This window comes from Lathyrus oleraceus, chromosome 7, assembly GCF_024323335.1.
Source record: "Lathyrus oleraceus cultivar Zhongwan6 chromosome 7, CAAS_Psat_ZW6_1.0, whole genome shotgun sequence".
Taxonomy (NCBI): domain Eukaryota; kingdom Viridiplantae; phylum Streptophyta; class Magnoliopsida; order Fabales; family Fabaceae; genus Lathyrus; species Lathyrus oleraceus.
Genome location: NC_066585.1, coordinates 376,353,278 through 376,425,366, shown reverse-complemented (window position 1 = coordinate 376,425,366; position 72,089 = coordinate 376,353,278). Strand labels below are relative to the sequence as shown.

Genomic DNA, 72,089 nt, shown 5'->3' with positions numbered 1-72,089 from the left:
AGAACCGGGTTGTAGTTGATGCAACCCCTAGTTCCTATGAGTGGAACATTACGAAACTCTCCACAACTCATAATGACGTTGCGCACATTAATCCTATAAGCTTGCCACTTGATATCATAATATGTGAGCGACATGATCCTCTGAGTCTATTTGTGAGTATGCTGAGTATCCACAAACGGTCCATTGGTTGGTAGAAAAGACAAGAACCACTTGAGTAGCAACGGGAGACAACACCTGATAGCTCCGCACTTACCATGCCTGCTGTGTATCGCATAATAAGTGTCAGCTAACAAGGTAGGCATCAGGTTTCTTCCAATGAAAATAGTGATTGTTGCCAGGTCCACGAAACTAGGCATACTAGGGAACAAAACAACTCCATAAATCATGACAGCCAATTGAGCGTTGAAAGCTACCCAATTTCCTTCCTTTGCTTCTTCCTTAGCAATCCTTACCAATAACTTCAAGGATAAGCCCTCAACATCACCGCTTGGTTTCCAATTATCGCTCACTTCCTTGATTCTCAAGTAAAGAGCCTTAGCGACAACTTTGAAATCCACCTCCTTTGGCACATCCAGGAAAGGTACTCGATTTTTGATTCGGATATTCATAAGGATGGAATACTCTTCAAGAGTGGGCGCTAACTGGTAATCCTGAAAAGTAAAGCAACGAAGCTCCGGATCATAGAACTGTAAAAGAGTTTGCAGAGGTACCGGATCAACCACCATCTTCAACAATGCCAAGATATCCCCATACTGATCATTAAAAACCTTCTGATTACGGTCGGTCACGAGATTTCCCAATTCTTCCAAAGATGTCAACGGCTCACGGTAAAAGCTGTAGGTGCAAGTCTTCCTCTTCAACTCTGGAATGGCAGCCATCTCTCGGTGTGAACAGACTCCTGAATAAACTTGAAAAAATGATATGCATATGCGGGTTAACCCTTCTTTTTTTTTTGAAAATAAACATGCTATGATGCAAAATGATGAAACAATGGCTGGTTGTATATTGCGAGGCACAGGATCAGAACTTCAGCAAGACTGATCTTTCCGAAGAAGCTTGAATTATATCTCAAGATTTATATCGCACATGACTACCACATGTGTACCTATATTCAAGCTTCTTAGGAAAGATCAGTCTTGTGATAGGACCGAGGATTGCCAAAAAGCTTTTGATAGTATAAAAGAGTATCTGCTTGAGCCTCTGATTCTGTCTCCGCCTGTTGAAGGAAGACCTTTGATCATGTATTTGACTGTGCTTGAAGAGAGTATGGGTTGTGTTCTTGGTCAGCAAGACAAATCTGGTAAGAAAGAATATGCAATTTACTACCTCAGTAAGAAGTTCACCGACTGTGAGTCTCGGTATTCTATGGTTGAGAAGACATATTGTGCATTGGCTTGGGATGATAAGCGTCTGTGCCAATGTATGTTGAATCATACTACTTGGTTGATATCCAAAATGGATCCAATCAAGTACATTTTCTAGAAGCTTGCTTTAACTGGGAGGATCGCCCATTGGCAGATGTTGTTATATGGGTATGATATTGAATACCGATCTAAAAAAGCTATTAAAGGTAGTATCTTGGCTGACCATTTGGCTGACCAACCTATTGAAGATTATCAGTCAGTGCAATATGATTTTCCTTATGAAGAGATTTTGTACTTGAAGATGAAAGATTGTGATGAACCATTGCTTGAAGAAGGGCCAGAACCTGGTTCCCGTTGGGGCATGGTATTTGATGGAGCTGTTAATTTGTATGGTAATGGAATTGGGGCAGTGATTATTACTCCTCAACACACTCATTTTCCATTTATAACTAGATTGACCTTCAAATGTAGAAAAATAATATGGCTGAGTATGAAGCTTGCATTATGGGGCTTGAAGAAGCCATTGATCTCAGAATTAAATATCTTGACGTCTAGGGAGATTCAGCTTTGGTTGTGAATCAGATCAAAGGTGAATGGGAGATGAATCAACCCAGTTTGATACCATATAGAGATTATGCGAGGAGGATATCAACTTTCTTTACAAAGGTTGAATTTCATTATATCCCTCGAGATGAAAACCGGATGACAGATGCTCTTGCAACGTTGGCTTCCATGATTGTGGTGAAATTTTGGAATGAAGTTCCCAATTTGACTGTGATGCATCTTGATAGGTCAGCTCATGTGTTTTATGTTGAAGAAGTCAAAGATGAAAAGCCATGGTATTATGATATCAAGTATTTCCCTAAAGTCAGATTTACCTGCCTAGGGCATCTTTGAAAGATAAGAAGACTTTGAGAAGATTAGCTGGCAACTTCTACCTGAATGGTGATGTGCTTTATAAGAGAAATTTAAATATGGTTTTGCTCAGATGCGTGGATAGACACGAAGCAGACCTGTTGATGACTGAAGTCCATGAAGGTTCCTTTGGTACTCATTCCAATGGACATGCTATGGCAAAGAAGATGTTCAGAGCAGATTACTATTGGCTGATAATAGAGTCTGACTGTTACAAGTTTGTGAAGAAATGCCACAAGTGTCAAATTTATGCAGATAAGATCCATGTTCCTCTGACACTTTTGAATGTCATCTCCTCTCCACGTCCCTTCTCCATGTGGGGAATTAATATGATCAGCATAATTGAGCCCAAAGTTTCACACGGACATCATTTCATTTTTGTGCCTATTTATTACTTCACAAAGTGGGTTGAAGCGACATCGTATGCAAATGTGACCAAGCAAGTCGTTGTAAGGTTTATCAAGAATCAAATTATATACCGTTATGGTGTGCCAAGTAAGATGATTACTGATGATGGATCAAACTTGAATAACAATATGGTGGAAGCTCTTTGCAAAGACTTCAAGATCGCACATCATAATTCTTCTCCCTACATACCTAAGATAAATGGGGTTGTTGAAGCTGCAAACAAGAACATTAAGAAGATTATTCAGAAGATGATCGTGACGTACAAAGATTGGCATGAGATGCTCTCATTCGCTTTGCATGGGTACCAACATTCGCCCGTACTTCAACAGGGGCAACCCCTTTCTCTCTTGTTTATGGCATGGAAGATGTGCTCCCTGTAGAGGTTGAGATCCTATCATTGCATGTATTGATGGAAACCAAGTTGACAGAAGCTGGATGGTGTTAAACCATATATGATTCGTTGAATTTAATTGAAGAGAAAAGATTGAATTCCATGTGTCATAGTCAGTTATATCAACAAAGAATGAAGAAAGCTTTTGATAATAAGGTCAAGCCTCGTGTGTTTAGAGAAGGTGACCTCGTACTCAAGAAGATCTTATCTTTCAAACCTGATTCTAGGGGCAAATGGACTCCCAATTATGAAGGCACATATGTTGCTAAGAGAGCCTTTTCAGGTGGTGCATTGATTCTTACAACTATGTATGGTGAAGAGTTCACTTGTCCTGTGAATGTTGATGTAGTCAAGAAGTACTTCGCCTAAAAAGAAAAGAACAACTTGCTAAGTTGAAGACCCGAAAGGGCGGCTTAGGAAAAAATGAGCGTCTCGGTGGATTGAAAACCCAAAAGGGAGATCCAGGCAAAAGTTAGAGACATAAAATAGAAAAATATCCTGGTAGATTGAATACCCCACCTTAAGGCAATCTAGGCAAAAATTAAGGATTATGGCAAGTAATTGCATTCGGATGGTCCTGATCTTTGAAGCAGTGTTGAACAGTCATTTGGTTCTGATTCATCATTCTCAACCAAACACAAGCACATAGTATATGTCAAAGTTGGTAGGGAGAGTAGCGGTCGTTGTATTCAATGTAGCCATTTCCCATGTAAATTACCATTTTCAAACTTTGTAAAGATCCATGGAGTCCCGCCATTTACGGACTACCATTCTATTAAATAAAGTTGAGCTTTTATCCAATTGTTTCTTATTCTTATTTGTTTCTATTTTAAAATTGAATATTTATGATGATAATTTTGAAATAAATAAATCAATGAACAATCATTCTTCTTAAATAATAAGGAAATTACTTTAAGAACAATCGATTTCAAAAAGGAATGTCAATAACAATCTAAGAATGGTAGGTCTTGATATGTGAAGCATTGTTGGACTTCCTCGAGCAGTTGTTTGGTGACTTTATCCTCTACAATAGTTTGTCATTCATACTCATAATGGTTGTGGGTTTCTCCCCAAGCAATTTATCATCCCTAATAGAGTTGATGTGTTGTTCTCTTTGCAACTCATCATCTATCCCCAACTAAGGGTTTATGATATTCACTTGCATATTTACATGAACCCTGGATCTCTGTGAAATCTTTATCTGGTTTTCAGATACCTGGCGCCTTTATTTGTGCGTTGCATGACCGTGACAGTTTTCCCCTATACGAGTCTGTAGATCCGGGTGATATACTTTGTACCTTGGGATTGGTTTATTTCTCAATCTCCAAGAAGAGTCTGATGACTATTGTTTTCCTTTTGAGGAAGTTGTTGATGATCTTTGTATCCTCGTTTGGCCTTTGATTTGTCCTTGCATATTGTTGAATCCCTAGTGAAGCCCCACTGAGATGTTTTTGGACGGAATTCCCAGTAGATCGTCTGAAAGTATTTGGTTTTGAGCAGTATTGATGATATCCCCTGCAGGGTTGTCTCCCATTTGATATGGTGTTGACTTAAATTCCCCATATCGATGCCTTATTTCTCTGATAAGGATCCTTAGTAGTTTGTCATTCATCCTCAACATTTCGGTTGGATGCATGTTCTCCATGCCTTTCCCAGCCAGAGTTGAGCTTTAATTTCGATTGATGTATCCTCATTCTCCCTTTGAACTATGACTGAGTGCCATCCCCGGGAATTGAATATATTTTTGAGTTAGGATTTATTATCCTCGATGATTTATTTTCTTCCCTAGCAGGTTCTCTAGTTGATGTTTCCATCTTGTCGAGATTAGCCGAGTAGCTAGTTGTGATGATTCAGATTTTCATTGTTTGTATCCTTTGTGATCGTTTGTCAGCATAATCATATACATACTCATGCATATACATGCATAGAACATAACATCATATATTTCATTGTGCATTTTTATCACATTGAACTTCTTCTGATCCCCTACTTTGGTGATATCCTTTCCCCATGCAGATTTGGTGTGTCTGTCCTCCTTTAATGTAGAGTGTTAGCCCCTTAAGCAGAAAGAGCTTATCATTTCTTCTTTCCCACTGAGTTATTTCCTCGTTGTTGATTGTTACTTATGTTTCATCCCCAATTCATTATTTGGATGAAACTACTTCCCTTGAGTTATATCCTCATTAGGTTGAGTCTTGTTTGACAATTTCTTTCTAGTTCTTACCTAGATAGATATTTTGGTCTTCCGAGAGTTTATTACCCAGTAACCGTTAATATCCTTCTTGCTGATTGAGTACTTTACCTATGTTAATTTACCTAGTAAATGGTAAAAGGTAATTTACTTCTTTGTTTTTCTCTAGTGGATTCATTTCTTTCGTTTCCCCAACAAGTCTATCCTTGATATGTTCATCTTAACTGATGACAGATATTCTTCCTGTTTGGTATTCTACATAGTAAAAAGGTAGTTGTAATTCCTTATTTCCCCAAAGAGTTTATCCTTGATATGTTCACTTTAACTGTGATGGATTTTCTCTTTTCCTTGGTCTTCTACCCAGTAAAAAGTAGTTGTAATTCCTATTTTACGGTATTCTGCCCAGTAAATGGTATATATAAATCCTATTATCCCCTTTGAGTCTATCCTTGATATGTTCATCTTAGCCGATGACGGACATTCTCTCCTTGGTCTTCTACCCAGTAAAAAGGTAGTTGTAATTCCTTTTCTCCCCAGAAGTCTATCATTGATATGTTCATCTTAACCGGTGACGGATATTCTCCCCATTGACTTTATCCTTGGTATGTTCACTTTAATCGGTAACAAATACTCTCTCTTTGGTTCTATACCCAGTAAAAGGTAGTTGTAATTCCTATTTGGTTTCTTTATCCTCAGTAGGTTATTCTTACCCAGTGACCGATAATGAATATTTCGCATTTTCCTCAGTGAGTCATCCTTGATATGTTTACCCTAACTGGTAACGGATGTCCTTCTATCTGAGTATATTATCTTCTTACCCAGTAATCGGTGGTAGATAAAATATCTCTTTTACTCATGTGTTGAAGTTTTTCTTACCCAGTTAAGTTTGGCTTCGTATTTATGTGTGAAATTGAATTTCCTTTTGGCTTGAGTATTTCGGCTTTATTCTGATCAACTCTCGTCCCCTGTAAATTTCTTTTCCCTCCAGTCTGAGTCTTCCATTGATTTATTTTCATGGAAATCTCCTCGTGTCTCCAGCAATTTTCAAGTCGTAACCTGGCCTACGCATAACTTTTATCCTAGAGTCTATGTCTCCCCAGTGAGTTTTCCTTATGGAATGCATTGTGCTCTAGTGGACTTTCAGTCTCTCCGAATTCTTTTCCTTTGTGGCAACATATTCCCCACAAAGATTATCTTTGCATTCATATAATATGCATCATGAGGTCTCTTAGGGACCAAAATTTGTTTCTAGATGTTGTTATTTAAGTCCATTCTACTGAGTCAATATGAAGATTTTAACCTTCACATCCTCAACTAGAATGTCCTTAAATAGGGGAAGCTGTAAGACCCTAATTTTGACCTTAAGATCCCTCATGCTATCTCATCATTTGCATTGGCTTTGGGATCACACCTTGGTATCTTCCTCACCCCTCATTCATTGGGTTTGCATTGGGAGAGATCATCAAGCACTTTTGATTGTATCATATTTTATTTTGTTTTGTTTACTAACCAAAATACCAAAAATATGTCCATGTGTAGCTTTGTTTCTTTTGTAGGTATGTGTGTCCATGTATGCCCTCACCAAGCTCATATATAGGGTTTGAGACCCTCAATGCAAGATATAAATCAAGAAAAGATTCACAATGGTTCTAATTATCCTATATGGATCTCCATGCTCTTTAATTATCATTTTGATCAAGAACTCATCAAGAGTTTGAAGCTTGTTTGCCTTGGAAGCCCTAATTCATCTAGGTATCTTGTGTGACTTTCTCAGTTAGTTTCTTCATCATTTGGTCAAAGATATCAAGGGATACTTAATTATACATCATCTTAAGCATATATGATCCTTCATAAGCCCCAAAGATCAAAAGAACTTCACGTTTACAAGTTGGTTCAAAGAAGTTGACCAGAGAAAGTCAACTAGTCAAATCTAGGGTTCCCTAAACCCAATCTCCTACAATGTTTGTCATATGAAAATTATTTCAAGCGTAAAGTTACCCTTTATGACATTACAAACAACTTTCGTGTTGGCATCAAGAGCTAATTTTTCTTGGAAAATCGTTTTTTATGGTGAAAGATTATAGGTCAATTTGACTGTGCCCTAGATGGAAGGTCAACTTCCAAGAATCATAACTTTCTTATTTTTTATTATATGAAGACCATCCAAGTTTCATTCTCAATTTCAAGATGTATTCTCTAGTTTTTCTTCTTTGAGAAATGTCAAATTTTACTTGCAAGGGCATATGCCAAGAAGAAACATTATAGGTCATTTTTTGCCATTACCATTGAACAAGCAACTTTCTTCAACTTCTAAAATCCATAGCTCCCTCATGCAAGATTCAAATGGTGTCAAATTTGTGACCAAATTTAATAGAAATGAAATATATACAACTTTGAAGAAGGAACCATTTTCATTTTAAGCTCATGGAAAAAGTTATTCAAAGTGAAAAAGTGATCATTTGACTTTATACTTAGAAAATTTTCAACTATGTTTGATTTCTCCAACTTCCACCTCAACATTCATCATGATCCAAGCTCCAAATGGAAAATGTTTCAACATCAAAGTTTCTCCCCTTCATGTTAAATTTTCAAAGAGTCCAAGATCATGGCATTTGTATCGTTTTTGAGTGGCTTGCGCATGGTTACTTTGCATGGCTTGTTTTGGCAAGTTTTGAACTCAATTTTCAAATACCTTTGCATGGCTTCTTGTTATGATCTCAACATGTTTTGTGCACGAATTTGGACTTAATGCAATCATCGTTTGGACCTAAATGCATGCCCATGCACCCATGCACACTAGAGTTGCTATTTTTGGAATTTGAATGGAAGTGTGTGAAAATCAATTAGGAAGTCTATAAATTCAACTCATTCTGCTCAAAATCAAGGACCCTCCTACCCCATCTTTGATCCTGCAACTCCTTACCCCCCATTAAAGGACAATCTTAAAGATTTCATTGAAATCGAGTTTCAATTTTACTCCTATTTTGAGATTGAAACTCCAAGATTTCAAATCTTTCAATCATCCATTTCACTTCCTATAATTTGTTAGAGTCGAGCCAAGGCAAATTGTAAGCAAGATCAAGCTCAATTGAAGCAAACCGAAGGTGATTTTTAAGAATTTTCTCTTCTTCGATTCTCCCTCAATTCTTCACTATTTTGCTTGTTCTTTGGTTGTCAGAAGATCTACCAATGTAGGCAACAAGGTTGAGTTGCTTTGAGGTCAAATCGAAGCAACTCAGTTCATACTCCTCAATTTTCAATTCCATGTATCTTTTAATATACATGGAATTAGAGAATTTTGAGGTCAAATTTGGATTCCTAGTGATTTTCTCTTTAAAATAGTGTACTCACTTTTCATTTTTATGGAAATTGGTGGTGGACCAGTCCGGTGAGATCCACTGGAGAAGATGACCGGAGCCCTAGCTCTGGTGATGTGGTGGCTTGTTCCTATCCATCAGATCCTCTCTCCATGTTCAAATCCTGATCATCCATTGTGATTACCATTGTTCCAATGCATTGACTAAAGCGCATGGTAGACCACATGCGTGTGGCCATCAGATCTTCCACTTCAATTAATAAGGGAGATCTGATGGCCCATGTTTTTTCCCATTTTATTTTAATTTCTGATTTTCTATTTAATCCATTTATTTTATTTAATACATAGAAATTTCATATTTAATCCAAAAAATATGGGACTTTCACCAAAAATATTTAAATATTTTCCTCTTCCATATTTTGAATTAAAATTAGTTTTTGGATTAATTTTGATATTTTTTGTGAATTAATTGATTTTGGAATTGTTTTTAAATATTTTAAAATACTTCTAACTTTCCAAAAATTATGAAATTTTTTGTCTAAGGTCCTTTGACCTTGTTTGACCTAGGATAAATCCCTTGGCCATTTATTTGGTGATTTGAAGAAATTTGAGTTTTTGTCCATTTTAAAATACATTTTAATTCTTTTTTTAATTTGATCTTTAATTGATTCATTGTTTAAAAATATTGTTGAGCCATTTGATTGACTTGGTGATGTTTGAATTTCTGTTTAGCCTTGATCATGGTTGATTTGAACTTCCATTTGATCAATACTATTGGATTTAGGGGGTTGGTGAAATGTAAATTTCATCCCTCAAAATGAATGGATAGTATTGATTAGATGAAATTCCTTCTATAATCAATTTGGGTTTCTATTACCCTCCCCTCTTCATATTCATCCCTATTCTTTCCCAATCCATCATTCACCAATGAATTTTCTTCATGTCTAATGCTAGTTGATTCATCAATGACCTTGTGTCCGATGAATCAACATGAGCCTGACTGAGATAGGTCCCTCCCACTTTATTTTTGTGTGTGGTATGTTTTAGGAGTTTGGTTCTTTGTACCAAGTCTCTAACATGCATTAACACCAATATCTTTATTATCCGGCCTCAGATAGTTGTGACTTCTACATAAGTCCAATTACGATTGCTTAACATAGAGCTAAATTTGTCCCAAAAGGCATAGCATTCTTGTAAATGAGATTGTAAGTCTCCCATTCTTCATGGCATTGTGTGAAAACTTAACCTTTTTTCCATGCATGAGAGCCAGCGGTATACTTGTTGATTTATCCAAGTTGGAGCCTTTCTCATGGATGATGTCTTGGTTTATATATTCATACTTGTGAATGGATGGTTGAGTGTTCTCCAAGGAATGACTTAAATAAATCAAACTCTTCACTAACATTTGACTAACTCTTTATTAATTTTGCTTTACTTTTAAGTCATTTACTTAATGCAATTTAAATTTCAGTACCTTTATCATCCATTGCCATTTACATTTCATACAAGATATTTATGTTTCAGTCATTTTCACTTTGCTCACTTGAGCTATATCTTGTGATTGTATATATTGTGTGCTTGTGACTTTGTTCTGTTTATGGTCTTATGACCTTAAAATACCTAATAACAACAAAAAAAACTTAAAAAATATCTTGGTGGACTGTTGGACTTGATCTGAACTTTTGGACTTAGAATAAGCAACCTCTTTATGCTTTGAGGACTTAGCCAATGCCACTATCCTTGACTGAGCTATCCTTGACTGTGCTTTTCATCTGATACAAACCTTGAAGTACCCTTGGGTCATTTGTTACTCTGTCTTTGTGCTTAATTGTTATATTGTTATTATTGTTAATGTCTGATAATTGTCTTTGTGCTTTTCATCTGATACAAACCTTGAAGTATCCTTGGGTCATCTGATGCATTGGAAGATATTGAAGACTGCTAGCTCTTGGAGTGCTTGCTTGGATATTATGGTTATCTTTATTTGATGCCTTGGTCTTCATATGATTTGCTTGGATATTGATTATGCTTATTGTTTGCTCAAAAGTCCAAAGGAAAATGGGTTTCTATCTGATATTCTTGTCTTGTGGATTGCATCCCATTGGTTAGATCTTTTCAACTCTTAACTTTTAATTTTTGTCTAGGATAGTCCCTTCATCTCCTCCCACTTCTTTAATTTTAAAAATATCTCCCTCTTTTCAAAACCTTCTTTGTTTGTGTTTTCAACTTAGACATGTTTTAATGATTAGAAACTTTAGCCTTATGCCATTGAATTTTTAAACTTTTTCTTAAATCAAACTTTTTCTTAAATCATACAAAAAAGGGCTCCCTAGGAGTACCTATAACACTTTGGGTGCTAATGCCTTCCCTCTATGTAACCAACCCCCTTACCTATAATATCTGACATTTTATTAGTTTTAATTTGAAAATTTCTTATCTTTGGGTTTTGTTCGTACTTTTGCCATTTTCTTTTGGAAACAATAAAAGTGCGGTGACGACTCTGGTTTTATTGATGTCAAGTTTATCCATAGTTTGATGATAATGAATTTACTGCTACAAAACCCAAGAGTAAACTAGTATTAACCAACAAGTGAGGGGTCTAAGACATGGTATCACTATGTTGGAATAACCGAAAATAAAGGGTTGCCTATATACGACTGCAAAGTAAGTAAGGAGATATTTGTCTAAGCTACAAGGTCTGACAAGACAAACAAATCGGCTCTTGGTTCACAAAGAGGTTCACGATGGATCTCAAAGGGATATTGTATTTGGCTCAAAGAATAGGATGTATCACATGAAGTGAATGAATGTAGAATACGAATGCATCATGGAGATGAATGGAATGAAAAGACCAAAGTCACATAAGTGAAATGTTTAATAACAAGTGACTGAAGAAGTATTGTTTGAAACCAGAGATCAAGGTGTATTGGAATCCATAGGAGAAATGGAATTTGTACCATAGAGGTAAAGTGGCACAAACCACAAGTGAGGGGTCTACAACACGGTATCACTGTATGGTTGAGCCGAAAAAGAAGGAATTAAGTGTCTAGGGACAATCCAAACAACTTTAGGTACAAATGCGGATTATCGTTATATCGTCCTAAAAGGGTGTATATTGATATTCCAAAGAAAGTTGTATTTTGGTTTCAAAGAAACAATACGTCACTAGGTGAACGGTTTATGATCGAAGGTAGATGATAGATCATAAAAGATATGAATGGTGCCCTAAGGCGGAAAGAAGAAGAATAAATAAGCATGCTCGTGGAGGATTCAAACCCTCGTGCCTACATATTCTCATCATGGAATGAAAAAATAAAAGCAAACATAGTTCAGTCTACTACGGCTGAAACAAAAGGGAACGAGATTGACTTTCCAGGGTTCATTACCCTTCAAGGCTGAAAAAGAGTGCCAAGGTTCATGACCTTCTTGGCGAGGTATCAATACCAGAGTTTATTACTAATGATGTCAAGGAATTGAATTGCCAAGGTTTAACACCTACAAGGCAAATAGAATCAAATTCCAGAGTCCACGACTCTCAAGGCTGAGCATTGAATTGAATAACTAAGGTTTAACACCTCACAAGGCGAAAGAGACAGATATGCCAGAGTCCACGACTCTCAACGCGAAGAAAAATCGAATAGCCAAGGTTTAGCAGCTCACAAGGCAAAGAGAAACAGATGCCAGAGTCCATGACTCTTAGGGAAAATATCAAATGCCAAGGTTTATCACCTTACAGGGCAAAGAGGAACACATGCCAGAGTCCATGACTCTAAAGGCAAAGGTTTGAATTGAATAGCCAAGGTTTAACACCTTACAATGCGGAGAGAAATATATGCTAGAGTCCATGACTCTCAGGGAAAAGATCAAAATTGAGTAGCCAAGGTTCAATACCTTACAAGGCAAAGAGAGACATATGTCAAGGTTTAACACCTTACAAGGCAAATGATGTGCCAAGGTTTAACACCTTCATGATAAATCCAAATGAGGTCAAATTTGTGACCAATTTGAAGTACTTTGAGAGAGATACATTTTTGATGAAGGAACTTTTCTCATTTGAAGCCCATAGAAAAAGTTACTCAAAGTGGAAAAAGTGAACATATGGCTTGGTACTTAGATTTTTTTTTGATATGTTTGATTTTCAAAACTTCCACCTCAAAGTTCATCATGATCCAAGCTTCAAATGAAAAATTGTTAAACAGGAAAGTTGTTCCTCTTGATCTAAACTTTCCAAAAAGTCCAATTTCATCCCATTTGGACAAAGTATGAGTGACTTACATCTGGCTTAAAGTTGGATGACCATTTGGCATAATTGAACTTACATTCCATACACAAATGTGTGGCTTGCTAACATGACTTTAGCAATGTTTGTACATGATTCTGGACCTGATTGAATAATTACATGGGCATATCACACGCCCATGCATCCATGCAAAGTGAAGTTGCTATTTTTGAAAATTTGAAACAAGTGTGCAAATAACAATGTCTTGGCTATAAATAGAGACCCTTTCACTCAAAATTGAGGACACTTGCGCGCCAGCTTTGAATCCCCAGCCCTAAACCCTCTCATTCAAAGGATAACCTTGAGGATTTCCATTGAAAATCGAGTTTGAATCTCCATTATTTTAAGATTCCAATCTTCAAGAGTCCTGCTTCCTTTTTAATTTAATTCTACTCTATCAAGCATCCAAAGTAAGGCTAAGTGAAGTTGGAAGCAAGATCGTGGCCATCTGAACCTGTAGTGGAGGTGATTTTCTCATTTTTTCTTTTCTTAGATTCTCACTTAATTCTCCACAATTCTTCTGGATTTTTGGTTGTCTGAAGTCCTACCAATATAGGCAACAATATTGAGTTGCTTTGAGGTCAAATTGAAGCAACTCAGATCATGAACATCAAAATTCAACTCCATGTATCTTTTAATATACTTGGAGTTAGATGAAATTGAGGCCAAATTGGAACTCCTGAGCATTTTTACTTTAAATTCATGTCCTCCTTTTTTATTTTGGTGATGGTTGAAGGTGGACCAGTCTCGTGAGGTCCACCGGAGAAGAAGACCGAAGTCGTAGCTCTGACGGTGCGTTGGCATGTCTCAAACCATAAGATCCTCTCATTTTAATTTAATCTCACGCGTTGGTTTCGATTACCACTTGTACAGCACTTTGACTAGAGTCCATCATGGAACGCGCGTCGAGATCCACTTGATTTGTCACCTCAATTAATGAGGGAGATCAAGTGGTCCACGTTTTTTAGCATTTTCTGATTTTCGTTTTATTTGACTTATTTTCGTTAATTCATAATAATTTTAATATTAATCCAAAAAATATGAGACTTTCACCAAAAAAATTTAAATAAATTCCTCTTTCATTTTTCTGAATTAAAATTATTTTTTGGATCATTATTAATATTTTTCATGATTTAATTGTTTTTGTGCATATTTTTAATTGTTTAAAAATACTTTTAAGTTTCCAAAATTAATGAAATTTTTTCTCCAAGGTCCTTTGACCTTGTTTGCCTATGATAAATCTCATGACCATTTATTTGGTGTTTTGATGAGGTTTTAGGATTTTGACCAACCATAATTTAATTTAATGCATTTTTTAATTGATTTTAATTGTTTAATTGCAAAATAAATTGTGTTGAGCTTTTGGTATTGACTTGTTGAGTTTGACTTATGTTGTTGCGCCTTGGTCAAGGTTGATTTGACTTTGTTGAGTTAAAATCATTGGATTTAGGGGATTGATGAAATGTATATTTCATCTCTCAAAATGAATGAATGATTTTAATTTGATAAAAGTCCTCATTTGACCAATTTGTGTTGATTCCATTTCCCCTCCCCCTTCATCTTAATCCCATTATCTTCTCATTCATTTCACGGACCTATAATATCTCTATATCCTAAGGCTAGTTGATTGTAAAATCAACATAAGTGTGGATGAGATTAGGTCCACCCCTTTTTTCATTTTCTTTTAAGTGTGGTATGTTTTAGGAGTATGGTTCATAATAGCATATCTCTAACATGCATTAACACTATTGCCCGACCACAAATAGTTGTGACTTCTACATAAGTCCAATTACAATTGCTTAACATAGCGCTAAATTTTGACACAAAAAGGCATATCATTCTAGTAAGTGAGATTGTAAGTCTCCCCTCTTTCATGGTATTGTATGGAAACTTGACCTTTTTTCCTTTCTTTAGAAGATGTATTGGTTCAAAGATCCATACTTGTGAATAGTGGGTTGAGTGTTCTCCAAAGAATGACTTAAACAATTGAAAAGCAAAAGCAATACTAACTTCTAATCAACTAACAACTAACATTTAATTTCAAGCCATTTACTTTTATGCACTTTAAATTCAAATTTTTATTCATTTGCCATTATTCATACCATTTAACTTGTTTATTTTAATTCCATTTTCACTTTGCTCACTTGAGCCATACTTTGTGATTATATTGTGATTGTATATACTTCTTTGTGTTTGTGGTCCTTTGACCTTAATGTACATAATAACAACAAAAACCCTAAAAGACATTTGTGTGGACTGTTGGATTTGATCTGAGACATTGGACTTAGAATTAAGCCACTCCCTATGCAAAAAGGACTTGCCCAATGCCAACTTTCATGAAACCAAGTGCTTGTGAAGTGAACTTTCATCTGATGCAAATATTGAAGATCCATTTGAGTTCATCTACAACATGATTTTGATGAAGCTGTTACTTTGAACCTATGTCTAATGCCTATTTCTGAATTCATCTGATACATGGGAGATTATGAAGAAGATCATGTGGCTATCTTTATTTGATGCCTTGTTCTTCATCTTGCTATTTGTGTATTGGTATTGCTTGATTCTAAAGTCCAAGGGGAATTTGGGTTTCTATATGACATTCTTGTCTATTGGATTGCATCCCACTGGTCAGATTTTTTCAACTCATAACTTTTAAATTTTTGCTTAGGATTAGTCTCTTCATCTCCTCCCAAATTCTTAAATTTCAAATCTCTCTCTCCTTTTAAAAAATATTCTTTGTTTGTGATTTCTAAACTTAGACTTGATTGCAAATTAGAAACTTTGGCCTTATGCCATTGCATTTTCAAACTCTTTTCTTAAATCAAACTTGTAAATGAATCTAATCATATTGACTTAAAATTTCAAAAGCCAAAAAGAATTAACACTCATTCAAACATTTTAGGCCCTTTGTGCCTCTTTTAAACTTAAATTTTTGTTAAAAGCAACTCATTCACTTTGAAATTGATACCACGAACTACGAGGTTTTGATCCCTCATTTTATGTTGGTACGTAGGCACAAGTCCGAAGGTCTTGTCAAACACGAAAATATAATTAATGAATTATTTTCTCATCCCCCCACTTTATTTATTGCAAACATCATTTTGTACAAAAAACACATATGCACATAAAAAAAAGGCTCCCTAGGAGTACCTAGGACACTTTGGGTGCTAACACCTTCCCTCTATGTAATCAACCCCCTTACTTGTAATCTCTGGCATTTTATTAGTTTTGATTTGAAAACTTCTTATCTTTGAGTTTTGTTCGTACTTTCCCCTTTTCCCTTGGAAACAATAAAAGCACGGTGACGACTCTGGTTTTATTGATGTTAAGTTTATCCATAGATTAATGGTCATGAACTTACCGCTACAGAAATTAAGTGGCGACTCTGCTGGAGAATAGTCTCAAATGGGTTTAGCCTACTTTGCTTGGCTCTTATCCTTGATAGACCATTTGATCATTGAAACCCTAACTTTATGGGCCACCTTGGTATGAGTCCTTTTAATTGCTTTGGGTGATCATAGAAACCCTAATTGTGGGTGCTCATCATTGGTGATTCATCTGTTCATCTTTGTTTGAGCTTGAACCCCTAGTTTAGAGGTTTCATCATTGAGGTTTGCTTGTGCTTAAAACCCTAGTTTTGAGCATTTAACCTTTGGTGATTGTGTATTTGGTACATTGACTTGGTGATTAAGGCTCTACTTCATTGGGGGTGCATTTGGTCACTTTGTCTTACATCATATCATTTTCTATAAACCATTTGATTAAGGTTTTCATTGCATGATTATTAGACTTTGCTCATTTAAGTTCATTGTTTGTGGTGCATTTCATTGGTTCATTCATAATGCATTGATTCATATTGTGGATTATTTTATTTAGTTCATTATTTGCTTCCATTAAATTTTAGTCCATATTCATGATCATTTGATTTAGTAAAATGGTTTCATCCATTTCATGATACATGTTTCATAATCATTTCATATGTGATTTTTTTGGGGTGAGAAACTTTGTTTAAATCTTAATAAAAGAACCGTTTTTGTTCATTAATTGCATCACAAATAAAATTACAAAAAATATAACTTCGACCAAAGTTGACTTTGGTCGACAATTGACTTTTTCTAGAAAGAACCAAACCTCATAACTTTCATTCATTTACTAGCTTGCATCCGTGTAAATGGCATCCATAATTTGAAGTGATAATTGAAGTTTGATTACAAAGTGTATCTTTACATGATCATATCCATACAAAGAGTAAGCCCCAATTCTATTTCATAACATGGTTTGAATCAAAAGGAAGAAAGGAAAAAAGAGCTTTTAATATGGCAGCCCATCCTTGCATCCTCAAAGGCCTCCATGTGCTTCCTTTGGCTATGCCACCATGAGCTCATTATGGGTCTGCAAGCATATCAAAGCAAGTCATTAACATCATTAAGCAACCATCATAACAAGCAAACACTAAAAATAGGCAAACTAGTCCTAATATTTAGACCAAGGCATAACAGTCAATACAGGGCATGAGTAAACCATATGACAGCTTGTATGTTTTCCTAACTGATAACAGCCTGTTAACTAACACATTATATCACCATTAGACTTCACAAATTAAATGTAACTAATAAGCTTCTAGTTGATTCAACACTAATTAACTAACAGAGGATTAACAACTGAAATCTAACATACCTAAATTCAAAACTTAGTTTCAAGCTAACAACCGAACTCAACTGAAGCTACAAAGAAATTAACTAATTAAAAACCAGCTAACTCAAACTCAAGCTAACGATTTTCTCCTAACAGATTTCAACCAACTATCACTAACATCATTTAACAAAACCAATTAACTATAACAGAACTAAAAAATCAGATTCACACGTAACATCACTCACACCTGCAGTAGGAATGCAACCACCTTGCTCACCCATCAGTAGACCATTACCCTGCAACCCGCATCAATAAGTCATCATGCAGTTTGCTAAAATAACTCAAAACTTGCAACTCGAAATCATACCTGTTTAGCATGTCATCACCATGTATAATCCATAGCCACTTCACATAATTCATGTTAACCTGTAACCTGCATCAACCAGTCACACCTTGGATCACTAACTACTAACTAACTTCAAATCAACAATTAATAAATTGATATCATAACTAACATTTCTAACTAACCTTGATAGATTTTTAACAGAGATCCAACCTCTAACTAACTTGAACTGAGAGAGCTTTAACAGAGTTAATCTCTGTTAAAGTTGAAACTCTATATAATCTGGTTTCCATTCACGTTTAGAGAGGACGATTCTTCACTCATTTTTCTCAGAATTTTGTAGATTCGTCCTCATTATGCATTTTCACTCACTTTGATTCTCCTTCGCCTATCAAAATCTCATTCTCTCATCTCTCACACATCAAGCATAGAAGAAGAGAAGAGGAGGAGGAACCAGAAAAGCAAGAAGAAAAAGAAGAAGACAGAAGCGAGGAAGACGAAGAAGAATGAGTGAATAAAGCTTGAAGAACTTACCTTGAAGAGTCGCCGAAACTGCTCCGACCGGTAAGCTCCTTTGCACTTCTCCTTCATTTCGTCTTCAACTTGTTACCGAGATGTAACCCTTAGCTTAGGGAATTGAAGCGCTAAGGGTGTCGGCTTCAATTTCATCTCCCTTACATTTAATTTACGTAATTATGGATTAAGGTTCTTGACTGTGGTGGATAATTTGGTTTGATTGGGTTGAAATTGGACGAAATAGAGTAAGGTTTCAGATAAAGGGTTGTGGCGCAAAGAGAATGGGGTATAGTTTGACTATTTTAAGGCTCCGCCGCCACCGATGACGAATTTCGGCGCGACAGAGGAGAACAATTTCGGCCATGTGTGTGAATACGTTGATGAAGTGTGTTATGAGAGTCTTTCATGATGCACGTGGATCACAAGATTTTCTTTCACTTAGCCTGGATTGGGTTTGTAAAGTGTACAAGTCCAATGGATCTACTTTTCATTGCATTTTGCTGGATATACCCCCCATATGTTGGAACAAAGCAGATGAGCTTGACTTCCCTCCAAGCCCAATAGAACTGCTATTGGCACACTGCGCCAGCCTGCACCCCCTGTATTGTTTTTTTGTTTTTATTTTTATTTATTTCATTATAATTCTTCTTGTTAAGTTTTATTTGTTTTTTTACATTTTAATAGCCATATTTTTAATTGAATTTTGATTAAGATATTAATTAAGATTATAATTGAGATTTAATTGTAACTTTAATGAAACTTTAATTGATTTTGTTCTAATTATTTTTACAAATCAAATAGAACAATGCATTAGGTTTTAATTGTTTTTTTAATGATCTTTGGAAAATAAGATGTGATTAACCATAGAATGACATGTTATTTCTCATTTGATTGTTGTATTAATTTATGGCATGAGGAAATGTTCCTAATTAGGATTAATTACCATTTTGATATGATTAATTCTCTAGTTAATTTTCTAATCAAATGAATCAAGCATGCTCCCATAGTATAGGGCAATTGGAGATTGTGGAATGTTTACTCCTCCTTAGAGTTTTAGATCCCTGATCCATTGTACATGATTTTCTATTGATTCCATCCCATTTGATTAAGTTGATCAAAGTTCATTTGATCAACTAAATCCATTGACCGTGTATAATCCCCAGTCTATTCAAGTGATTAAAAGTCCCTTGAGCACTAGGTAAGACTACTTTATGTAATTAGAAATGTTATGGATCTCAAGGCCTCAAGTTCAAACTTCCAGTCAAGCATCCCAGACAAATCAAGACAGAGTGGACTACTTGTCAAGCACAACAAAAGGAAACACTTTTCAATCATGATTCAGGTTGTGCGCAATGAGTCTCAAGCAATAGAGAAAGAGTGAGAGCGGAGAAGAGGGGGAGTTTCGAATTATATCATATCGTCTCTCTTTAAATCTTTATATTTCTTTCAATAAGTTTTTGGTTTATTATAAGCAGTTACTTGCTGAACAAGTAACACATGTATTGCATATAAATAACTCTCAATCTCAATACAACTTCCTTCTTCTGTCTCGACTCCACAACTCTCAGCCAATTATTTTTCTCTCTTTTCCCAATATCTATTTTCCCCAACACTCATGAATGGAAAGCTAAAAAAAACAGAAACAATTAGAATACTTAATTACATTATGTATAAAACAAATATATCTTGTATATATCATTCATATGCTTTAAATAACTATGATAATAATTCATATTCTAAATCTAAGAACAACTCATATTGATAACGAAAATTATTGCGAATAATGTCAAAAACTTGATAATTGTTAACATCAATTGAACGTTGTTGTGTTTCATTGTAGCTAATGTTGGAAAGTTGATAATTAGTAACATCATGAATGTTGTTATGTTTCAGAGTAATATCCCCCCGAAGGGTTGAATTTAAATGAGATTTTTGGTCTTGTTCTAACATTAAGTGAGCATGTTCAAATTCAAATGATGTTTTATTAATACACTCATATGGAATCTCAAATATACTTTTCTTTGACTTTTTTCCACAACACAGTCTCATCAAATTATTTATATACTTTTGCAAAATCCATATTATAATTATAAAGAATGTTAATAATAATTACTCCATAGCTTTTGACAAAAATATATCAGTTATCTATAAGTAAAAGAAATATAACAAAATATATATCAGTTATCTATAAGTAAAAGAAATATAACAAAATATATATCAAAGTTAAACCTTTAAATGACTTACAACATGTGATGTTGTTAAACCAGACACATCCATAATTTTAAGAATCTTTCTCGGGATTGTCTATGAAAATAAAGAAAAGATAGACCAATGCACATAAGTTTAGTTGTTAAAAAATACAGACAAAGGAAATGAAATAAATATGAAAAAATGTACTATCAAAGCTAAGTTGGTTCACAACATCCTCTTGTCTCTTCCATTTTCTTCGTTGTAAGCCTCCAAGTTTCCAAGAACTTCATGTTTTTTTTATAACTTTGAGTTTTTAAGAATCCAAGAACTTACCACTCTTTATTACTTTGACCCTTTATGATTCATAGAATTTCATGTTCTTTATGACTTTGATCCTTTATGATTCCAACACCTTCATGTTCTTTATGATTTTGATCCTCAATGATTCCAAAAACTTCAATTTTGATCCTCAATGATTTAAAGAACTTCATATTCTTTATTTTTAGTCAAAGTTTTTCTGGCAACATGTTGCCACATAGTCTTGAATTTTTTTTTCATGCAAAAATTTAATCCAATAATTATCAATAATTACAAGTCCCATGTGTTATATATAGGTGTTGCTCAAAACCCAATAAAACCATTAAAAAGTCTTAAGTGAACCTAATCAAAATAAAATTGTAAAAAGTTGTATTTAATTTAAGAGATTAATTAATATTCACTATTAGTATAAAATTTTTTACACTATCGATTCATAACCATCACTCATTTGCATTACTTTATAGATTTTAAAAATAAAAATCAAACTTGTCCCAATATCCAATGGTTATAATTTATTAATTATGTAAATTTTTTTTACACCTATCAATATATCAATTAAATTCTTAATTTAAATATATTTAGATATTTTTTTAACAAAACCACAATGTTATTTTACTATAAACTAAATATATAAAAGTCCCAATTACTTGCCCGCAGCAAAGACGCATCGACTCCCCTTATTAATGAAATATTATTTTTTGGCTTCATAGTTTTAAACCCTTCACTTGTTTCCAAAAAAATTCAGCTACAATACTCTTTCTCCAATCTATCTAGTTTTCATTCAACAAACTCTCTTTCCGTTAAGCAGCAACAACCACTGGCGCTGCCGTCAACACATTTCGCCGCCTTCAACAATTTCGCCAATATCGTGTAATCTCCTACACAGTTCTATTTTTCTTCAATTGAGGTACTCTTCTCTCTCCCTCTCTCTTTAATCTCTAGTTTTTCGAAATCAACCTTCATTCTTCATCTCATTTAAATTCATATTTTATAAATCTTCACGTTTCAAATATAACTAGAAATATTTAATATGTGCACTCACAAGCTGTTTGTGAAAATGCCTCAATGAGGTTCATACATGTTATTTTGTGTTTGATTAAGAGTGTTGTTGGTGCTAAGAGAATAATGGTAGGGTTTATGAGATGATGAAAAGAAGTGGGATTGGGTTCATTGGTTGAACATGAAGAAAGAAACAGGTATAAATATACATTGAAATCCTTAAACACCATACAAAGTTGCTCACAGTGCAGTGTTTGTAAACCGTTGAATCCAAATTCTAAACTTTTTGATCTTACATTTAACGGCTCACAGCATCATAGGAGTTCCAATCACTGGTAAGAGTACTCTCACTGCTTTCCCATTTATTACAATAACTGATTCTGACCTGTACCCTTTAATCCCTATCGCACACTAGACACATGATTTATCTATGAACTCAAGCTTGTTGCTCAACATTTAATACTAAAAAAAACAACATAATCAAACATAAACCTAGTCAATTTGTCCGTCTTTACCAATAACCAATTGATTTACCACATTTCTTCCTAGTAGCAACAGCCACCTCTGGCTCCATCTCTATATGCAAAATTCTATTCCATTTTCTTAACCCGCGACATCTCATCATCCTCACTCAGCAAACTCTTCCGCACAGCCGGTTCAATCCTAACCTTCATATGTGCTGCAACACTGCGACTCTGGCTCTCTCCGCTCTGGTTGCTACACCGCCGTTGCATTACTCTCCATCTGTGAGCGTCTCTGTACCTCGTGCCATTGTCGTGTCTGTTCGTCCTTCAAGGAACAGTAAGTTCATTTCCCTTGTGATTAACTTCTTGTTGTTGCTTGGTTGTTCCCCTGTTGAACTTATGAGACAGTTTGTTATTGTTGTTCTTCACTGCGACTGAATTATTTCTGTTGCTGTTGGGTTTCTGCGATTTGATTTGTTGTTGTTTTTGTTGTGTATCGATGTCCTATCTGTTCTCCATACTGGGTTTCTGTTGCTGTTGTTCATCGATGTTGTTGCTATTGAGTTATTTCACTATGATGGTATGACTTGGGGCTGGATAATTTTCTGTTTTTGGCGTAATTTATTGTCTTGCATTGTATAAGTTGGGTACTTTTCTACTTCTAATTGAACTGATTTGATATTGTTGAGTAGTCAAACTTTGTCGTTTATTTTCGCCACCCAAGTTTTATAGTCAAGCTCCGCCAATATAGTGTTCTGTATTGACAGATTTATGCTCATGTTGTTTCTATCTTACAGGAAAACTCAGTTGATATCACATTGTTTTTAAGAAGATGCTGCCTAGGGCATTATTGGCCAAGTTCATTCCGAAGCCCTCCACTTTTTCTCGTTTCCAATTCAGTCAACAGGCATGTTATTACATTTTTACAAATTAAACACCATACTGTCACATTAATCATAATTTGGGGGGAAAAATAAAGTAATTGAATGTACTAACATATGTCGTTATCGTGTTGGTATCAGACTCAAACATGTGTGAGACACATAATCAATTTGAAGCTTCAGTGTCCCCAAAGGTGTAGCCCGGTGATATGAGTTGGGACACTGAAGGAGTATTGAGATAGAGGTTCAGGGTTTAGTTGCTAACAATTTCTCCTTTCCCCTAACAAACTAACCACTAACATTTTCCTTTTACAATAAAATAAAATTGAAGTGTGGTGCTTTGGATAGCTAGACTATGATTGTGTTTCAACATATTTGCTTATCAAAGGTGGAAACTATATGCAGAGAGGATTGCATAGCAGGAACAAGAAAGCCATGGAGTTCATTGCCAAAGGCTGGAATGCTTTGAAGGAGGTTGATAGAGTCATTGATTATTGTGAGCTCAATGATAGGCGTCTCATCCCTCTTCTTAATGTAATCACTACTTTCTTGACCTGTTGCCACCATATGCTTCTTTATCTCAAGGTTTTATGAGAGAGCAATAAATAGACCCTTGCTTATTTTGGATTCATAAATAGACAGCAAAGGAGAATTTTGAGCTTGCTTTGGAGGCGGATAACACCAATACTCATGCTAGGTATTGGCTGTCCAGATTGCATATGAAATACCATGTTCCTGGAGCAAATAAGGCTGTGTAAGTCAACTTTTATCCACCATTATGTCTTGTTTCTTCATGCTCTACCTATTTTCCATCAAAGAAATGCATATTTACTATGCCAAGAACATATCTATAGTTTATTATCTCTCATTATTTTTGTGAGTGAAAATTATCCTGACCTCCCTTGAAATATGTTAAAATATTAAACATATCCCCTATAGTTTCCAAAATACACCCACCTCCCTCAGTTTAACCCCATCAAACTATCGTTAGTAAAAGGAAACAAAAAATCATCAAAGTTATTACACATCTTCTTTTCAATATTCCACTAATGAAACAATTTGTAAAGCTCTTTGTCTCCATTACTCTGATCTCTATTTTGGACATCAATCTGTTCATCAAAGTTCATTATATAGTGCTACTCTGTTTGGTGTTTATGTTTATATTCTACAATTATCTTCATGTATGATTTTAGGGGTATGAAATTTGGGCGATAGCAAATAAAAACACAAAATTAATGTGCTAAATACAAAAGATAAAATGCATTTGACAAAAATTAAGGGAGGTTGGTGTCGATCTAAAAACTAAAGGTGTTTATGATGTTTAGATAGATCCAAGGGAGGTCAATGTAATTTGCTATTTTTATTATTACTCGCACAAAGGTGGACATTAGTTGTGTGTGTGTATAATTTGATTTGCTTGTTTTCAATTTCATAATATCTGTTATCTAAATTTCAGTTTCGAAATCCATATTTTGGAATTTAAATTTGGAAAAGAATTGTGTTCTCTAAGGCAAATTTGTAGAGAAAAAAGGTCCCACAAAATCGGTAGTTATTTTTGGACCTCCTTTTTTAACGTGGTATAGACAAAGCTGATTATTATTATCATAAAAATCCTTACACGGAGTCTCTGCTTAGCTATGAAGTGGCGCTGGTCCTCTTAATGATGTGAACTCAGCTGAGTAGCTATCCACAAGAACGGAAAAGTAAACCTCAGAGTTTACATGAACTTGAGTACTTCAATACATATTATAAATCTCATTTTTTGCAATATGATGAAGTAGCTGTTTAAAGCACAACTGGTTCTTCCTTTTGTCATCAATGGCATCCATATTAGTTTTGTCGTTTGATTGTTTCCTATTCTTTCTGTTTCCTTTTAAATAGTTCTAAGTTCCCATTGATTTAAACCTTTCCGCTGATGCTATGCTGAGTTTTTTGAATTTGTTTCTTTTTCAAGTCACATGAAAATACTGCTAATATGTAGTCATATTTTCCTTTTTCCCTTGGCAACAGCGCGGCAGCATTATTGGTAGAAGCAGCTGATATGGGTGATGCTGATGCACAATATGCACTGGGTTGTCATTTAAGAGTAGAGGTGGGGCTACTCTACACCTTATATTGTGAGGACTCTGTTATAGTACATTTTATAGCCAAACTTAAAGATTTTGAGTAAATGACCTGAATCATGATTTTCAGTCGATTACTTGAATAATTCTTCTTTGCCTCCTTAAATCATTATCACACATGACACAACGACTATCCATTACTATTGTGTTGTGGATTTATTTATTGTAGATTTTGGTTGTATTTTATAATGTTTTGGGTTAACAGATGAGGTATATGACCTTGGGGAGGACAATAGTGGGTTGATGTGCATACAAACCGGCTTGGTTGGGATATTATTTGTTCTTGATGGTGAATTAGTAGTGGTTTTTTTTTTCTTGCCTGATTACATCTGTACAATTATGTATTTGACTTCTAAGATGAACTTGAGTAGAGTACTTCTGGTTATGTAATCTTTTACCTTTCTTGAGTTTTTTTCTCTTAATGTTTCATAACTGGATACTTTAGGAAAAATGGAGGTCCTGGATTTTTGTTAGATTTTTTTTAAATGAGATATTTTTAAATATATATGTTTTTTGGAGACAGAATGATGATGTCCATTCAGATCAACAAGCTTTCTATTATTTGGAGAAAGCTGTGGATCAGGTATGTTACTCTATGAAAGTTGGATCTTGCCATGATTTCAGAATGTATGACAAAATCCTTATTGGTGTGTGTTATGTTCTAGTTGCATCCAGATGCTCTTTACCTTTTGGGTGCTGTATATTTGACTGGCGACTGTGTTAAGAAAGATATTGCATCGGCGTTGTGGTGTTTCCATAGGGCTTCAGAGAAGGTAATATATCAATTAATCAAAGTTAAACAAATAATTTTCTTTCAAAACCATGCAGCGTTAGACTTTGAACATTTTTTCTTAATATTTATGGACAAATTGTCCATTGATTTTTTTTCTTCATGTGTGGTGAGTTAGACTGAGTTCAACATACATTGTATGTCGTTTGGTTATGCTGTTATGAAATTTAGTTTGCACTTGCTCTTTAAGCGCATACGTTAAATCACCTGACAAAGTTTTCGAATAGGCCGGAGTATTTATACCTTCATGAAAAGCTATGAATAAGTGTTTCATGAGTTATGAACTACAATAGGGTTTCATTGATTACTCATGCGCTGATTTCTAGAAGTTAAAATTTTGTCAGAGTTTCACGTCTAGTCCAACTTTTCTTTCAAAACTTATACCGGTTTACTGAAAGTTAATGTGACTGAATTAAGTGTGGTTTGTTTGATGTATGTTTGGGGCGATTCTCAACAAAGTTTTTGAAAGGGGATAACTTTGGTTGGGGGTCTAGAAGACCGGCCCAAGTCACACCCGACCCAAAGTTGTCGTGAGAGGGTGTTGGGTGAATGAGAGCGGCTATGTGATCTCGCCCGACCCGGCCCGACCCAACACCTCTAGAACACAGATCACCCCCAATCCGACTTACTTAACATCATGTCATTTGTGGATGTGTCAGGCCACGTATGAGAGGAAGTAACACACTATTAAGGTTCTCACAAGAACCCCTCTTCCTATTAAGAGGGAGAACCAGTCTTCCTATTCCCATGACCTAACCGAGCGGGTATGGAGTGGAACCAACTTTAAGCAGTTACTTAGCCCAGGGGTTCAGGTCTATATAAACTCTAAACCTAGTGGTTAGAAAAATCATTCACTTTTTATAGATTCAGCACGTAAGCCCTCTTGCTCACTCCTATGCAAGCAAGGTTCACATCATTGTATTTATCACAAGTACAGTATTGTATTCTAATATGATGGGTCCAATGGGAAGTAGCCCCTACTATGAGAATTTGACTAAAGGTTCAATATGCATGGAAACCTAGAAAGTTAACATTTGATCAGGAACCAGGAGCCTGTAAGCCTTGCTTATACTCAAGATTTATATAGCATGTGATGGGTTCTTATATGAATATATGGAATAATAGAGAATAAATGAATGAAACAGTAAAATAACAACTGAAGGTGAATACCTATCAGTCCCTTAAGCACACAGTGCTCCCCTCACCAAGATGGTGAATCCTAATAGAATTCTTAGATACCTCATTCCTACCCTTTCTGTCCTCTTTTATAGCCACAAGTTTATTCCTATTTTATCGAAACAAACTCCTCTAATTATAATAACAAAGTCCTATAATAACAATAGCATACTCCTATAATTATTCCTTTTATTCTTTTAGTATAAACCCTCTACACTTTTGGCTTAGGTCCATAGTTGAGGCCCACCTTGTCAAATTCGGGAAATTGTCCTCTCAGATAAGCATCATCTAGTTTCTTTTCACCTTTGGACCAACTCCACACTTCACCCCTTCTCTCATGTCTATCTTCCAAGAAATTGTTGAGGAAACCTTGTTCTTGTTTCCCTCCCTGCCCTTGTAACATTACTAGCTCATCTTTATGCCAAAATTGCATCGAGAGAGCCTTCCAATCCATAACGACCTTCCCTAGAGTACTCAACCATGAAACTCCCAGTACTACATCCAGTCCCCCTAAATCTAGAACCAAGGCATCCACCACTATCACCATTGGACCCAGATTTATCCTAACTCCTTTACACACCCCTTGAGAAAACACCCTATGTCCGTCTCCCAACTTAATGCTCTTTGCAGCCATAGGAGTGACTTGCAAGCCTAAAGCATCAATGATTTTAGGAGAAATAAAATTGTGGCTAGCTCCACTATCCACTAAAACAACCACATCAACATCCCCCAATTTGCCTTCAATTTTCATAGTTTGATGCTCACCCATACTTCCCAACACCCCAATGAACTTACACTCCGCTTCCTCTTCCTCTTCACTCTCAGAATTATAAGCCTCCATGGATACGATCTCGCCTTCCTCGTTTAGAGTCTCGCCGTCTCCTAGAATCAAAACCCTTATTGATCTTTCAGGGCATTTGTGAAGAGTGGGGTGATACTTCCCGCCTCACTTGAAACATAGACCTTTAGCTCGTCTTTCCTCCATCTCATCACTGTGCACACTTCGAACTCCTTTCCATCGCTCAGAAAAATTAGTGTGCCAATCGTTTTCTGTTTTCTTTCCTGTTGAATGCAGCAATGAAGAGGAATTTTGCATGGAAACTGTTAGACCTCTCATAAAGAATACTTATAAGAGGAAGGGGCACCAGTAAAGCAAAATAAATGTTGTCCAATAAAAAAAATACATATGAACAATCATTTTAGCAGTTACAGATTCTAAGAGGCAGCAATTATTATTATTACTAGAGTAACAATTATTATTAACAACAATTACAGAACTTAGGCAATATAAGAAGGGAAATAGAACTGTGTTTGATCATCCTGCGGTTGTGAGTGTTAGACACTTGGGAGGGAGAGAACCAAGCTCTCGAATCTTGGTGTGTGTTCTAATATTTTGTACTATTTTTCTATAACTATTGTAAGCATAATATTCTGGTCTTTGAACTTCCACCAGAATTATTATCAGTAAAGTATTCCTATTCTCTAAAATATTCTGTTTAGAGTCGGTTTCTGTCAACTGGTATCAGAGCAGTTTCCTTCCGGGACTGCTTTATGGTATCTACGCGAGGGGAAATGGAGGCCAAATTGGAAATTCTCGAACGTGGATTTGAAGGGTTGTTAGCCATGCGGGAAAATGTGCAAAAAATCCTCGAAGATGATCGCAAGGAAAGAGTTGAAACGAGTCAGCAAGTAGCAGAATTAACCGCCCTGATGCGTCGCACAATGCGAACAACACCGGGGAGTCCGAACGGCAGTGATGACGACGCTTCTGTACACACTAGCCATCCTCGAAAACGTGAAGAACGGTGGAGAAAATTGGAGATACCTGTTTTTGAAGGCACTGACGCCTATGGTTGGTTGAACAGGGTGGAACGTTACTTTGACTTGAAGAAGATGAGTGAGAACGAGAAATTACAAGCTGTGATGGTGGCTATGGAAGGCAAGGCACTGACGTGGTATCAATGGTGGGAATTCTCGTCTCAGAATCCCACTTGGGAAGATTTTAGGACTGCCATATTAAGAAGGTTTCAACCATCAATGATTCAAAGTCCTTTTAAATTATTGTTGAGTCTCAAACAAACAGGGACTGTGGAGGAATAACGAGAACAATTGAAATGTATGCTGGCCCTCTAAAATGCACAGAGCCATCCTATTTGAAAAGTATTTTCTTGAATGGACTTAAAGATATTATTAGGGCAGAGTTGAAATTGCATCCAGTGGAGACATTGTCTGAATTAATGGACTATGCTCAAAGGGTTGATGAAAACAATAATTTGTTGAACAAGAGTAATAGTGGAACAAGTTCTGGAAGTAAATCTGGTTTTAGGACCTATAATAGCACCAAAACAGTGACATGTGCACCAAATTCTAAAAGTCAAAACCAGGCTGCTTCATCAATTGGTAGCACTACAAGTGACTCTAGAACAAATCTTTCATCTAAAGGGAGAAGTTTTAGGAGGTTAACGAATGTAGAATTACAAGAGAAGTATAAGAAAGGGTTGTGCTATAGGTGTGATGAAAAGTTCGGACCATGGCACATCTGTGCAAATAAACAATTAAGGGTGATCTTGATGGAGGAAGGTAGTGGGGCTGAATCAGAAGAAGAGGAAGAAGTAGTAGAGGAAGAACCAGTAAAAGAAGTGAAAATCTTGCAATTATTTATGTATAGCATCTCAGGGCTTACTACCAAGAAGTTTATCAAACTCCGCAGGAGAATTGGCGACAAACAAGTAGTGGTATTGATTGATTGTGGAGCCTCTCATAATTTTATTTCTTCTGTGCTTGTTAAAGAAGAGAAATGGCAAGTAGAAGAAACACCCTCTTACTACGTAGAGGTGGGGGATGGGAGAAAAATTTCTTGTAAGGGAGTGTGTCCCCAACTGAAACTCAACATTCAAGGGTTGGACATTCAGCAGGATTTCTTCATCTTTGAATTAGGTGGAGTGGATGTGGTTTTAGGAATGGAATGGCTATCCAGTTTGGGAGAAATAAAAGCAAATTTCAAAGATTTAACTATCAAGATCCCATGGGGTAATCGCTATCATGTGTTGAAAGGAGAGTCTGATTTATTGAGGGCAGCAACATCCTTCAAGTCTGTTTTAAAAGCCATGCGTGATGAAGGGCAAGTTTTTCTCCTAGAATACCAGATGTTAAAGGCTGGAACAGATTCAGCAATATCACCGCCTAACTGGCTAGAAGGAGTTTTAAGCGAATTTGAAGAGGTGTTCCAAGAACCAAAGGGGCTGCCACCGTCAAGGAGACAAGATCATGCTATTATACTCAAGGAAGGAGCGAATATTCTCAATATCAGACCTTACAGATATCCTCATTACCCAAAAAATGAGATCAAAAGGTTAGTAGATGATATGCTAAAATCTGGTGTCATTAGGCCTAGTGTAAGTCCTTACTCTAGTCCTATTATTCTGGTTAAAAAAAAAAGATGAAGGATGGCATTTTTGTGTAGATTATAGAGCCTTAAATAAGATTACTGTGCCTGATAAATTCCCTATTCCCATTATTGATGAGCTACTCAATGAATTAGGGGGAGCAAATATTTTTTCTAAACTGGATTTAAAATCAGGTTATCATCAAATAAGGATAAAGGAAAAGGATATTCCAAAGCCAGCCTTTAGAACTCATGAGGGTCATTATGAGTTTGTTGTTATGCCGTTTGGACTTACTATCGTACCTTCCACATTTCAATCGTTAATGAAGGAAATGTTGAAACCATACTTGAGAAGATTTTTTTTTTTTGACGATATATTGATCTATAGCAAATCTAATGAGGAACATCATAAGTATTTGCAAGCTGTTCTGGCGCTACTGAAGGAGCACCAACTATTTGCGAACCTGAAAAAGTGCACTTTTGGCCAAACTCAATTAGAGTATTTAGGTCACATCATTTCAGGGGAAGGAGTAGCAAGGAGTAGCAGCTGATCCAAAAAAAATAATTGTTATGATGGAGTGGCCCATTCCTAAAGATCTCAAAGCACTAAGAGGATTTTTAGGACTCACAGGTTATTATAGAAGGTTCGTGAAGGATTATGGCAAGATAGCTAGACCGCTGACCCAATTGTTGAAAAAAGATTGTTTCCTTTGGAATGACGAAGCCCATGCCGCTTTTGAGCAATTGAAGAAATTGATGACACAATTACCCATACTAACAGTTCCAGATTTCTCCAAAGTCTTCACCATAGAAGTGGATGCTTCTAACAAAGGATTAGGGGCTGTTTTATTGCAAGAAGGTCGACCAATGGCTTTTCATAGTCAAACGTTATCAGATAGAGCACAATCCAAGTCAGTGTACGAGAGAGAATTGATGGCCATTGTGACAGCTGTTCAAAAATGGAGACATTACTTGATGGGGAGGCATTTCATCATCCTTACGGACCAAAAGAGCCTCAAATTTCTTTGTGACCAAAGAGTTCTAGGAGAGGAACAATTCAAGTGGACTTCTAAGTTGATGGGATTTGATTTTGAAATTCAATACAAGCCTGGACAACAGAACAAAGTGGTTGATGCACTATCGAGAAGAATGAGTTATGCAGCTCTATCCACAGTCCAATTTGACGAATTAGAGGAGTGGGAGACTGAAATTCAAAATGATAAAAAATTACAAGAAATCATTCAAGACTTGCTGAAGGATAGCCACTCTCACCCTGGATATTCTTTTAGAGGTCGGAAGTTGTTTTTCAAAGGACGACTAGTGCTACCTAAAAGGTCTTCCAAAATTCCGAAGCTTTTAAAAGAATTCCATGATTCAGCCACGGAGGACACTCAGGATTTTTCAGAACTTATAAAAGAATTTCAGCAATTCTACACTGGGAAGGAATGAGGAAAGATATTCAGCAATATGTTGCCACTTGTGAAGTTTGCCAATTGAACAAATATCAAACCTTGTCTCCTGCTGGACTATTGCAACCACTGCCAATTCCTACTCAAGTGTGGGCTGATATTTCAATGGATTTTATAGAAGGGTTACCTAAATCACATGGCAAAAATGTGATTTTGGTGGTAGTAGACCGTCTTACCAAATATGCTCCTTTCATGGCTTTAAGTCACCCTTTTATCGCTAAGGATGTTGTTGAAATTTTCATCAAAAAGGTGGTTAAGTTACATGGTTTTCCATCAACCATTGTGTCAGATAGGGATAAAATATTTCTCAGCCATTTCTGGTCAGAGTTGTTTAAAATGGCTGGTACCAAGTTAAAATTTAGCTCCGCATATCATCCCCAAACTGATGGTCAAACCGAGGTAGTAAATCGGTGTTTGGAAACCTATCTGAGGTGTCTCACAGGGACTCAACCGAAGCAGTGGACAAAGTGGTTAGGGTGGGCAGAATATTGGTTCAACACCAACTATAATAGTTCCTTGAAATTGACTCCTTTCAAATCTCTCTATGGTCGAGACCCTCCCCATTTACGCAAGGGCTCTACCATTCCTTCAATTGTGGAAGAAGTTAATGTGTTAACTCAAGAGAGGGATCAAATGTTACATGAGTTAAAGTCTAATCTAGTGAAAGCCCAAGTTCAGATGAAAACATATACAGATCAGTCCAGAAGACCAGTTACTCTCTCTACCGGTGATTGGGTTTATCTTAAGCTGCAACCTTATAGGTTCTATGGGCCTTATCAAATAATCAAACAGATAGGACCAGTGGAATTCGAATTGGATTTACCACCAGAGAGCAAAATCCATTCGGTTTTCCACATTTCCTTACTAAAGAAAGCCCTGGCTCCAACAAGCAATCGACAACCTCTTTCGCCAATGCTTTCTGAGGATTTAGAACTCCAAGTATCACCTGCTGCAGTAAGTGCTGTCTAGAACAATGCTAATGGCTCAGCTGAAGTACTTATTCAATGGCAGGACCTACCAGAATTTGAAGCTACATGGGAACCTGTTGAAGTCATCAAAGAGCAATTTCCTTCATTTCACCTTGAGGACAAGGTGTCTCTTTTAGGGGGGAGTATTGTTAGACCTCTTATAAAGAATACTTATAAGAGGAAGGGGCACCAGTAAAGCAAGATAAATGCTGTCCAATAAAAAAAATACATATAAACAGTCATTTAGCAATTACAGATTCTAAGGGGCAGCAATTATTATTATTACTAGAGTAACAATTATTATTAAGAACAATTACAGAACTTAGGCAATATAAGAAGGGAAACAGAACTGTGTTTTGATCATCCTGCAGTTGTGAGTGTTAGACACTTGGGAGGGAGAGAACCAAACTCTCGAATCTTGGTGTGTCATAATATTTTGTACTATTTTCCTATAACTATTGTAAGCATAATATTCTGGTCTTTGAACTTCCACCAAAATTATTATCAGTAAAGTATTCCTATTCTCTAAATTATTCTGTTCAGAGCCGGTTTCTATCAGAACCCCCCAAACTTGTTTTTTGAGTCGGGTTGGACCGACCCATATTAGTCAATCGGGTCAGATCTTTAGGGTTAAAATTTGACCCATTACGATATTTGGGTGAGGATCCCGCCCAATCTTTTCGGCCCCCAAAATCAAATACGACCTTCTTCCCATAATATCGCTCCCCATCGTCATCTTTTTCTCTTAGTTCACCTTCAACATCTGCATCCTAGTGATAGGATTCAACGTTCGAACTCGCCTTCTGATTTGTGGTTTTAAACCACTCATGAAATAATCCAAATATTGTTCCTCAGGTAATCGACCCACTTGCGATGATAGAAGCTTAAAAGCTTCCACAAACTCCTCCACACTTCCGATTTGTCGTAACGTGGACAATTCTTCAAACGGGTTTTCTAAGCGTCGACTGCCATAGCGCACGATTAAGGCCTTCTTCAATTTTCCCCAAGAGAGATCATCCTCTGTTTCAAGCATTAAATTGAACCAATGTATAGTTGAACCCTCCATACTCAAACGTGACAGCTTAACACGCATTTCATCCGGGGTGTTCTGCACATCAAAATAAATCTTTGCGCGCGTAATCCATGCAACTGGATCATCACCTTCGAAGACTGACAACTTCACTTTCTTCCAAGCAAGACGTGGTGCGTTGTAAGACGATACTTCGACAGACGTGTCATTCTCCGGTGCTGTCTTCTGTTTGCCCAGTTGCTTGCTCATCTCACCGATCACCAGACTTTGAGTCTGCGTTTGTTCGATCAAGGACTGTAACGTCGTCTTTACTTCACCCATTTGTTCCTCCAATGCTTCAATTTTGTCTCCCATTTTTTGTTTCCGTGACATCTAGCGCTCTCAGACACGGTGCGGGTTTCGGATCTGGTAGGTCGGACCAATTAATGGGTTCTTATATGAATATATGGAATAATAGAGAATAAATGAATGAAACAGTAAAATAACAACCGAAGGTGAATACCTATCAGCCCCTTAAGCACACAGTGCTTCCCTCACCAAGATGGTGAATCCTAATAGAATTCTTAGATACCTCATTCCTACCCTTTCTGTCCTCTTTTATAGCCACAAGCTTATTCCTATTTTATCGAAACAAACTCCTATAAGAACAATAACAAACTCCTATAATTATTCCTTTTATTCTGTTAGTATAGACCCTCCACACTTTTGGCTTAGGTCCATAGTTGAGGCCTACCTTGTCATCCATATCTCTATCAGCATGTAGCATGTAATCAGCGAGGAAGTAAATATTGAACCTTGACGACCCTTTAGACGAATCTCAATTAATGGTAGAAGAATTTTGATTAAAGTATTAGATATATATTTTTCATGATCACGTTTTACCCTAGCTAATGACTACTCAATTATTTCCCTTTGATAACTTATAAAATGATCTAATTTGTCAGTTCAGCGAATTTAAATGCTTAAATCTTACACATGAAGGTGTTTGGTTATCATAAAGAAAACTTATCTTAATCTATACGAGTTTAGCGGAATAGATTTATTGCTTTCATGTCATTTACAAATGTGAACTGGGTTACCTCGTAGTTGCTTGTTTAAAGATTTTTCCATGCTTTTTTAAAATTTTATTCCATATATTTGTAGGGTCATGCTGGGGCAGCTATTGCGTATGGATCTCTTCTTCTTAAAGGTCAGCTTATCTTCCTGTGCTCCTCATTTTATTTAGGATTTATTTGGTGTGTATTGTCGCCTGTAGGTGTAAAAAAGTTTTACCTATGCATCAAATTTCATCTCATTATTATTATTATTATTATTATTATTATTATTATTATTATGCCACTTTACTGTGTTAGTTCCTAAAATAAATATCTCTACAATTATCAATGTGGTGAGATGTGATTGGATGAATATGTAAAATTTTATTTTTGTACATTAATTCCTCAGTCAAGGGAACCAAAAAGGAAATACAATAATTCCTGATAAACAAGGAAAATGAAAACTGAAATCAATTAATGAGGAGAGAAGGTGATGAAAACAGAACAATCACAAGAGAAGTTACATTAAAGGCATGAATAAAACAGTAGCAATGGAGTGAAATAGTGTGTTATTTATGATGTAATGGGATAATAGAGCAGGTTGTTCATACAACTGTGAATATCAATTCTCCTAACCAGAACAGAGTGATCACTGCATGATTATTCCCTCATGTGAATCTCTGCCCAAATACCCTCTAACCGAATCGCGGCTTTCCTACTGCCGTCTCCCTCACCAGCCTCTCCTTTTTTCTCTCCCGCCCCACCTTTCTTCCAGAATAAACCTTTCAAGTAATAGGCTTCTTGGTAATAAGACACACATCAGTAAATGCATCAGGCCCACTGTCCAAGTCCCTATCACAAGGTAATACAATTACCTAATCCCTCTTATTTTAGGAAATAAAGTAATGCTCAATAATCAGTAGTTGTGGCACATTTTTCAGCATTTATGGGGGCATATTTCCACAGAAACTATAGACACTTAGCTCTATTTGTAATGCCTACCAGTTCCAGGTAAAATGTGGTTGAAATCGAGAATATAAAAGAGGTAGTCAGAATCTAGGTTCTACCCAGGATTGGGAAAGGGGGCTCAAGATCGTAGGTCAAGGGATCGTAACACAGCTCGTAACAAATGATGGGTTCTTATATGAATATATGGAATAATAGAGAATAAATGAATGAAACAGTAAAAGAATGACTCAATTGTACTATCGTGTAAGAATAGATACAAAATAATAATGATGAAAATAACAGCTGATGATGAATACCTACCAGCCCCCTAAGCACACAGTGCTTCCCTCACCAAGATGGTGAATCCTAATAGAATTCCTAGATACCTCATTCCTACCCTTTCTGTCCTCTTTTATAGCCACAAGCTTATTCCTATTTTATCGAAACAAACTCCTATAATAACAATAACAAACTCCTATAATTATTCCTTTTATTCTTTTCGTATAGACCCTCCACACTTTTGGCTTAGGTCCATAGTTGAGGCCCACCTCGTCATCCATATCTCTATCAACACCTCGCTCCTTAAAACCAGCCTTGTCCTCAAGGCTAAATTCGGGAAATTGTCCCCTCAGATAAGCATCATCTAGTTTCTTTTCACCTCTGGACCAACTCCACACTTCACCCATTCTCTCATGTCTATCTTCCAAGAAATTGTTGAGGAAACCTTGCTGTTCTTGTTTCCCTCCCTGCCCTTGTAACATTGCTAGCTCATCTTTATGCCAAAATTGCATTGAGAGAGCCTTCCAATCCATAATGACCTTCCCTAGAGTACTCAACCATGAAACTCCCAGTACTACATCCAGTCCTCCTAAATCTAGAACCGAGGCATCCACCACTATCACCATTGGACCCAGATGTATCCTAACTCCTTTACACACCCCTTGAGAAAACACCCTATGTCCGTCTCCCAACTTAATGCTCTTTGCAGCCATAGGAGTGACTTGCAAGCCTAAAGCAGCAGTGGTTTTAGGAGAAATAAAATTGTGGCTAGCTCCACTATCCACTAAAACACCCACATCAACATCCCCCAATTTGCCTTCAATTTTCATAGTTCGATGCTCACCCATACTTCCCAACACCCCAATGAACTTACACACCGCTTCCTCTTCCTCTTCACTCAGAATTATGAGCCTCCATGGATACGATCTCGCCTTCCTCGTTTAGAGTCTCGCCGTCTCCTAGAATCAAAACCCTTATTGATCTTTCAGGGCATTTGTGAAGAGTGGGGTGATACTTCCCGCCGCACTTGAAACATAGACCTTTAGCTCGTCTTTCCTCCATCTCATCACTGTGCACACTTCGAACCCCTTTCCATCGCTCAGAAAAGTTAGTGTGCCGATCGTTTTCTGTTTTCTTACCTGTTGAAAGCAACAATGAAGAGGAATTTTGCATGGAACCCACCAAACCTGTTTTTTGAGTCGGGTTGGACCAACCCGTATTAGTCGATCGGGTCAGATCTCTAGGGTTAAAATTTAACCCATTACGATATTTGGGTGAGGATCCAGCCCAATCTTTTCGGCCCCCAAAATCAGAAACGACCTTCTTCCCATAATATCGCTCCCCATCGCCATCTTCTTCTTTTAGTTCACCTTCAACATCTTTAGCCATCCTCATCATCTGCATCCTAGTGATAGGATTCAACGTTCAAACTCACCTTCTGATCTGTGGTTTTAAACCACTCATGAAATAACCCAAATATGTTCCTCAGGTAATCGACCCACTTGCGATGATAGAAGCTCAAAAGCTTCCACAAACTCCTCCACACTTCCGGTTTGTCGTAACGTGGACAATTCTTCAAACAGATTTTCTAAGCGTCGACCGCCATAGCGCACGATTAAGGCCTTCTTCAATTTTTCCCAAGAGAGATCATCCTCTGTTTCCAGCAGTAAATTGAACCAATGTATAGTTGAACCCTCCATACTCAAATGTGATAGCTTAACCCGCATTTCATCCGGGGTGTTCCGCACATCAAAATAAATTTGTGCGCGTAATCCATGCAACTGGATCATCACCTTCGAAGACTGGCAGCTTCACTTTCTTCCCAGCAAGACGTGATGTGTTGTAAGACGATACTTCGACAGACGTGTCATTCTCCGGTGCTGTCTTCTGTTTGTCCAGTTGCTTGCTCATCTCACCGATGACCAGGCTTTGAGTCTGCATTTGTTCGAACAATGACTATAACGTCGTCTTTACTTCACCCATTTGTTCCTCCAATGCTTCAATTCTGTCTCCCATTTTTTGTTTCCGTGGCATCTAGCGCTCTCAGACGCGGTGCGGGTTTCGGATCCGGTGGGTCGGACCAATTGATGGGTTCTTATATGAATATATTGAATAATAGAGAATAAATGAGTGAAACAATAAAAGAATGACTCAATTGTACTATCGTGGATGAATAGATACAAAATAATAATGATGAAAATAACAACCGATGGTGAATACCTATCAGCCCCCTAAGCACACGGTGCTTCCCTCACCAAGATGGTGAATCCTAATAGAATTCCCAGATACCTCATTCCTACCCTTTCTGTCCTCTTTTATAGCCACAAGCTTATTCCTATTTTATCAAAACAAATTCCTCTAATTATAATAATAAACTCCTCTAATTATGATAACAAACTCCAATAATAACAAACTCCTATGATAACAATAACAAACTCCTATGATAACAATAACAAACTCCTATAATTATTCCTTTTATTCTTTTAGTATAGACCCTTCACACTTTTGGCTTAGGTGCATAGTTGAGGCCCACCTCGTTATCCATATCTCTATCAACAGACTATCAATGTCACAAGTTAGAAGTTTATACCTTTTTAATAGAAGTGAGAATAAAAAAAGTACTCTTCCTATAGGTAAAAGAGAATACCAAAGGTTGCCCTGCAAAAGAAAAAGAGAGTACAAAATATCAGACTCATTTTTATTGTGAAAATATTTTTAGGGTTTTTAAAACCCAAGTCTGCATTTTTCCAGAATTATAGCACATATTTGCTGAATCACCAGAATTACACCATCTCGCCGATTTTACAGCTTCCCGTAGCAATTCTGCGGCACCCACACCATATGAGACTTTCTCCAGGCATGAGCCTGCTTAGAGGTGGCAACATCATGTTCTCGTGCACACACCTACGAATTGGAATGTGGTTCTGACTACTTGATTGTGATGGCTAAAAATAAAGAGGCTAAAATGTCTATAGATTAATCGGACACCAAAGCTTTTTAGTACATTATTGAACACTTATTAGCAGTGGGTGAATGCGCACAGAAGAACAATTACACTTTACAACAGAGCTTCCTAATCGAGTCAGATGATTCAACGATGTTATCTTAAACTAAAAGTAATGAGATGAATAGGATTATAGAAATAATGCATATCGCTCGAGTCTCTACCATAATTCACCCAAAAAATATGTAAGAAACATGAATAGCTTAGGTGTTGGCTTCTGGTATAGAGGAAAGTAATATCAGATAGGCTTGCGATATAGCAAAGTTGGAGTGATTCTGGGATCACAAAAAGCATGGAGTTAAAACAGGCATAGTAAAATTAGTCTATGAGTTGACCTGGAGATTCTAGACTACTTGTAACAATATTGTTGATAAACAGAAGTTCTAACTTCTAACACATTAGTTAATAACTTGCTTGTTTCACATATTTCACAGCAAAGGAGGATTTATTAGCTTGCGTTTTTAAGCAACACAAGCATTTGACTAAGTTACCCTTTTATTCCAACACCGCTTTCTATCATTACAATAGTTATATATAATGATATCCCTATCTATTACAAGCATGAAGTTGGGAAGAACAATAAATGCTTTCTTAGTTATTTAATGTATCTCTATAAATCGAAATTACTGTTTAGTCTCTGTATCAAGCTATTATCAGGTCAATATTATGTTAGCAATAATATTCAAGCTCTTATTATTCGTCTCATCATTTAATCTAAAACTCAAATTCAACGGTCTCAAACTATGGTTTGGGAGTTATAATCGGGAAACAAGATTACTAGACACATTAACAAATAATCTGTGTTGTTTTTAGATGGCTTGCTTCACTGTATTTTTATGTTTTCTGTCTGCATAAGGTTGGTGGATTGCATGCAGCTTTAAGATGTTTTGTTTAGAGTATGATTACTAATAAAAGAAAGGACATTATGCCTCAGGTGTCAAAATTCCGGAATCAATAATAAAATTCAGTTTGAAGAGAGGTCCGGTTGCTCATAAACGAGGAAAGAGCAAAGAAAGTATTGCAATTGATCCTGTAGAGATGGCTAAAGAAAAATTTCAGATAGCTGCAAAAGCAGGATGTGATCTTGGACTCAAATGGCTTGCAAGGTTAGAAGAGGAAGAGAAGCGGTTACTCACCCAAGAATTTTAAAGTTTAAATTAGGAAATAAAGTTTTTATTTTTCTTTTCATATCGGAGTTAGCTTCTCAAAAGCTAATGAAATTCCTTTAGAGGAAAATGTGCAGATGAATAATATTAGGAACACACATTTTCAATTATCGATTAAAATTCATGCAACCACAAAAATCATTATTTAGTGGAACCCATGTTTATTTTAATTACTCGCACTGGTTCTTAATATAAGAAAAGTTATTTTTTAATTCATAGAATAATTAATATATTTGTCAGATACATTGAATAATGAATTAAAAAAAAAGTAACTTTTTCTTATGTTCTATATAGGTGGGAGTAATAAACAGAAGTGTTGAAAATGTGTGTGAGTGTGCCCAAATTAGGTACATGATATATTAGCCGTATTGTACTTCAATAATACCAATACATGGGTGTACCAAAAGATAAAATTAATTATTTATATATCATAACTTTTTAAAGTAAACATCTAAATCCTGATTTATAGAATGTCGCTTAAGATATGTATTATATTCCCTATGTTTTTTTTTTTTAGTTAAAGTAAACTTCTAAATCCTGATTTATAGAATGTCGTTTAAGATATGTATTATATTCCCTGTGGGTGACAATTGGATCCATTAAGAGAAAATCCATCCAATCCATCCAATCCATCCACTATATAAAAATTAAGTTAATGGATTGATCCAATCCATCCATTTATAAGTATGGATTGATCCAATCCATCCATTTATAAACATGGATTGATCCAATCCATCCAACACATTTTAATGATTCAATAAATTTTTTTATTTAATTTTAAAAAAATATTTCTTTTCAAATATTAAATTTTTTTTTAAAAAAAAAAATATTTTTTTTGAAAAATAAAAATAAATTTATTTTTTTCGAAAAAAATATATTTTTTTTAAAATACAAAAGATCGATTTTTTCCAAAAATATAAAAATATTTCTTTTGAAAAATACCAAATTTTAATTTTATTATTTTTTTTTTTTTTACGAATATAAAAAAATTATTTTTTTTCGAAAATAAAAAAAAACGAATTTTAAATTATTTTTTTTGAAAATACAAAAAAATATTTTTTAAAAAAAAAAATGGTTTTTCTCGAAAAAAAACTAATATTGTTTTATTCAAAAAAAATAAAAAACTTTTTGAAAAGAATAAATTTTTCAGAAAAATAAGTGACTTTTTCAAAAAAAAAAATGGATGGATGGATATCCATCCACTGAAAATATGATAATGGATGAATTGGATGGATTTTATTCTTAATGGATGGATTGGATTGGATATTTTTAAAAAACTTTTAGTGGATGGTTAATGGACTAATGGATTGTTTTGATCCATCCATTAACGATTCAATCCATATCCATCCAATCCATCCATTTTGTCACCCCTAATATTCCCTATGTTCTTTTTTAGTTGTCACTTTTTAAAAAAAAAATGGTTGTTTTTAAATGTCATTTTAAAATTTAATGTAGTATTAATTGTAGTATTGTAAAAAATATCCCTAATCATTTATTATATAAAGAGAAGAAAATTAAATAAATTACTAAAAGATTAAGGGTATTGTAGGAAAAAAATAATCATTGTTTAAAAAGTAACTATAATTATTAGTTATTTTGGTATGTATAAAAAGTAAAAAAAATAACATTTAAAAAAGAAGGGAGAGGGTAATTTAGAATCGATAGCAAAATGACTAAATCAAATTTATGCTTTTAGTAGTGTTTGCGAGTTTTGAGTGAAAAATTTATTTGCACAAATTAGCATTATTCTTAATTTAAATATGTTTTTAATATTTAAATTATAAATTATAAATTTTATATTATATTAATATTTTTAAAATACTATAAATAATAGGATTTATAGGTTTGAAGCAAGCAAGATATAATCTATTAAAATTAGAATTATAAAATAGAATAATTGTTTGAAACAAATAAATTATTAAAAATAAATAATTTAATTAAACTAATAAACCGAATTAGAACAAATTAAATATTAAAAATATATATTAATAAAAGAGATTAATTACTATACACTGTCAGTGTAAAAAGTTTTACACCGTCGATTCATCACCATCATCCATTTGTATTACTTTATAGATTTTTAAAATAAAAGTCAAACTTCTTTTAATATTCGACGGCTATGATTAACTGATGGTGTAAAATCTCTTTACACTGTCAGTGTATTTCAATTAAACTCTTAATAAAAACTAAATAAATATTAAAATATTTGCATCTGGTCCAGTTTAGTTTAATTAATTCGATAGAACAATCTATTATCAACCCTTCAAAATTTTATTACATGCTTTAACATACGTTCCCTTCCATTAATTTTAATTTACAGTATCGATTGGACAAATCGGAAGCAACAAATGTCCAAAATTAATCTCAATTAAACCTCTATTAAGATGCCAAATGTCTCTCATTCTTTGGATATCTCAAACCAAAGTCTTTTTCCATTCCCACCAAAACTAAATCACACGGCAAAACTATCTCTCCAACTTTATCACTTTCATTTATCTCCTTACATTTTCGGTGTCTCTCCTTCTCAGACAGAATCTCCTCTCATTCACGGTGTCACTGACAATCTGTTTCGTCGCTCAAACACAATAGTTGAGAAAGGTTTGCACGACTATTTGTGATATAACATTCACTATCATTGTTGTTTATTTATTGGTTTCGTCTTACCAGTGTTAAGCAATTGAGTTTTTGTAATTAAATCTTTTTATATTAAAATGTTGTTTGTGTTTAAATAATATATGTTATTGTTAAGAATGTGTGGTTTGGGGAGTCCCACATCGGACAATATATGGCCTGAGCATGTGTTTATAAGTGGGGGCAGTCCTCACTCTACCAACCGGTTTTGTAGGGTTGAGTTAGGCCCAAACCACACATTCTTAACATGGTATCAGAGTCTGGTTTAAGATCCGGTGGGCCACCTACTATGGTTTCCGCTATCGGGCCACCCACCATTTATTTCCACGCTCCAGATGTCCAGTCCTGGGCGTGAGGGGGTGTGTTAAGAGTCCCACATCGGACAATATATGGCCTGAGCACTACCGGTTTTGTAGGGTTGAGTTAGGCCCAAACCACACATTCTTAATAGTTATCAGAAGTAAGTTTTATTTGGAGTGATATGGATTTGTGTTTTTCTTCATAGCTGATGAAATCTTTTCTCTACAAGTCCTGTTACTTTGCTTTGTCATTGATTTTATATGTAACTTGTATGTTTTTCATGTAGCATGTTACTTTGCTCTGTCTTTGGTTTTAGATCTAATTGGTATTTTTCCATATAGCATGTTACTTTGCTCTGTAAGTGGTTTTAGTTGTATCAGTGATTTTACTATGCTCTTCATATTATTCATGTTTTTCAAGTTATGTGTCATATATCTCTCAATTGTTTTGTCTAACTTATCTTCATATGCCGAGTTCTTTACATTTTGCAAGATTTATAAGCAACCATGTCAAGACCACATATTCTCATCAAGGATTTGGTGAAAGAAAATCAGGTGTGGAAAATGCTAATTCGAATTGTTGACCTTTGGGTTATGAAAGAGAAAAGTGGATTGCAACATCTCGTAATGGCCATACACCCAAATATATGCATTTACCGACCATAGTAGGCTCAGTCCAACAACCTTACTTCTTCACCACTTATACATTCATAATTAATCAATAAATGCCCCATAGTTAAATGATAGGACTCAATTGCTACCTCACAAGGGCAACCCATGTTCCTTGAATTTTGTTTTGTTTAACACTTCTACGATCAATGACTACATAATCGTTATTTTAAATCTTAGACTTAGTTCAACATTGTGTTCAAGGTTCTATGAATAACGTTGCCCTTTTTAACACTCTACCATGTATAAATTTATATTATGACCATCTACTTCCTGATGCTTTATGTCACACCATATTCTGCTGTTGTCAATTTTTTTTTTCGTGCATTGTACTAACATAGTTTTACAGGTTGTCAAGTGCAAACCAAACAGAGACAACCAACCAGACTGCTAGATTTTGGGATTACATGCAATGATCAACTCACCATTTAATAGAACCAACATCAACCTGCTCCTTTAATTTCATGCTGTTAGTTTTTGCACGAATTTAGGTATGTCTTCATACAAGGTGGATCAACCTTTTCTCCTACAACCATCTATGAATACCAAATATGCTAGGCTTTGTGCAATATCTTTTTAGATTTGCTTTCGAGTCTACAAAGGATATAATACTATTTTTTGTTATATTTCATTATGACATCGTGTACAATGGAATCGAATTGCAACCTCACTTGCAAGACATGTTTCTATCATACCATACTATGAATTAGGCAATAAAACAATACTTACAAAGTAATATATGTATTTACCATTGCCCTACATGTATTAACCATTTCTTTTTGCATTGTGATGGAGTGCACAACAACATTATTTCATACTAAACTAACTAAACTTCATTATATTAGACTAAATACCTTTTATGATTACTTTCACATCAATATAAAACAATTTAGTTGATTTTAGTTATTGTAGGGGCTACTTTGTTAATACAATTTACTATTATATCACAATTTGGTCCTCATTGTTTCCTAAAATCTTACAACAAATATAATTTTACAATTCAATAATCGATTGGGAAAGCATTAGGATGTTCTTAATATTAAGAATATTTTCTTTAGGTCCTCTACAACACAAGAATGTTAGATTCAAGGTGGGTTTTCTGCAATTGTCATGCTTATTTTCTAAGGTGAGTAACTCATAAATTTTAATACAAGAACTTCGATGCTTTACATACATAATGGAGACATTCGTATAACTGCATTATTATCTGTCAGGAAATTTGATTCTTTACATACATGGATGAGATGCACTGTGTTATTGTTTATATGCACATTGAGACACTATGATTAAGGAACATGTTTATATGCACCTTGACAACATTGTTTTTGTTTCAACATTTATAACCTAACCTTATCCAAAGGCATTTTGACATTACAGTTGTTAGATTTGATAACACAATCACACATTTTGTGTAATCTGAAGCAGTGGTGTAGCTATGTATGAATTTTCCCTCATATGGATAAGACCTAGAAAGAAAATCCTACCGCTTACGGTTATTCCATGGTCAACTTATCCTCATTTTATTGTGGTGTATGCTAAATAGTGGTATTTATACATCCACAATCTAGAATGTATCATTAATGCCACCTTGCCTTATAACAATGGATATAAATGCAAAACTTCTGACTGTATTAATGTTCAATATTTATTTCGTAACTCATTACTTTCGGTCATTAAGACACTCCGATGTGTGTGTTTACGTAATATGCCCATGCAGAGCAAGCATACTCCAGATTACTACTCAATTTTGAATCTCATAAATGGGATTATGCATTATGATATGTATTACTATTTGAGATTTCAATGAATAATCTATGTATATGAGCAAGCATTCATGGTTGTTGACAGACTGTATTTTTTTATATTTTACAGCCATTGCACTAATATCAATATATTGCTCAAAATGGATCATGGCTCGAAGTTTATCTCAGGAAAAAGAGCAAGGGCGAGAAGAGCACTGATCATAAAAGAGACGCGTTCTCAGCGGCTACGAAATACACCTAAGCAACAACACACCTTATATGAGCAACAACCTACCCCATATGTCATCCCAAGTAGAACACCACTATCTGAGACCACTCATTCACAACAAAATAAAAAAACAGTTGGTTAAGTTGTTGAAGAAGGTAGATTACTTACTGCAAGAATTCTAGCCTCAGAGCCTTGCCATATCAGACATATGTTTCATCCTACCAAAAATACTCCAAGGTTCACTTTTTAGGAACTAATCTATTGTCAAAGTTCTCAAATGGCGTCACTTGTAAAACAAATGAGAATTACTCGCATTCTAATATGGCAACACCTAATGCAACACAAGCCTTCCGTATCAACCCCATATTAGATGTTGAGGATTCTTCTATTGCAAGAAACTAAGTGTTCTCAATGTATAATTTACATCACTTAGCACTTCGTCTATTGTACATTTTATGGTGTTGAGATTATTAGTGTCTACGTTTAAGCCTCCTTTTTCATGCAGCACTACAAGTTGTGTGAACCAACCATATGTTGTAGACAATGGTAACTCTTCAACGACACCATGGTAAGTTACGTGACATAAAACTATTTAGGTTGTTTTATATATTGGATTTATGATGTTTCTTTACTGTTTCAGACTTCTATAATTTTGATGTACTTGGTAATAATTTGTTTCATATATATATATAGTCCAAATTTCTGAAAACTTCATTAAAACCCTTGACAATGTTTAGAATATTAACATGCATTTCTAAGTTTTGAGGCAAAATGAAATGCCTGATAGGAACCGTTTTTATTTATGCCTAAAAATAAATACATATGACCTATTAAGACACCTGATAATGGGCTGACACTATTTGTTGTTGCCTATGTATTTGATTCTTGACTAGAGGTTTCTATAAGATATGCATAGTTTGTCTAGGAGTAACCTGTACTTGAACCATTGAATCCAATTCATATTTTTTCTGGTTTTCATTTGATTTCTCATAAATGTACTATGTTTGGTTTATGTTAAGGACTCCTCAACATGCATCCTCAAGCCTATTTAGTCATATGGTGGAGAAGTACCATGCTTCGGCAGAGGGGAACCAAACTGGCACGAGGTCCGCAAATCGACAATCATATAGTACCTTATATTGTCATGGTTTTCTTTTAAGGACGTATGTTTATTATGCCTCAGCAATGTGACTCTGTTTTTTTGTTGATCGTAGCTCATTATGAATTCCTAAACGCACTCGTGGAAGACCTCACAAAAGAAACATAACTCATATTCAAAGATCGCCTCTACCGGCTATAGTGCCTCAACATATACATAATAAACATACCTCATATGATCTCATCGAACCATTTTTGTCAATCCCACAGAGTTATGCAGCTTACTCATTTATTTTCGTAATTAAATATCATCAATATTTCGTCTGTCTTTATCACTTAGAATAAACTTTATAAGTTATGAAGGAAGTTATGTTTTGTTACTGTCCTTCTTGCCCTGACCATAACAACACGAGGATATGCATAATTCCTCTATATTTGGGACTCACTTATTGCCATTACGATGTATAAAACATAAAAATGCAGTTATGCATGGCCTACATGTAATTGTTTTTCATGAAACAACATCCCGCCAACGGTTAAACCCCCTCGTGGTCGGCCAAGAAAAACATTGGGAGTTCCAAATCTAGCAATGAATCTTACACAAAATCTTCCACAAAATCAACGAAATCAACGTAGACACACTTAATGCGACATCTGTCATGCAATCTCCATGCTCATCACACCATAGGTACATTTCAAAATATATTAATTGATTCCAATGTTTGTTGGTATTACATGATTGCTGTCTTGCACCTGAATTTGCAGCAATATAGTATTAACAACTTCATGTGTATACATTCATCAAGTTATAGGAAATCCTACATTGATTTATCGCATCCGGTTATAGAGGCAGACAAATAAGTTGTAGTGCCCAAGTATGTTTCCATTCCAAGAGATGGGCCAATGTGTCCTATTTTTACACCAATTGTTAATTCCAATTTTAATAGCGACAACGACGACGGTTCTGACTATGACTCTTTTGCAAGTAAGTGGGATGCATGCTATTTTATAACTTGTAATCACATAACAATTATGTTATCTAATATTCCAATCACCTATACATTAGCAATGTAGTTTGATCCTTTTTTGATTCATTTCTACTATTAACAGTTTAAATTCACTATATACTAGCTCATCAATGTGAGGATGAATCAAGTTCCGATTTTGAGGATTACCAACAACCTTTTTCAATTTATGGGAATAGTCCTATAACTTCTGAAGGTACATTGTACTCTAATAACAACCTTCTATTTTAACACAACAAGCTGTCTATAACACTATATATGTATGTATTTGCAGAATATTATGACATTGGGATGATCGAGTGTCGTTATTGTAAAACCATGATGTGGTATCAAGAGAAAATGAACAAAAAAAATTCATTTATCTAATCCCAAATTTTCATTATATCATGGAAATGGAAAGGTCGAACTTCTGTTACTTAAACAACCACCTAAGATACTATCACGTCTCCTATTTGATGAATACAATATAGTTAGCAGGAAGTTTCAACAATAAATTTGCATTTACAAACATGATGTTTTCATTTACATCAACAAGTGCAAAGTTGGATAATAGTGTTAACAAAAGAGGTGAACCACCTATATTACGGATTCAAGGTCAATCTTGTCATCGGATTGGAAGTTTGCTAGCCCCAAAAGGCCATCCGCCTAAATTTGCACAACTATATATTTTTGACACTGAAAATGAAGTCCAAAACAGAATGCAAGGTTTAAGGTATATCTTTTACATATACATTTGTTTTTTATGTCTGTCATCATACTTCATTTTGTACAACTTTCTCTTTTGACAATACTTTCTATAGTTCATGCAATTTATGTACTTTTACAAATATAGGAACACAAAACACATTGATCTAGTCGTTGTACAATAATTGTCAGACATGCTATACAAACATAACCCTTATGTCAAAAGTTTTCAAATGGCCAAACATTGGTTACTTAATTCTGATACACAAAACTTGAAATTGAGACTCATTTATGATAGAACCACATATGGAAGAATATATAATCAACCTACTGTATCAGAAGTTGTTGCTTTAGGTGCTGGTGATCTTGACACTGCAGAAATGAGGAATATCATCATGCAAACAAAAGGAGTACAACTATAAAGAATTAATGAGCTTCATGCAAGTTACTTGACTTATCAATATCCTTTGATTTTCCCTATGGAGAAGATGGTTATAGGCCTAACGTAGCTCATAGAGACTTATACATCTTCCAAGACAACAAGGTAAATAGACTTACAATAAGAGAGTATCTTTCATTTCGCATTCAAAACAGATCATGCAAGGCAAAAACTTTGTTAGCATCAAGAAGAATTTTCAACAATTTTTGGTTGGTGGATACACAACGTTAGAGTCCGAAAGATTACAATAGATTCATGAAAATCAACCAAAGTTAAGGGTTTCAAAGTACAAAAGTCTAAACTTAGAGGGTGATCAAAGTCAAACACCTAGTTCATCCATAGGAAAGAGAGTGGTCATGCCTTCTACCTATGTAGGTGGGAGAAGGGTTATGGATCAATTGTACTATAATGGAATGACTATTTGTAGTAAGTCGAGGTTTCTTGATTTGTTTATAACATTCACTTGCAACCCAAATTGGCCTAAAACACAAAGATTACTAATATCTTTTCATCTGGAAGCACAAGATCATCTTGATGTGATATCAATGATATTTAAAATTTATTTTGATAAGCTACTATTAGATTTGAAAAGGAAGGGTGCCTTAGGCAAAGTGCTTGCATGTAAGTTCTTATTTCTCACCCTCACTTTTGATTTTGATTGCTATTACTAAAAGTTACTTATTATTTTCTTGTAAAGTTTTAGATATGTACACCATTGTGTTTCAAAAGAGAGGGTTGTCACATGCACATATATTGATATTTTTTTTATCCTTCTAACAAGTATCCAAGACTTGAAGATATTGACAATAAGTGATGAAGTCCCCGACCCTTTGAGGATCCAAAGTTATACAACTTAGTTAAAACTCATATGGTTCATTGCCCTTGTGGTTTGACAAATCTAAGTCCACCTTGCATGAAAGGTGGAAAATGCTCCAAGTATTACCCCAAGAAGTTTCAGGCGACAACTATAGTTGATAAAGATTTGCTATCCAGTTTATAGGAGAAGAGACAATGGATACACAATTGAAAAAAAAACAGAATCATCCTTCACAGTGGACATGTAGTTCCTCACAACCCAAGTTTATTGTTGAAGTATGAAGCATACAGCAACCTGGAATAGTGCAATCAGAGGACTTCTCTTAAATACTTATTCAAGTATATCAGCTAAGGTTCTGATAGAATTTATGATGTTATTCAATCTTCTAATGATAATACAATTGGTAAGAAGAAGAACATTGATTGTCGTTACATCTCCCCAAGTCAGACATGTTGGGGGATTTTCTCATATTCTATACACGGTAGGAAACCACCGTGGAAAGATTGTTTTTTCACATGGAAGGAGAAAATTTTATTTACTTCAAAGTTTACAACATGGTTTAATGTAAACAAAATCTATGATGAAGCTAAGTTGTTGACATATGGTGACTTTGTCTCTAAATTTCTTTACCATAAACCAACCAGGAAGCCTAGGAAAAAAAGGATATATTATTGGTCGTCTTATTTGGGTTCCTTAAAGCACATGTGAATTATATTATTTACAAATGATGTAGACTGTCAAGAAAGGAACAATAAGTTACGATGACATTAAAAAAGTTGATGGTTTCCAACATCAAACTTTTAGAGAAGCATGTTTTTCTATGGGATTCCTACAAGATGATAGAGAATTTATTGAGGCTTTAAAAGAGGTGCATGTTTGGGGTTATGGTAATTTTTTATGAAAGTTATTTGTTACTATGTTGCTATCATCATCAAAGAATATACCAAAGCATGTTTGGAGTAAGACATGACAATACTTATTTGATGATATTCTTTACGAGAAGCGTGTTTTGACCAGAAATCCATGTACACTTTATATGGAAACTTTTTTGGAAGATGTTTATGTTATGCAACAAATAGTTTAATTTACAGTTTTTTTTGCTTTTTCTACCATATGATTAACACTTAATGATGATGAAATAAAAGAACTGACACTTATTGCAATAGAAACTATATTACAAAAGAACAAAAGAAGTTTAAAGGTCTCAAGCCAATATCATATCCAAATGATTTTGTACTTTCTTTTGTCGGAAATCGGTTCATTTGTAAAGAGAGGCAGTATTATCCAATTGCTCAAAAACATATTTTTGATACTTTATACTCACCTCTTACAGGTAAATTGACCATCCTTCTCATATCATCATAATAAATTTAATGTTTAAATTTGTTATTGCTAACTACATTATTTAAACTATATTTTATTATGCTTTAAGGTAATTTATCTTATTCTACATTTCATAATGGTTTAATTCTTTTTTTTTATTTCATATATTTTAATATACATTTGTTATTCTAAATGTCATACTAATTATAATCTCACAACAATTATATTTGTAGGTGAACATAAACAGATTTATTTTGAAGTCATGGAAGCAGTAGAAAGACAAAATTATGGAGTTTTTTTTATATGGCTATGGTGGAATTGGTAAAACATTTATGTGTAACACTTTGGCTGCATCACTTTGTTCAAAACACAAAATTGTTTTGTCTATTGTCTCAAGTGGGATTGTAAGTTTGTTGTTACCAGGTGGAAGAACAACTCATTCTAGGTTTAAGATCCATGTCCCTACTTTGGAATCTTCAATATGCAACATTGAAAAAAAAGATGAACTTGCTGAGCTTTTAAAGTTGACATACCTTATTATATGGGATGAGGCTCCAATGACTAACAATTTTTATTTTGAGACTCCAATGGCTAACAAGTTTTATTTTGAGGATCTAGATAAATCTTTGAAAGATATTATGAGTGAAATTCCTCATGCTTCTAAAAAACTATTTGGAGGCAACATAGTAGTTTTTGGTGGTGATTTTAGACAAATTCTGCCAGTTGTTCCAAGAGATAGTAAATCAGATATTATTCATGCAACAATTAATGCTTATTATATTTGAGATCAGTGCAGGTTCCTCAATTTTACAAAAAACATGCGCCTTCAAAGTGGTGCAAGTACTTCTAACAAATAGGAAGTCCACGTATTTTCAGAGTGGATATTGCATATTGGAGATTGAACCATGTCTGAGCCTAACGATTGTTATGTTGATATTTCAATTTTAGATGAGTTTCTAATTACTAATTTTTCACATCCTATTGAGGCTATTGTTGAGAGTACCTATCCCGATCTCATTCATAACTACCATGATTCCAACTATTTGCAAAGTCGTGCAATATTGACTTCACCAATTGAAGTTGTCGATGGTATTAATAAATACATAAAAAATCTTCTTCCAGGTACTACACATGTTATTTCATTGTTTTAATGCTAATTTTATACTATACTTTCTATTCATATTGTTTTGACATTGGTCTTTTATTTTAAATTTCTAGGAGAAGAAAATAATACTTTAGTAGTGATTCTATTGATAGATCGACAACTACAGACTTTGATGCATTTTAGCAATTGACTCTTGAATTTTTAAATGTTCTAAAAATTTCTAAATTGCCTAATCATTCAATCAAGTTGAAGATTGGTGCCACATTTCTATTGATGCACAACTTGCTTCAGTCTGAAGACTTATGCAATGGTACAAGACTCATTGTAACAAGATTTGCTAATTATGTCATTGAAGGCAAAATCATTTATGGAAAAAAATATAGGTAACATAATTTATATTCCTAGAATGTCTTTGTCCCCGTCACAATCACCCATTGCCACTTAAGTTGATGAGAAGATAATTCCCCATTATTGTTTCTTTTGTTATGACAATTAACAAATCTCAAGGGTAATCTTTAGACAATATTGAGTTATACCTACCAAAGAATGTTTTTAGTCATGATCAATTGTATGTGACAATGTCTCGTGTTAAGACTAAAGAAGAGTCTTAAAATTTTGGTTCATGACAAAGAAAAACATTCAACAACAACTACCACTAACGTTGTATTCAAGGAAGTTTTTTACAACATATAATAGGTATAACATTCATATTCTTCACTATCATAAGGTATTTTATTACAATCTTGAATGGATTGTTATATACTCTATATTTTTTTATTTTCAGGTGGAAACTTTGAAGCCAACTTAAAAAGTCATGTGATTTTTGAAATTTTTATGTTTATTGTTTGCAAGACATGTTGATATTGCACATCTCTTTTGATCATACTTATGATATTAGTCATATGTTATCAACTTTAGAACTTCTTCTAATAAACTTCAATGCAATTCTTTGGTGGTAAAAATTTAATTTCATTGCTTTTGGTTATGCTGTCTCTCTTTATTTGAATATTATACAAATATATGAAAATAATTGTTTTTTTTAAAAGAACCAGTTTTTTCAATTTTTTCCCGAAAATAACCAATAATTAAAAAAAATACCAAAATAACCAGTTTTACAAGAGGGTGCGCCAGATGAAATGGCGCACCCCCTAACCATGAAGAGGAGGCGCCAATAGCATTGACGCATGCATTAGACTCCTCATGAGAAGGCGCCAATGCTATTGGCGCATGCATTGGCCCTAATGAGGAGGCACCAATGCTCCTGGCGCCTTAGTGCAATTTGCAGTGTGGGCACCAATCCCTTTGGCGCCTGCATGTCCTGTCATGTGGACGCCAATCCCTCTAGCGTCTGCATGTCATGTACATTTGATGTTCAGTCTCCATAAATACCACACCTTGGATCCAATATTTTTCACTCAAAATCATCTCCTAATACCATAATTTCTCTAGTTCAACCACCATCACCTTCAAGTTTCTCTCTTTTAACAATGTCTGCATACATTCAAAAACGAAATGCTGATGTAATATTTTCCGCCGTTGCGGCTCCGGTACAAATTCAACTTTGGAACATAGATACGTTTGAACGTCTTAATAGGACGTTGTACAATTGGTTAGAGGGATAAATTGGAGAGGGTGAAAGGATTAGAAGAATACAATGGCTTATGTCCATGTTCAACCAAAACAGAGAAGTGCGCGAATGGATGGATATTAAGACCGACCAAGACGCCCGTAGGATGATGCATTACATGTTCAAAATTGTTTTGATGGTTGTAATCGCATAGTTCTTATATTGTATTTGTTATAATTATTTGTGTTACTGTTTATGTAATGGTACTTTCGTCACAGACGTCTAATATGAAATAAATTTAGTTTTTTTTCATATATTGCATTAGAGGTACATATGAATTTATCTGGTTATGCTCGTTCCAACACTAGGACAATTATTACGATTGTGACCTGGATGATGGCATGAACTACATAGTCTAACCATTTTGTTCGCCGTATCCATTACGGTTCGAATCCGGGTGCTGTTTGGGTGACCCTTTTTCTTCCTTCGCATAACTTCGTTGTACCAGACGATGTCCCCTTGATATTCTGGCAAATAATCCTCTTTTGCCACTACGGAAGAACTAATTTTATAAACATTTGAAAGGCTGACGACTTTCTAAACTTCAGATAGCAAGTAGGATGAATCTCTTCGAACCTTTGAGCATGCCACAATTACATGGGAGTGGGGGGTACGAAAGACTTGGAACTTTCCGCAGTCGCACCAACCTCTATCAAGTTCGACTTTGTACTGTCCCATCGGCATGCCTTCATTGTGATCCATGGACTCGATAACACTATACCAAGCTTTAGTGCGTTCAAAGACCGTAACCACGCGTGTGTTTGCTTTGGCAGCTTGATGTCTAATCAATTTTACTGAAGCATCATTGAACAACTGTCCAGATTGCACACTGAACTCCATTTTGAGTGTTTGGTTTCAAATAGCGGCCATAGCCTGAAATATGTTACCTGTACCAAAGCAATTATAGGTAGGTTACATATGCCTTTGAAGACAGAGTTCATAAATTCCACAAGATTTGTTGTCATGTGGCCCCAACGTTGACCGTTGTCGTATAACCTAGTCTACTTCTCCAATGGAATATTATTGATCCACCATACTGCATCTTCATTTGACAATCTTATTTCCTTGTGGTAGTGTTTGAAAGAAGGTTCTGATAATGCGTAACCTGCATTGAAAACCTTCTTCCGCAACGTCTTATCTTTGATTTCCCGTATGAAATTCTGAGCAATATGTCTAATACAGAACACATGCGTCGAAGGAGGATTTTACCAGCCGTTATCAATGTTATTATATGCACTGATGATTGAAGGGTGTTTGTCGGAGATCAAACATAAGTTAGGATGAGGTGCAACGTGCAATCAGAGATTTCTTAGGAAAAAACTCCATCCCCCAACAGTCTCCCCTTCAACTAGGGAAAATGCGATTAGAAGTATGTTGTTGTTCCCATCTTGTGCCACTGCCATCAGTAACGTTCCTTTGTATTTCCCGTACAACCATGCACCATCAATTTGTATAATTGATTTATAGAAAGAAAAACCTATGATGCATGGTTGATACGCCCATAAGAGACAGTGAAATATTCCATTTCCAACAGCACACGTCCCGTCTGGTGTATACGCGGGTAATGTTTCCAACTTGACAATAGTCCCCGGAGCATATTGTTTTAGAGCCAACAGGTATTTTGGAAGTTGTTTGTAAGACTCCTCCCAATTGCCAAACACTTTTTCAATAACCTTTGTCCTAGCTATCCATGCCTTCCTATATGATGGAGTGTACTCGTACTCTTCCCTAATATGCGAGATTATTGTACTCACCTTTAACGACAGATTATCGCCAATGACAGACAATATTTCATCGCATATTAGCTGAGAGCTTAATTTACGATGATCCTGCATTGGGTTTGTCAGCATGCATGTGTGATCTGGACCCATTGATCCAATCTTCCAAGACTCGCTCCTCTTCCGGTACGAAGCTGACAACCTAAACAGGCAGTGCTCATTCAGACAATAAACTTTATACCTTAATGCGCCAATTCTGTCAACTCTGAAATCAGCTGATAGTTACATGTGGAATTTCTTAATGGCTTTTACACATTCCTCTTTTGTGTGAAATGTGTCTCCTTGTTTCAAATATCCTTGCATTTACACATAAGGATTGTACCATACATCTGATGATGGTTCATCGGAACCCAAATTCAACCTTGTCATGTGTTGGGGTGGATAATATACATGACTTGCTGGTATTGGCTCCTCTTCCTCATCAGCATTCACCATTGAATAAACCATGATCTTGGCTTCTTCTTCTTCGTCATCTGGAACATTCACCTCAGCTTGTTTGTCATCAGTCTCACAAAATACTTGTGACTGATCAATGAACTGAGACACCTGTTGTTGATGTGGTAATATATACAACTCTATATCATTGTAACCGGATTGTTCGTGACTGACAAACATATGCTGAACATCGCCATCATCTCGAATCTTCTTCTGATAAAATTTTACATGGTTTTATCCAAACCAAACCGGATTTTTATAGATGATTTGACCCACATTACTACACTGCAATTTCTTTTCTATTCTTTGTTTCAGATGTGAAAAATTCGATCGTCGATTTATTGTAAACCGAGTTGCCTCTGTGTTTCGAAAACAAAAACCGAACAACTGATGATCAATGTTTCACCTTCGACATGGGCACTGATCATGTAATGTTGTATGGAAGACATTTTGTTCAAATATTAAAAATCTAAGTTTCTTGGTTTACTGGAATTGAATTCATTGCTAAGTTTTTCATCTGCACAACATAAATAGCGTAAACATTAAACGCATTGATCACTTGGTTTGTCTGTACAGACTTGACCATGCATGCAGTGAAAAGAATCCACATGCAGTGACAAGAATGACAAGAACACACATGCGCCTAGGGAATCTCTAAAGCAAGGAATCTCTGAGTCCTAATATTCCTAACATGCACCCATTCCCTAGGCGCCATAAAGCAACATGGGTGCCAAGAAGAAGGGCGCCCCTTCAATGTAGTTTCACTAAGGCGCCAATAGGAAAGGCGCCCCTTCCATTACCTACACTTAAGCGCCAAGAGGAAGGGCGCCTCTTCCTTGCATGTGATTCAAGGGCGCCTCTTCCTTGCATGTGATGAATCACATGCATGCACCTAGGACAAAGACAAAGGTTAGTCTGCATTTTGTCATTCCATTGTCTACTTTTGCCAATGCATGCAACCAATCTCATTCTTCTTAGGTTGCAAATCTAGTAACTCATTCATCTATAAATAGCCTTTTATATCAACAATATCAAATCATCTCCAACACTACTCATCTATAATCTTTCTTTGCCACACTATTTCTCTACCACACTCAAGCTCTGCAACATCAAATCATGTCTTTGTTGACTATGGGTGATGAACACAGAGGAACACTCGAGAATATCTCGACATTTGTATGTTATCACTCTCTTTTTACTTATTCCGTTTTTAAGTCGTATACCTTTGTTATCTATGTTTTTCTTACTTCTTATAGAGTTGTCTTTGTTGATTATGTATTTCTTCTTCTTATTGCATTTCTTACTTTTTTGTTATTAGGATCCGAAGCGTTTTAGATGTCGTGTACATGAATATGTACCCCACGATCCTTTAATAGAACCATATATTAGAGGATGTGGATTTGGAAATCTACTCAACATTGTTTCGTACTCGGTGGACTACAAGTTCATTCTTGCATTGTTGGAGCGGTGGAGACCCGAGACCCACACATTTCACCTTCCGATTGGTGAGTGTACCATCACACTTGAGGACGTGTACATGTTTTTGGGTCCCTGTATAGATGGAAAGGTCGTGAATGGTAGAGTTAACCAAGACAACTCTATCTGCAATGAATTATTGGGTGCCCCTTTGTTAGACGACGAAACTGAGGGAGAGACATACGGTCAAGCAAGGGGGCAATGTATAAATTTAAAATACCTTAAACAACATTATGCCAGTATAGTATTGTTTGAAGATTCAACTGAGTACGAGAAAATAATTCAAGCTTGGTGTTATATTATGATTTTATTTGGTAATTTTTTGTTTCCAGAAAGTACAGGTAATTCTGTAAATATTATGTATTTATCTTTGTTATGCAACATTAATAAGGTAAACACATATAGTCGAGGTTCAACTGTGTTGGACCATCTATATAGTGCAATGTGTAAAACTGCAAAAAAGAATATCTGTACTTTTTTTTGATGTGCGTATTTGCTACAAGCTTGGGGTTGGTCAAGAATGCCGTCGCTCGCCTCGATAAACGAGCGTCCATTCGTGTTCTCGTTTGCAACTAAGTAAGTCTAACACTTTACCATTTAGTTAATTATATTTTATATTATAATTAACAGTAAATAATATTTTTTCACTTTTTTTATCAAAGATGGTCAGTAAGGGGGATGAACTACAATAGGTGTCCGAAACACGCTATTGTAGTCTATCGCAATCTATTGGACCACATTGGACATGACGATGTAATACTCCTACAGAACTATATTTTAATTTAAAAATACCTATCAAATTATTTTTCATCTAATCGTTTCGTATTGTTTTACAGTTTATCTGGAGGCCATATCTGAGTCTTGATCATGATGTGAACCATGACGATGCTGCAGTTTGGACAACGAAGACATCGATTATCCGATTCACTACGGTGGAAATGCACCAGAGTGACCGGGTCAAACTGCAGTTCGGCATGCTACAACAGATTCCAGAATCTCCCACGTGTTTGGGGGAATTGGCATCAAAAAAGGGTTGATGCACAATGGGATTATTCTGACTGGAGAGACTTTGTAAAAGAGACGTGTCGTCAATGGAGGAATCAACGACAACACATCTTAAACGAACCAGTCATCCATGGTGCAAGACCGACTCAACAATATATGGCATGATTTAGGTCGGTAACAACTCAAGAATTTGTATCTGAGCCGCGGTATTTGATGGATCCACGTCAACTTGCTTCGTCATCGTACGCCCCGCAACAATTCCCCATCCAACACTAATGTCAACCCACCCAAACCCAATAACCAACCTCACAACATCAACCTACCACATACACACAACAACCAAACACCCAACCTCGCAACCCGTTCATGCCATCCACCCAACAACCAACCATCCAACGCAATCCATTCATACCACCCACCCAAACACAATACCAAGAAACAAACCCCGCAACCACAACCGACTATAGCCCAGATGATTCATATGGGTCACTTCATCGTAGCCTCCCACCAATGACCACCCAAACATCCCATCAACATAACACCCAACCATTGTTCAACTATAGTACGCCCCATGAACCATTGCTTCGTTTCTAAAACGACTCAATGCCCCAATTTGGGCAACTATACCGTCCCCAATCTACCCAACCCCAACGACCTAACTATGATGACATGGGCACAAAACTCCATTACGGAAGCGCCGTTGGCCAGAGCCCCTCCGGATATTGGGAACAAATGATGACACATCTCTCAAATACCGTTGGAACTTCCGCCGGACCTTTCCACCGACCATCGCTCGATCAGGTAAGCACACAAAGACCTCAAACACCTCAAGAAAATCGTGGGAGACCTCGGAGACAAACTAACGCACATGGATGTGGAACATGGAGACGTTATAATCGGGCCGGTCATTAGTTTATTGTCAGTCAAATATAACCAATTATTACAGCATCAATAAATTTATTTTTTTCCATTACTATTTTTTATTTATTAAATAAACAAAATTAAAAATTAAAAAATAAATAAAAAAAATACAAGGGGTGTATGCGCCAGATGAATTGGCGCATACACCATAAAGAACACATTAAAGCGCCAGAAACATTGACGCCTCCTCATGAGCGCCAATGCATTCGCCAATAGCATTGGCGCATGCTATTGGCGCCTCCTCTTCATGGTTAGGGGGTGCGCCATTTCATCTGACGCACCCTTTTGTAAAACTAAAACTGATTATTTTGATATTCTTTTTTAATTATTGGTTATTTTTGATTTTTTTTTTTAAATATTGGTTATTTAAAAAAAATTATCTTTATAATTACAAGTTAAATTTACTCGCGCGAGAGCACGTGTATTTTACCGGCTTTTTTATAAAAGAGAATTGAAACACAATTAAATTGCAGTTTTTCGATTTGTTTTATAATTTATGAATTTTATTTGAAAAAGTTTCTGTGTTTAAATGAATTTATTTCACAGTTTCTGTGTTTAAACGACTCTAGTTCACACAGTTTGCATTAATTGAAATTGAATATAACCTTTAAATACCAAAATATCTCATCTTTACCCTGTCCCATGTCTTGTTTTCTTTATATATAATATTAGCTGTACAAACTATTTTATACACATAAATAAAACTCTACTTTACTGTAATTTATCTTATTTTTATATTATGGTTTTCTTACAAATACATGATACTTTCTTAATTTAATTGATTTTGTTAAACTGAATTAGCATTCGTTAGAGTGGACGAGAAACTTCCTTTTTCAACATAATACAATCTACAATGAAGAAAGAAGGAGGAACTTGATCACTGATTCAGGTCCTCTTATCTGAGAGAACATGACGCAGGGGTGAAACTAAATGATTAATAAAGTGTCCATTTGGCTTTGGCAGTCAATGTTTCACATTACAGTGTTATGTAGCTTTCCGCTTTATGTGTCTGTGTCTGCCATAACCACAAAGCCTCCAACCCTTCTCTCTCCATTTCTCGCCTAAAAAGAAGAGACAAACATCAAAGAGTCAAACCAAAACATTAACAAGGACACACTCCTCGGAATAACCAACAAATTACCTTATATCCCGGCTTAGCTCATTGTCCCCACAAACCATTCAAAAATCTCTAATATGCCAAAATATTTTTCACTTTTTTAATAACCACTAGTGACTAATCTTCATTAGAAAATTTCATGTACACACAGTGAAGGGTTTACCCTCACATATGACAAAAAACACAAAACACACTTAAAAAAAGTAAAGTAGTAATAATCAGTTTCTAAATGGTGTTATCTCAGATGGGTGCTCTTCACTCCACACTTCTCTACTTGATTTTCTTACATTCATTCAACACTGTTGCTTACAAGGATCAAGAATGGAGCAAAGCCACTGCAACTTACGCCAAAGACACAGAGGGATCCCTCATTGCAGGTACTTCACCTCCTCCTCATTTGGTTCTTTCACATTAATAATCTTGTTTTCTCAAAAATGTACATGGCTGTTGCGGTTGCGCTGCAGAAGGAGCTTGTGGTTACGGAGATCTTCACAAAGCTAGCTACGGAAAGCACAGTGTTGGATTAAGCACAATTTTGTTCAACAGAGGGACTACGTGTGGGGCTTGCTACGAGATCAGATGTGTTGACCATATCTTGTGGTGTGTGCTTGGAAGCCCTTCTGTAATTGTTACCGCCACTGATTTCTGTCCTCCTAATTACGGTCTCTCAGTTGATTATGGTGGCTGGTGTAACTTTCCAAGACAACATTTTGAGTTGTCACAACCTGCATTTTCTGAAATTGCCAAAACAAAAGCCGATATTATTCCGGTTCAGTATAGAAGGTAGAGATAAAATATATCAGACACACATTTATTCAGAAAGAAGTGTTAGTGTTATATAGATTATTCTCATATATATGTGTGTAAATCTAAAGTTGAAATGTTTGTTTGTGTAAATGTGATGTAGAGTGAAGTGTGAAAGAAGTGGTGGGATGAAGTTTACAATGAGTGGAAGTTCTCATTTCTATCAAGTTCTAATTACTAATGTGGGGCAAGAAGGTGAAGTGTTTGCTGTGAAAGTGAAGGGATCTAGAACAGGATGGATAGCAATGGCAAGGAATTGGGGAATGAATTGGCACTGCAATGTCAACCTTCAACATCAGCCTTTGTCCTTTGAGGTAACCAGCAGCACTGGAAAAACACTCGCATCTTACAATGTAGCACCATCAAACTGGCAATTTGGACAGACATTTCAAGGAAAACAATTTTAAGGAAAACTATGTATGATTCATGGAATCATGGTACACTAAGATCTGTATATTTGTTCTTCATGAATCATGATCAAATTGTTCCACTGTGAGTGAAAATATGATTGAACAACATTTTGTAATATAAAATCTTAGGCTAAATTATTTTTTGATACAAGTTTAATTTTAAATTGGATTTTAGTTCTTTATTTAAAAAATAATAATAAATCAAGAACATTACTCTTAGAAAAATTATTTTGGTTGTCTAAAAACCTTTCTAATGATATTAAGTCTTATTGAAGGCTTGTTTGATTTAGTTTTAAAAAACTGTTTTTTACTTTTTAAAAATTGAATAAATTAAAAACTTTTATGAGTTTTTAAAATTTATTTTCATTTTGTACTTTTAAAAATTGAATAAATTAAAAACATGTATGAATTTAAAAATTATTTTCATTTTGTAGTTTTTAAAATTAAAAAACAAAAATAGTTAAGATGAGTTTTAATTTTCAATATCCACTTTTAATAACTTTAAAATCAAAAGAAAGAAAAGGAAAAGTTGTACTATTTACTAATTGTGTACCGTCATGGAACCAAAATTTAGCAGTGAATCAGTTGCTGCAAAGAACGACAGGGGACCTAAATCTCAGATGCGGGGGATGAGAGGTTGATAGGTAAGATTAACACTCTAACGCTCAAATTAGTACGTGAAAGAGAAATGAATGAAATTTGAATTTTTAATTGTGTCCCTGAAACCATTCGCACATGTCCTTTATATAATGGAAGGGTAATAACTATTGCTTGAAAATGTGTGGTGTCACATACAAGTATACATGTTATTTTAAAGTAGCAAGTAAGGATGTCGACCCCACAAGGAGTGAAAATAACTTAGATTGATTTGTAAAAATGTCTTTTGTAAATGAGCATGAGCAAAAAATAATAATAGTTGATGGTTGTCACATGTTCAGTTTGTAAAGTAAACAATAGCAAAAATACTTTGGTAAGAGAATGAATTAAGGAATGAAGAATATGTTGGGCAATGATTCGTTAATATGATTTTTCTATTATGTGTACAAGATATGCTAAGTCGTGTCAGAAGAGATCAAAATGTGATCTTTTGGTGTATTTCTACAACATCATAAACGTATGCAAATAAAGCAAGAGGAAAAATTCCTAAGCCTCACCTGTAACTTTAATGCATGCCGGATTTCATTTCAAATGTTCTCTTTAATTGTAGCTCTTGATGTCTAAAGTAGCTAATCTAGTGAATATTTTTATCATACTATTTTCAATCACATTTATCATGAGTTCCATTTGTTGCTAGATTCCCCATAACAACAAGCTTTCACCTTTTTCTAAGTTGATCAACCAAAGAATCAAATTTATAACATTATAATACATGATAAAATAAAGCACTAACAATACATCATTTAACACAAAAGATTATTTCATATTAACTTCACATTGCAAAACATTCTTAAACACATAATAAAAAAGATATGAAAATCTAAGAGTAACTTCTTCGTCTTCTTGCAATCTTCAATTAGAAAGAGACGAGTTATGTCACGCCAATGATGGTAGCTTATACTTGAGATGATGAGAAGAAAAATTCTCAACTACTGTTCAACTTGCTTTATTCACCAATTTCCACCAAATGTATCTCTCTCTGAATTCTCTTAGTTGTTGAACCTCCTTACATTTCCTCCTAGAGGTCATTTTATAGCCAGGTTCATCTAGGGTTTTGTGGAGTCTTGGATCATGGATCTTTAAATATTTATTATGCTTTCCCCATAAGAATCAACAAGTTTCCCTTCAATTCTCCTTATTCGTACCATTGCTGAGCAAGGTACAACGACATGTGGGAGACAAAGCGTCTTGTGTCAGACTAGTGGTGCAGGAAAAATAGCGGCGGTGCCTTGCAGCCGTTCTTTGTAGCAGGGAGACAAACTGGGCAATGTAGTGGTTGTACTATTATATAGAATTTTGTCTTTTAGCGCCTTAATCTCTTTTTTATTTAATTCAAATGAACTCTATCCTGTTGCTTGGTGTCACATATGCTCTAAGGCAGTGAGCATCCATTCCTTTCATTCTTCATTTCGTCTAGCTTTCTTCTCAAAGTTGGGATTAAAGTGTTGTTTCAGTACTCTCGTGCCATGGCTCATCAATAATCATCTCTACACAAGTAACAAACACATAAAAACTCACAAAGAAGAGCACCTATTATGCTCTTTATAATTTACTAAAAAACAACAAAATGCACTAAATTAAACTAATAAATAATTGAATTAAAAGGATGAATTTAAGTGTTAAGGTCTATAATAACTCACAAAAAAATGAGTTATCTCACCTCCAAACATGAATCATTACATGTCCTTAGGTGATGCGACAAATAATATCAGAAAAAAATATTTACTTCCCTCCATCCCTTATTCTAGCAGCTCATTTCATATATCACCCAAAATATATCTAAGGGGATGACATTCAAAAATTGACACAACTCAGCCTTTTTACAAATTAGTTCTGTTAGTGTGTGTGTGCTTCCTGAAGCTGCCTGCCATGCCAGAACTTTTCAGTTAAGATAGTTATCCTAGATCCTAGTTTGATTATTTTATCCTATGGTCCAAGATTACATTTTTTCAGTTTTAGAAGGGGCGTTTAACTATATTGCTCTTGGATTTTAGCTAATTTTGAACTTCGGGCTTCCACTTGCATTATTATTATTTTTCTTGATAAATTTTGCTAGAGGCTCCATCCTTTCACCTGACGGGATCTCACTTGTATTTAGTCCAACATGTTACTAATGGTGAAGACTGAAGGTGAGAAAAACAAGAAAGGGGGGTTTGAATTGTTTTGGAAATAAAAGCCTTTTCAAAGAATAAGAACACACATAATTTTATACTGATTTGCTTAGAAAACAAAGCTACTCCAGTCCACCCGGCCAAGGTGATTTCGCCTTCAAAAATGAGAATAATCTCTTAGTCCTCTCAAGTATACAGACTGCGCATAGTCACTTGAGGAACAAAAATAATTTAAGCAAAATAGAGTTATAATGTAAAGCGCTTCTAAGAGTAAGCAAGTATTACAGAAAAGTATTAGAACAAGAGTTTTTCACGTAAGAGCAGCAACTCGTGAAAAAATGAGAGAGAATATGAATGAAGTTTCTGTGCGTCACAGATGTGTTTCTCTAGAGAAGTAAACTGTCCTTTATATAGTAGTTGAGAAGGACCGTTGGAGTGATGACAGAATCTTGGTCTTTGATGAGTATTCAATGTCATTACTTCTGTTGTTTCTTTCTATAACCATTTTTTCGCCTTTTAAATTCTTTCTCTAAATGCTTCCTTTCCATAGTGAGATTTATTTCCGTTACGCTTTCTGGACTTCTGAATCTTCATCAGAGTCTTGATGTACAAGAGTTATTCTTCAGAGGATGATCACGTCTGACTTCATCAGAGCTTCTCAGAGTACTAGTCTTCTTAAGTATCAGAGTCTAAGACCAGTAGTTTGTTGGAGCTTCTGGTTCTTTTCCCTGTCTTTCTTTGATCAGAATCAGAGCTTCTTGGATGTACTCTTTTCTTAGCGTTGTCTGATCCTCTAATACTTTGTATCTGACATACGTTTGTATCTGATATTTAATCAGAGTCCTTCGTAATTGTTCAGAGTCCTGCATGAATGTCCAGAGTCCTGCATACTTAGAAAAAATCACGTTAGAGTGCCATTTTTGGTTTCATCCTTTGTTATCATCAAAATCTTAGAAATCTATTATAGAACCAATTTTGTTCTTACAATCTCCCCCTTTTTGATGATGACAAAACAATTTAAGTTAAAGATGAAACATTTTCAGAAAGGAGTCTTAGATCAGATTTATAGTGGGCTCCCCCTTGTCGCGTCACGCGAAAAACCGGCGGGAAAAGAAAGAAACAACAGAGCCGCCACCGTGCGTTATTTATCCCAAAAGAGGGAAAGGAAACGCTCGAAGTAAACCTAGGAAAGAACATGGTCTCGCGACCAAAGAGAATGGGTTCGGGAGTCGGTTATGCGAAGGGAAGGTATTAGCACCCCTACGCATCCGTCGTACTCGACGGGATCCACGCACAATAGGAAGGAAAATGGTTGCTAAACACTGCTCAAACACACACACACACTGGCTGAAAGAGACAAAAGAGACTGACTGAAACTGACTCGGCAGGATATCGCATCCTGGGCCTACTTAGTCTGTCAGGCATAGACATCAGAGTCGAAGTAGTTCGGACTGGGGAGACAACACATGCTCGCTAGGATATCGCATCCTATGCATACGTATCTTCTCGGACGAGAGAAGAATCAGAGCATTCGTAGCTCGGCTGACACGCACACAAACAAACACACAAAGGCAAACGTGGAGCCTGAATGCCAATCACTGGACTTACATCAGCATCCGAACCTAAACACACACACACACTGGAACCCAAATGCCACTCGATGGACTTACATCGGCTTCCAAGCACACAACAACACAACAGGTTAATAGGGAGTCGGGGACTCGAGCCTATAATTGTCAAGCACACACAAAAGAAAAGAAAAGGCGCCCGGAGAGATCAGCTCAATCTCCTGCCTACATACTTCATCTGGTATGAAGATCAGGGCGATGTAGTTCCCCTACGCAGGGAAAAAGGACTAGCCTAACCAGATAACAGAGGGAGACACAACTCTAGAGAGACTACGACTCGAGCCTAGATGTTGTCATGCAAAGATCGTCCCTAAGTTAAGGTTTCTAGCTAAATGGCACAAGGGCCAACCTATCCTAGACATGACTTGCACAGGAAGCAAGCCACACCTAACCTAAACTTGCACAGGAAGCAAGGGGGGTCTCGATTGCAACTAGGGCAAGAGAAAGGGGAGGTCTCAATCGCAACGCGAGCGAGAGAAAAGAATTAGTGTTAGTGGTTAGTCAAACTCGACAAGACATCGCATCTCGTGCCTACGTATCTCATCTGAACATGAGAATCAGAGTTGCCGTAGTTCGGCTACGGAGGGACAAAGGTCTCGATTGCAACTAGGGCAAGAGAAAGGGAAAGTCTCGATCGCAACGAGGGCGAGAGAAAGGAAAAGGCTCGATCGCAACGAGGGCGAGAGAAAGGAAAAGGCTCGATCGCAACGAGGACGAGAGAAAGGAAAAGGCTCGATCGCAACGAGGGCGAGAGAAAGGATCGCAACGAGGGCGAAAGCAAACAAGGATTAGTCTAAACTAAACCTAACTTGCACAGGAAGCAAGTCAAACAAACATACAAGCACAGGTAGCACACACTATATACACACAAGGGGCTCACACAAGGGTTAGGTTTTAGTCGAGGGGTCATATCAACCTCAACAAACAAACCTCTGGAAATGGGTGATGGTGCTTTTAACCTTGCCATTGAGGGGCTAAGGTGAAGCAGATGAAAGGTGAGTGAAGATGAGACTTCACAGCTTCTATCCCTGGCCTGGGAGAGCTTAAGACAAGAATGTGTGGGTTCAGAAGGTGGGAACCCTTCTACACATTTGATACTGACTCAACTGTACAATTGTACAAGATCTTGGGTTTGTATCTGCAATGCATCAACACAGTGGTGTGAGCAAGGCAGAAGACACAAAGAATAGCAGGGGATGGGTTGCTTATCCCTTGGGTTCTGCCAATTGCCTCTTCACTTAGGAGGTCTTTGACTCTGTACAAGGACAAATTAAACATACACAAACATTGCCTCTCAAGGAGGACTTCAGACAGTTGCCTGGCCAAGTAACAGGCCAGGTCTTCCAGACTACATGAAGAAAAAGGAATTATACCTCAAGCAAGTTGCTAAATAGCAAAGCAAAGCAAGTTCAAAGAACTTAAGCAACTAATGGTACCTGAAATAGTCAAACAGATCAGTACACATTTCAACAGTTAAGGCAAAAAGAATTGGGAAACAACAGTCAAATCAGATGATCAGAGGTGCAAAGCACAAGACTCAAATCATATGAGTCAAGCCACCTACAAAACCAAGAGGTTAGACAATGATATTCTAACAAGCTTAATCAAAAGAAATTGATCTCATTGGCCATTTGGTGTTCAACCTGAAAACATAAGCTCAACAGTAAGTAACTGGACCACTAGGACAAGCCTAGGGTCAAAAAGGAATGAGAAAGTCAAAACAGCAAATGAAAGTCAACCAAAATCAAGTTCAAACATTTAAGAAGCAAGCTCAATTGGTCTCAAGTTCATATCATTCATCATCATGATTTCATAGACAAAAGAAGGCAAAGCATGGCAAATTGGTGCACATAAAAGTCAACAGAAAGACTTGCATCAAAAGTCAGCTCAATCATTCTTAAAAATCACCAAATAATTCATGATCAATCCTAACACTTAGCATGGTAAGCACGTAAAATTTCATCACAATTGGACAAGTGGAAGGCAGTCAATGAAAATCATGAAGTCAAAGCAAATTTGAATATGCTCAATGAAGTCAACAGCAAGACTTAGCTCAAAACCAAACATAGTCAATTCCAAAAATTATCAAATAATTCAGGGTCAATCACAATCCATAACATGGCATGCATACCAAATTTCAGCTCAATTGGATCATGGGAAGATGGTCAATTAAAATCAGGAAGTCAAAACCATTTCAAACATGCACAAAGAAGTCAAACAAACATGTATCAACTTCAAAAAATCATAACTAAATGAAAACAGATGAGAAATGAATGGGATCAACATCAATGCAAAGCTCAAGATGTCTAGTATGCACATGTAAAATTTCATGATCATCCAATAAAGTATGAGAATTTCACAGAGGAAATGGCAAAATGTATCACACAAGTCAACATTTGACTAGGCAGGGAAGAAAAATCTCAAACAATTAGGAAATGGCATAATTAATTCCAAGAAAAATCACACATAAACTAGACATATAGGAGAAGGTTCATGCAAAATTTCACATTAATTAGAGGTCAGGAAGCATGTCATCAAAAATCATGAAATTGCATATCATTGGTGTGACACAAGTTGTCACACCCTACTTCAAAAAATCACAACTCTCAAACCACATAGGATAAAATCATGATCTTTACATCAAAATAAACATGGATGAGTGTAGATTAAGCACAAAAAATTTCAGGTCAAATGGATAATGCATCACAATTTCATAAGAGATTTGGCAAGATGTACAAAATTTGGTCACATTCTACAAACCCTAATGCCATTTAAAATGCATTCAATCAAAAAATCAATAAAAATCATGATAAAATAATAGACATCAAACAGGACATGATGCAAAAAATTTCATGAAATTTGGAATTGAATTGAAGATGTTATGAATTTTGCAAGTTGAAGAATGAATTTGGAATAAGTAAACAAAATAAACATGGTTTGGATAAGTCAACGGTTGACCAGTGGCACGGTGGTAAATACCACACTCACTAATTGAAACGGTGCGCACAGGGAGGGCAGAACAAAATGTTCTGATTGGTCCAATTCCAATAGAACAGTAACAGCAAACAAATTCACGTGAAATTCAAACTTTCTGGAAAAAATATTAGGGTTTGCTACAGTAACCGTGTGTGTTCATCTTCTCCAAAACTCGTGGAAAACAATCATGCCCAGAAACAGCAAATAAGCATGGCAATCGATTCAGCAAACCAAGCATGATCATAATCCAACATCAATTTCCATTAAAACACAACAATGAACATGAATCGAACCAAAGAAATCTCAACATCAAAACTTGCTCAAGCATAAAAAATTCCAGAAATGATTAATGAGCAAACCAATAGAACCATTAGAGCACACACATGACAAATCCAAGCTTCATTTTCATGGAAACAAACTATGGAGAGAGAATCGAGCAAAAAAGCATATGAACAACAATCTTCATTTTCAGATTTCTTGCAAAATACTTAACCAAATTACATGAGACAAAGCTCATTGGACTCAGCATACTAAGCTCTATCTAACACATGGCATGGTTTAGGAAAATGAGTAAATCGAAAACTGACCAAAAGTGAAGAGCAGATGGAGATTCAGGTATTTTCTGGCTTGGATATGCTCAAACAGATGCAGATTATGCTTCCACAAGTTGAATGATAAAAGGAACTTGGCTCATGGATGCTTGCTTTGGTCCAGAACTCGAGTTGCCATGGAAATTGCTTTGGAATAACAGTGCACGAAAATGACCTTCCAGATGTGATATGGCAGTTGAAATGTGCTTGGAATGATGCTTGGATGGTGAATAAACAATGGCTTGCTCGAGTGCTTTGGAGATTTTGGCCAGAAAATGCAATATGCAAAAATGCAAATTGAGAGAGAATGAGAGTTTCTGTGTGTTTAGGCAGCTGCTAGGGTTGCTCAAATGACATAAAATATCATTTATATCATCTGTTTAACATTGGTAATGGAAGTCTTAAACATGATTATCACAAATGAAGTGAAATTGCCAATTTGCTAACTTTGAACATATGCACATGGGGTGTGTATTCTGGCCGAGTTTGGGCCTCAAACATGTTTCAAATAACCTTCCAAACAAATCCCAATTGGCCAAATGTGCTGAAAATACTTAAATCAAAAAGTCAACTTTGGACCACACTTGAATTTAAACATGTTAGGTCCAAAAGTGCCATTTTGATTGGTAATGTTTTGGCACATGAAATTTATATTTTTGGAAAGAGGAGATTAAATGTGGTTTGTAGGAAAAAACCCCACCAAAAGTGGCCAAATGGTTTGAGAGATATGGCCTTTTGAAGTTCAAGATTTTGTGAAAATGATTTGATCATATCTTGACAACCATGCATGGGAATTGAGAGTTCTTGGACTTTCTGGAAATGGGAGAACAAGATCTTCAACTTTCATGTTGGGCAAAAATTCATTTGAAGGTTTTATCATGATGTAGGTTTGGGATCAAGAAGTTTCCATTTTTGGCAGTTAAAATTACAGGTCTACTTTCTATTTTTGGAAATTTTCTGATTGGCTTCAAATTCTTCAATGATATTGATTGCCATGATACCTGAGGCCTATTGGGACATGAATAAGCTCTCTCAAACCAAATCCATCCATCAAAACCACAAAATCAACCACAGTTGACCAACTTTGACTTTCTAGGGTTTCTGACTGACTGTGCATGAATTGATGACCTCTGAACATCCAATCCTTGACTTAAACACTTCAAATGGGCCTCCAAGTCATGTGAACTTGTTGGACAAACCCTAGGGCCTTGGCTCCTTGAGAAACAACCTTGCTTGCTTGGTTGACTGATCTCCTGATCAGTTTGACCTAATTCTTGACTTGCTTGCACTTGAGGCAAAAGGGACAATGCAATGCTATGCAGTGGACCATGATATGCTATGACCTAAAATGAGAATGTCTGTACAATGATAGGTGCAAATTTGAGGTGCTACACCCCTTAGTTAGATCTGGGAGTTCAGAAGTTCTTACCAGACCTTCCATGGTTTGGTGTTTCTGTGAGCAAAGTCCTTACCTTGAATAAGTTTTGAATGATAGCAAATTGTGTGATCATTGACCAATTGTTGGCATGTGAATCATTTTGCATGATTCAATTGTGTTTTTATCTCATACTATTGTCTCATGTCTATACATAAAGATCCACAGTGATACATCTATTAAAAGAACTCATAAAAACTATTTTGTATCAGTATGGATCAATACATGATCTTATGCATCGATCCATGAAATATGTTGTAAACCACAAAACACTTTTGCTTCAGCATGCATCGATCCATACGAGTCATGTATCGATACATGGACAGGCAAAATGCTCTATGGATCGATCCACACGCATCTTGTATCGATACAAGCTTAGTTGAAATGCTCTATGTATCGATACATACGAGCCTTGCATCGATACATGCCTTCATTAACCCTCTAAAAATATTCAAAGTTACAGTATGAATCGATGC

General features: G+C 35.7%; 2 protein-coding genes and 1 long non-coding RNA gene across 9 annotated transcripts; 2 read left to right on the top strand and 1 right to left on the bottom strand.

The window, feature by feature from the left end:
• Positions 1–17,026: 17,026 nt before the first annotated feature.
• Positions 17,027–18,775, bottom strand: LOC127101124 (uncharacterized). Its single transcript, XR_007794569.1, has 4 exons — positions 18,028–18,775; positions 17,867–17,932; positions 17,747–17,795; positions 17,027–17,256 (listed from the first exon to the last, which is right to left on the bottom strand). It is a non-coding gene; the product is annotated as an uncharacterized LOC127101124 (long non-coding RNA).
• Positions 18,776–21,526: 2,751 nt separating this feature from the next.
• Positions 21,527–40,794, top strand: LOC127101122 (uncharacterized). 7 transcript variants are annotated; one of them, XM_051038460.1, is made up of 12 exons: positions 21,528–21,773; positions 21,986–22,062; positions 22,178–22,200; positions 22,501–22,666; positions 23,127–23,236; positions 23,616–23,744; positions 23,849–23,964; positions 25,221–25,302; positions 25,857–25,916; positions 25,999–26,106; positions 35,295–35,340; positions 40,351–40,794. In XM_051038460.1, exons 5-12 carry the CDS (start codon positions 23,162–23,164, stop codon positions 40,563–40,565), a joined length of 831 nt encoding a protein of 276 aa, XP_050894417.1. In that variant the 5' UTR covers positions 21,528–21,773; positions 21,986–22,062; positions 22,178–22,200; positions 22,501–22,666; positions 23,127–23,161; the 3' UTR covers positions 40,566–40,794. The 7 variants fall into 7 exon arrangements, with proteins under 7 accessions (XP_050894418.1, XP_050894417.1, XP_050894416.1 ...); XM_051038459.1 differs by having other exon boundaries at positions 21,988–22,200; positions 22,518–22,666; XM_051038458.1 differs by having other exon boundaries at positions 21,988–22,200.
• Positions 40,795–61,081: 20,287 nt separating this feature from the next.
• On the top strand, positions 61,082–62,324 carry LOC127106782 (expansin-A20). Its single transcript, XM_051044089.1, has 3 exons — positions 61,082–61,379; positions 61,467–61,785; positions 61,910–62,324. Exons 1-3 carry the CDS (start codon positions 61,232–61,234, stop codon positions 62,211–62,213), a joined length of 771 nt encoding a protein of 256 aa, XP_050900046.1. The 5' UTR covers positions 61,082–61,231; the 3' UTR covers positions 62,214–62,324.
• The last annotated feature ends 9,765 nt before the right edge of the window (positions 62,325–72,089 follow it).

Excerpts from the sequence above, each read along its gene's own strand:
- LOC127101122 (XM_051038455.1), top strand. The coding sequence starts at position 23,162 with ATGCTGCCTAGGGCATTATTGGCCAAGTTCATTCCGAAGCCCTCCACT. Across the intron at positions 23,965-25,220 it reads CCTGGAGCAAATAAGGCTGT|CGCGGCAGCATTATTGGTAG; the intron begins GTAAGTCAACTT and ends CCTTGGCAACAG. Across the intron at positions 25,303-25,856 it reads GTTGTCATTTAAGAGTAGAG|AATGATGATGTCCATTCAGA; the intron begins GTGGGGCTACTC and ends TTTTGGAGACAG.
- LOC127106782 (XM_051044089.1), top strand. The coding sequence starts at position 61,232 with ATGGTGTTATCTCAGATGGGTGCTCTTCACTCCACACTTCTCTACTTG. Across the intron at positions 61,380-61,466 it reads AGAGGGATCCCTCATTGCAG|AAGGAGCTTGTGGTTACGGA; the intron begins GTACTTCACCTC and ends GTTGCGCTGCAG. Across the intron at positions 61,786-61,909 it reads ATTCCGGTTCAGTATAGAAG|AGTGAAGTGTGAAAGAAGTG; the intron begins GTAGAGATAAAA and ends AATGTGATGTAG.